Source organism: Nicrophorus vespilloides, unplaced genomic scaffold (genome assembly GCF_001412225.1).
Source record: "Nicrophorus vespilloides isolate i.1.1-1 unplaced genomic scaffold, Nicve_v1.0, whole genome shotgun sequence".
In the NCBI taxonomy this organism is placed as follows: Eukaryota; Metazoa; Arthropoda; class Insecta; order Coleoptera; family Silphidae; genus Nicrophorus; species Nicrophorus vespilloides.
The window spans coordinates 1-72,089 of NW_017100092.1; the positions used below are offsets into that span (position 1 = coordinate 1).

Consider the following 72,089-nt stretch of genomic DNA (forward strand, 5'->3'; position numbering starts at 1 on the left):
ATCACCGCTCCATTTTTGTCAATCAATGTTTTAGGACGTTGTTTCTTAAAGCTACCGGTATTCTTGCATAGACAACACTGCACTATTTCTGCAAGCACCGAGAAAGCTCACAAAGGGCCTAGCTTGACCAGGATTTGAACCGTCGCCGGCTTGATCGTGGTAGGGCGACTTAACCATTCGGCTATTAGTCGCCCTAATTTAGTAATTAGTAATTACTAGTAATTAGTTCGATTTTTCATAAATTACAATTTATTTAAAAAAAAATATATTTCTAGTATTTTTTGCGCTTCCCTTTACGCTAATACGCGGAGGGGCATCCTCGAGTATCAGAATCTTAACAACTTAATATGTGGGCCCTTCCACATCAGACCCTTGATATGCTGTAGTTGAGATTTTTAGCATTTTAGAACTAATTAAGGGATTTAACTCAAATAATTTAAATATAATAAATACTAATTCACTGTGGTTGAAAATTATTTAAATGTTAAGTAATAAAGATCAAATGACAAAATCAAATTATTAATTTAAATTAACATAAATTGATACAAAAAAAAAATAATAAAATTAGTAGCTAGAAATATTTAACATCAGCAACTTGTATTTACTAATAAAAAGAAAGGTTATAACTTTGAGCAAATCGCATAATAAAACAATATGTTAAATTATATATGTTTAAGTTAAAGAAATGTATGATAATTACTGAATAAATTAGAAAAAATACAAACAAGACTCACACGCTATACTCGGGGTACTAAGAAAATTCTGTAAAATTAACATATATTGTATATTATATAATAAATAAATATGTTTAAAAATAATTTAAAAAAAGTAATTTAAATATAATCATTACATTGAATTGCAAGATATAGTTTTTCATGTATACAAAATATGAACTTTAAACTAATGCATTTGATGACAATTTGATAACCATCGATTTGTGAAGAGATACAATGAAAAGTATGATCATTAGTTCAATTTTTCTATTATGTATTTTTTTTTCATTATTTTTTTTAACCTTGAGAGCGAACGAAATGTGCAACTCCGTGCTGATTATTATGTCATAAAAACAGATAATTTCTAACAACTAAAAACCATAGACGTAGATTAAAAAAAGATACAGTTTACCAATGTATAATATTATTTTCTACGCTTTACAAACAATATATTCTTATAGTTATATATTACTTTCTTTTGATGTGTTGTTTTTTTTGTTTTATTGTCTTTGAAACTGACTTATCATGTTATGCTATTTCAAATATTATTCTTCTTTTATCAATGTAATCGGCATAGCATATGTCTGTATGTAATGTGTTTTGAATTTAATCAAAATTGTATTATATAAAACAAACTTTGAAATGCAATATCATCAAATTCATCTAACATTCCATATATTTTTTAAATATTTAATTGTTTGACTTTCGTAATCAATTTTGAGATAATGTAATTTTTATTTCTTTATATTCTGTAATTCCTCGTATAACGCTGTTTCCATAAAACGCGAAACACAAATTGTGACAGCCTTCTTATAACGCGGTTATTACATAATTCAGCTTAATTAACTTAAAAATTGTTTCTGCAAAAGTCTTTAGAATCTAAACTTCAGATAATGAGGAATTGATGGTATAGCGATACATTAAATGCAATGGATACAGAATATATTATATTTGAATGATGTGAATAATTTAGCAAAATAATTATAATTTGTATAAATTCTTATTTTCTTATAACGTGGTTTCCATATAAAGATGTTAAGAGTTTCATAGAACGCTTAACTAATTAATCTATAAGTCGGCAGTAGGTTGCTTCAGGATCTCCGTTGTTAACAAATCATATCCAGGTTCACCGAAGTTTTAAACCTTCGTATATCTTCAAAATTATTTGATTAATGCTGAATGACGGTATTGAAAACGCCATTTATATAATATTTTTTATAAAATTATATTATGGATTATTGACATATAAAATTGATACATCATTCTCAATCAGTTAAAATCTCTTCTTTAATTATACTTTTATCACTCTTTTTTTCATATTATTCTGCAACGTTATGAAACAAAAATTTTAATTAATTAAAATAAAATAATCATTTCTTATTATATTTAATCTAACAAAAATATAAATAATTATATAAGAACGCCACTGGAAATACGAAGCGAATTAAAAATATTGTATAGTACTTCCGGTATTAGTTATTAAAAAAAAATGCACAATATATTTTATTATGTGTATTGTTGCAGTTTAGAATATAAAAAGCATACAATCCGAGAGTAGAAGCATGCATTCAACTGCTACTTTATCCAACATGAAGTATTTTGTAGCAATCGTCGTTCTCTTGGCTATTTGGGTAAGTTGGAAATAATTTGAATGTTAATATTTATTATGTGTAAAATTTAAAATAATTCAATTTTAATCAATATGCATTTGCGTGTTCCATTTACTTATTTTCATATTGTTTGAATTATTATCGCTGTTTTTTTTAAATTATAAATGAAGCAAACTATCTTTATTATAATCAAGAGATGAAACAGCAATTCCACTTCACATATATAACAAATATTTATGCACTCAAAAACATTGATTCATTTAGTTGTTTCTAAATCTGTTGGGTAAATCTTCCGGTTTGAATCTCTTTAGTCTTCGGTAATGATTTGCTGTATGCATCAGCCCCGTAGCTACTTGGTTTGGATGGTTCGATAGCCGGTGGTAGTATCTTGTGCTGGCCTTAACTATATCTTCCTTAACGAAACTAATGTTAGCTTGCTTGTGGATGTCAACATTTCTGTAGAATCATGGAGCATTGGTAATTTCTATCCGCGTATTAGACTGAAATCTCTGTATCAATGTTGGTGCTACAGGCAGATTCCCAAAACAGAATGCTGTTGGTTCATGTCGGTTTTAAGATGGCCTTGCACTTTGTCGCTTTTTGAATAACAAATTTTATGTAGTACTTTATAATTTATTTATTTTATTAGTTTCATAAATTATTGTATTGTTGAGTGATAGTGAATATATTTTAAAGTTATAAACTTTTGTTCCTTTATAGTGCGAGTTTGGGGCTTCTAAGCCTAGTGGAGGTATCGATACTGGAAACGTTGGCATTCCAAATGGTGGTCATCTTGGGTTTGTAGGAAAAGCTGGAGCAAATGGACAAGATGGCCCTAATGGTGGAAGCCCTTCTGGAGGTCCTAGTGGACCACCACCCAGGGGACCCCCACCTCGTGGAGGAGGACTTATCTCCGCCTTCAATGGAAATAACAAAGCGAATTGCAGACGACAAAGTAACATTTACATTCAGATTATAATTTCTTTATTAACATTTACATTTGGAATTTTTAGATGCAACAACCGCAGCTCCCACAACAGCAGCCTCTGGATAAAAATGAATAATTATAATAATAAATGCATGAGATTTGAATAAAAAATATATAAATAAAGAAATATCAGTAAAAATGAATACATTTTGTTTAATTTTTCTTTTCAAATTATTGGCGGCAATTTTTTGAATTACATTAATTGCTGCAGTACAGCGCCCTCATTGTCAGTTTGACAATTTTGACGCGACGCTTTTTATTTTGTTTTCTCCTTTATTTTTGTTTAAGAAGTTTTCTATTATGTTTCGTCTTTGTTTAATATTATTTTTAGTTATTAGTTATTAAGGTCACTCATTTACATTATAGTGAATATATGCAGAATTCTCGTTGGTAAGTCTAGATTTCAAGAGTGTTTAATATTTACACTATTTGTTGGTTATGTTTATTTCCTCTTATTGTATTCTCGTAGGTAAACCATGGCTAAGCAATTACGAAAACGAAAGGCAGTCAATTATAAAGAAACAGATGACTATTATATAAATGGAAAGAAAAGTCCACCAGTTGTTGTTAAATCAGAACCCGACAGTCCATCCAGGGTAATACCTGATGTTTTATATGCAGAAGATGGTTCAGTGTTCTATCCATGTAAGAATTGCTGCAGAGCCTTTTCCAATAAAGATGACATGGAGAAGCATGATGAGGTATGTGCATCAGGTGGCAGAAGCACACCAAGTCCGTTCTCAAAAAGCCCAGCTTCAAATAAAGAGAATGACGATGAGGGCAATAACAATGAACCTCAAAATACACCAAAGCGCAAAAAGAAGCAGGAGTTAAACAACAACAAGACAAAAATGAGTGCAAACCGAAAATCACACAAATCTGCAGGTGAAGCAACAAATGTTATAACAACTGGGTCTGCTTCTGAAAACATATATACATTGAATGAAAATATGCGGACTTCTGTGTTGAAAATCATCAAAGAAGCTCTAAAAAACTCACCAATGACATTAGAATCAGATGAAAACAATGCGATAATATTGAAAACTAAACCAACTGATAAACTACCATCTATCAAAATTACTTCAAAGAATCTCAATGCTAATTGTGTTGAAGTTAAGACTGTTATGATGGATAGAACAGCCAGTGAAGTGATTCCAGATGTCAATGAGATTGTGGATAGCATTTTTAAAACAAACAAAAATACTTCAAAGAATAAGACTAGTTTGATGGATGAAATAACTGGTGAACTGATTGCAGGTGATTCTTCAAAACGTCACAATGCTAATTGTGTTGAAGTTACGACAGTTAAAATGGATGAATCAGCAAGTGAAACGATTCCAGATGGTGCTGAAGTTGTGAATAGTATTTATAAATTAAGAAAAAAAGAACCTTCTTCTAAAAAAAATACTTCGAAGAGTCTCAATGCTAAATGTGTTGAAGTTAAGAAAGCTAAGAAGAATGGAGCAGATTGTAAGGTGATTCCAGATGTTACCGAGATTATGGATAGCATTTTTGGATCTAGCAAAAATGAGGCAGACTCTGAAGAGGTTATTGAGCCTGAGACTAAGACAATTAAATCATCCCCAAAGTCGGTAACTCGGACTGTAACAGAAAATGTTGAAGAACAAGATATGGGGGAAATAGTGATAGATGATGATGAAGTTGAGGGTACAATTGTTCTTGAAGATTTGGATATTCATATTTGCAAGCAGTGTGGAACTGTATTCCATTCATTGGATGATTTGGTTAACCACGATAAATATGAGCATAGAAATGTTAAGAAGAAATATCCGCCTAACGAATTGGAGAAGTTCAATGCTTTGTACAAAGCGGCCGAGGATAAAAAGTGTCCCATATGTTCAAAAGTAATAGTGTCAAAGCAGGCTTGGCCACGGCATTTGCAAACTCACAGCGATGTTCTTAAATTCCAATGCAGAATTTGTAAGAGGAAATTTACAAGGAATGATCACAGGAAATTGCACGAAAAGCGTCATATTGTTAATACTGAATTCCTATAAGCTTTAACAAGTTCTTTTTTCTTCATTTCTTTTAAAATATATACATCGTATTTTCTACTATTAAGTCTATATTTCGAAATTCTTCCAGAGAACGTTGTATCTGCAATATGTTGAAATTACTAAGTGCCTCGTTTTATACAAATGTGTGTTATATTTATATTCATAGGTAACATGAGAAAATGATATTAATATTTTTTATACGAAATCAACGTTACTTTTTTCTAAAGTTAGTTGTTATAAACATTTTTTAGAAATTATGTTTGGATTATATAAAAGGAATAATATATACTTTTTGTACTTCCTTTTTTATATATAAATATATTACTTGTTATACTATACGTTTTAAGGAGTTTTTTGTGTTAAATCGAATTTAGCCTACCAAAATATATATATATTACGCAATATATAAGTTATATCATACCAATTCAATATTTGTTAAGTTTTAGTTTTATTTTAGTCGCTGTAAGAGCGTTCTTATATTAATTTTAAGATTTTCGCTTAATTTTAAAAGTGTTTCTTTTTTTTAATTATCATTTACAATTATTGTATAAATTGACAATAAAATATATTTTGAAGTTCATTTACATTTTTGTAATGGTATTGATTTATTGGGAACATGTTTTATTTAATGATTCATTAATTGACTAATTTATAAGATTTTTATCGATTTATTATGGGTTTAGTTGTTTGTAAAGCAGTAACTTGGCAACTGGGAATGTCGGCTTTCAGCGGAAGGATCGGAATCACCTCAAACATCAAAAGTACTATGAACTACAAACAACCCAAGCGTACTATCGCATCAATGAAGCATCACTCCAAATGTTGTCCACAGTAAGTTTTACATAAAAAAATACCAACTTAATACAAAATAATATTTACTTACCGTCGTTAAAAATACTTTCCACATTTGTATATGGAAAGGTAAGTGCTTTAAAATGCCTTAAGAAACAATCAAGTTCTTCAGATTTATGGTAATTTTATTACATACGCTTTTGTAATATTAACTACGAATTATTATTAAAGATTCGAAGGATATATACAAAATATTTATACTTTTATTTTAGTTTTATTCTTTAACTTTAAGATGTTAAACTTATACAAAATCGTTTTTAATATTTAATGACATGATTCATGTCAATCATTTTCTAGTAACTTATATTTTAATAAATTAATTATTAACGGCTTGGAATTATGGATTAAATTGGATTAAATTTTCAGGTCTCAAAAGAATTGGGCAAGACGAAACAGTTCGACAAATGTAAGTTCAGTTATAACCGATTTCGAAGACTGCTGTGCTGATTCGGATAGCGAAACCCCAAGAAGACTGATTCGTTCTCAAAGCCCAAATCCTCAACATCTAACTGCTTTTAAGATTAGATGCGAATCCCCCAGATGTGATGGCAACAAAGCTGTCTTTAAATTCACGCCAAAGCGGCAGCAGTATGAACATTTGTGTCAAGATTATTTTGAAACGACGTGCAAGGACGTTGCGTCGAACACCGATCTAGATTTGACAAATTTCCGTGATCAGAACTACTTCGAGTGTCACGGGGGTTTCTCGAAAGCACCCTCAACCGTTCCATCTCATCGTTGCTCACATAAATTTACACTGGACGATAAATTGAGGTCTAAACCGCAAAAAGTAGATGAGTACGGTATTAGCAGATGCAGCACTTGCTCCAAAGTTATATCTACTAGGAGCCTCCAATACATTCCACAGTGTTCGGACTCAAATCAAAGTCTTAAATTCTTACCTCCTTCCTCTAAGAGTTACAAATCATCGGGGACTAATACAATGAGCGTATGTTTGCAAGCCACCGATGAAGATTTGATCTTCGACGTTTGTCAAGATATGATCGAGAACGAGTTTTCCATGCCGAAGCTGCGCAAGGTGGCGAGAAAACGTGTTCCTCCTGTGGACAGCTTGGCTTTGCGCTTCCAAAAAGGTGTATATTAATCATGTACTATTTATATTTCTATATTTATTTTTAAAATATATTTTGTTGCTGTTGCACTGAACTTAGGGTGTAAACAAATTTTATTTAGTCTGACCGAGAAATGGGAGTATAAAATCTAATGGCAGCGGGAATATAATCGTGGAATTCTTTTCTGCTGATATGTTGTTCAGCGTTTGAAGGTATCGTAGCTAGAATAGATATTAAATTTTTTTAAAATATATATATACATATATTTCGCATTGCGTTTTGTAGTTATTTACCTGTAGAGCAGCGGGACTTGCGTGGATTACATCTGCCGCTTCTCGCAAAGCCTTCGAAGCTTTCATCTCACCTTCTGCAGCGATAACCTTTGCCCTAGCTTCCCTTGTTGCTTCAGCTTCTGCTGCCATAGCCCTTTGCAACTGCGTTGGTAAACTGACGTCTTTTCTGAAATTTGAAATAATTTTAGTGGATTCTTAAAATTTCTAATTTTCAATTAACATTTCAACTCTTTCCACTTTCACTCCCCATGGATCGGTGGCATCATCTAAGGATGCTTGCATCGCATGCGATATTGCTTCACGATCTGAAAGAATTTCGGCCAAGTTCCGTGTTCCAAGGATGTTGCGAAGTGTAGTCATTGCCAATAAACGCGTAGAATTGCTTAAATTTAAACAACATTAACATTGCTTATTTAAACAGTTTTCATGCTTACCTGTAATTGGTAACTTGAACTACTGCATTGAGTGGGTCTTGAATCCTGTAATATACTACTGCATCTACAGTCACTGTCACCGAATCCTTAGTTAACGCCTAAAAATATAAATGCCAATTAGAATAAGTCATAACTATTCAATACAAAGCTAAATTTGACAATAAAGATAACTATTTTTGAGAAGAATGACAAAAAATAGTCACATTAAGTAGTTACAATTATTATATGAACTATTAAATATTGATGGAATTAATATGATCATACTTTTTCTACATAAATTACAAAGTATACATTAAACGTTATTTTGTCCTGAGCATCAACAAATAGTCATATTGAACAAGGAAATACATGAAAATTTAAGGATTTACGGAGTGTTTCGTTGCAGGAAAAGTTTGGGAAACCCTGGATTAGATATTCACGGAAACTCTTGTTATTAGTTATTATGAATGAAACTAGACTATGATTCAAAATGTCGTATTCTATTATTTATTATAATAATAGTTTACTGTAGGTGATCACTTAATCTTCCAAATTATTAACATAATGTTTATGTTTACTATAATCCGTTGCATATTTCAATATTTTATTTGCTTTGTTTACATCCTATTCCCACAAAATTGGTGACCCTCCTCAATATGTCCTCCGGCGTACCTTCTATGCTTGTATCGTGGTAATGTTTATTAATGATTCGGTTCCGTAAAATCAAGGTTAAAAACTAATCAATCAATAAGTAAACAATTGACGCGTTGTTTATTGATTGAATAATTAATTAATGCGTTAGTCATTGATAAATATGTAATTAATGTTTGTAGATTGAATAGTTGGTTTTTAACTAATTAATGTAATTGTATACAAAAATCTTACTTCTTGCGGTGGGACATCGAATGAAACGGTTCTTAAATCAACTTTCCTGTAGGTATCGACACAGGGAAGCACAAAAAAGATTCCAGGTCCTCGAGCGCCTCCAGTTCTGAGTCGACCTAAGCGAAATATGACCGCCCTCTCATATTCTCGAACAACCTAGGAAATTGTTATAGGAGATACCGTTCAGAATCTATCACCAATAACATACCTTGAAACAGAAGAATAGCGAGAAAGGCATGGTGATGATGAGGAGCAGGATGGACCATGCTGTAGCCAGAAACTCAACGAAACCCATTGCATTGGGTTGTTCTGCAAAAAGAGCGTTGTTAATCATTTGGTGTCGTTCGGGTGCGGCTGCTGCTGCTCTCACTGTATTCACAATAAAGCTCGATTCCTCCGCTGTTGGTCCTGTTGTATCCAAGGTTCATGTATAAGACTATTTAGGCCTAAACTTAACACCGCGGCACGTCTGGCTGTACTGCCGCTTAATTACCGACGACTAATTTTACTCCAAGACGCGAAGCCGATCATCTTCGAGTGGGGTCTCATTCTTATGATCCAGAAATTCAATAAATAATGAATAATCTCTTCACATAATAGAAGTAGTTTATTATTAGCAACGTTTATAATACATAAAAAGCATGACTATACTAGTAGTTAATTTTTTTTAAATAAGTTTGTTTGCCCAACTATGCTTTGTTTATCGTGATTAAGTGATGTTCAAAGCGATTCCGAAAGAAACTCATCGAGCCCAATTGGATACAGATATTTTGATTGATTTTCTAATACTCTCCGCACGATCATCCGTGTTTTCTTGGAAACTTTTCGTGGTGTACAGGAGCCGGTATTTAATGGCGGTATTTAAAATATTTACAAGCCATTAAATCAAAACACATGCGGCCTCCGAAAGATCTGCTTAATTTCCAAGCTGCTTGTATACGTTATACACACTTTCATTAACTCTGCGTCCTGTATACAACGACGGCCGTAACAAAAGCTCACCGAATACCAATAAAACGTTCAACAGCTCAAGATTGAAATGGATACGTTGATAGCATTTCCATGCATCCATCAGAATTTGGGAACATCGTTGATGGAACAAAAACAATGCGCGATTATCTGTGTGTTTTCGATGCGGGAAAATTGACGTGTTTTTGAGCGCGGATCAAATGGTCGTAATTATTTTTGCCTTCGGAAATCCATTTAACGCCTTCCAGCTGCGACGACTGAAACCATTTACATTTTATTTATAGAATTTACTATAAACAAAACGTGAGTCCGCCCATACGCACAGGTTCATTATTTGCATCGAAATCGGTGATCATTCCTCGCTCTCGGTGCTAATTACATTTATTATCTATTTATTGGTGCTTTGGGCTCTCTAGTTGTAAGCAAAAATACACAATCATACTTAGTAAATAAATAACTGAACATCATAAAAAGTTACATATAAACACGTTATTCCAAATGCTTATTCATTAAAAAAATACATTATTTTCATTTACAGCCAGTTTATTGTATTTATGTATATAATAAATTTTATTTGTCCACTATATTTTTATCATTATTATAAACAAGTAAACAAGTTAATAAATTAGGTCAGAAAGACCTATGGTTTTATTGTTGTTACTAAAATTACTACTTTCTGACATGTTTACACATCAGTCTTTGACCAACTTTTTTACCTCACAGCTAATTTGTTTTATGACACACCAAATAATTTCCTTAGAAATTATATATATTTTTCACAAGAATCTTCCATGATATGTATATATTTCTTTTTATAATAAATTTATTATTTTCAATCTGCCAAATGCTGGCAACGATTAAATTGTTGTGATGTTTCTCACTAAACATAGAGATTTCACTTTTCACGGTATTAATTGGAGGTTGTTGTGGATCACGTCATATCAGCAAGCTTGCACCAGGGTACGCAGACACTTCGATTTAAAACGAAACGAATTTTCACAATTTACTAAATTTATTGATTCTCTTGACCAAAGTACAAATTTTAATCATTTTAGTAGAAATCATACAAATTTAATAATATTTTTATGTAATTAAAATAATTAATCCTCCATATTAAGTTGTATTAGAACAATCAAATACGTGGTAACAGTTCCAAAGAGTATTAAAAGTACAGTGTTGTCGATTGGGTAGAAGCCACGAGCAGAGAACAAAGGGTACTTGTTAGGAGATTCTTCAGCAATAATTTTCAGTTCGTCGATCAACAACTTCAAAGATTCATCGTAGAGGTAAATAGGTAAATCATTTATAACCGTTCTGGAAATGAGCGACACTTTCTTCGCTTCTGCAACGGCTCCGTGGCAAGAAAACGAAAAAGGTATAACGAATGTCTAAAACAACTAAAATTGTCATTGATACTATTTATTTACTATGTATACTTACAAAAGTGCTTATTGCTATTAGGGAGGTAATAGCAACGTAATGCTTTCCAAAATCAGGATCATCCATACCACTGATGATATTCCCTTTAATTAGTTGAAGAAGTACCGAATTTATGGGATGCAACATACCGAATACGAAAACCATCATGATGAAAATCACGGGCACTCCAAAGATTGTATTGAAGTCTCTAAACATTATCAAGAGACTTTTATGGATCTCATTGATTACCTTTACTGATTTACTCATGTCATTGGCGATCGGGTACAGTAAATCTTTTTTAACGTACAGGTTGATCCTAGTTTGGGATAAGTTTCTGTTCAGACACTCGAAACGGTATTTGAACGTTAAAGCTATATTGTGAACTAGCATTGAGGTTGTAAGCAGTTGCAATTTCTGAATGTTTTGAAAGAAATAAGCCCAATTGGATTTGAAGCCGTAAGCCAAGTCCCAGAATATTTCGTTGTAACTTAAACCAAAGATTAAAATGCCGTAATACAAAGAACACTCCACGTTGAATCGTTTATTGCTTATATCATCCTGCTGCTTGAAATATTTAGAGTCCAGAATTTGAATCTTTCTGATCAAAGTGTTTAATTTCTTCCAATGCACTAGCCGCAGAACAATTAAGTTGATCAAATTTGCGAGAGTAAGACAAACGTACGAACCAAAGTCTAGTAAAATATCCGTGTAATTTGGAGTGAATGGATAAGTGCTGAACAATCTTTCCTGGAGCGATAATACAGGCATGAAACTGAAGATGGATATGACCAGAAAGGCGTATAAGTATTTACCATTCTTGACATTTTTGTTACCGAAATTATACAGAGGGACTAAACTTAGTACAGTGGCTAAAATGTACAGTGGTTTTATACTTTTCAAATCAAGCCTTGTGCCCATTTTTGGCTTTATGGTGTTTCAAGGGAATATTTCACTAATTCTGTATGTTTTGAGAGGGTGAGGGACAAAAAATTACGTGTAAATATTTACATGATTTATTAATGCACGCGGCGTACAAACACCTTGCTTATATATATATATAAAAAAAAAAACAAAAAAGTTTAATAATAGAGTCAGAATAAAATAAATACAGAATTTCTTCTTAAATAATTAATGAAACCAACACGCCATATGCAACACGAAGCACCACGAAGGCAAAAAGTCCTTTTAATGTGTTGTGTAGAATGAACAATCTGTAAACATACATGAATTAAAATATTAAATATTTAAAAAAAGATCGTTAAAACATACTTCATCCATTTCTTTCGAGCTTCAGGAAGCGTCGAAGGATCCTCCTTCATCAGGTAACTCCTTATGCCCATGGTGTTCATTTGCGAATGGTAATCCCAGTCTATCGACCTCATATCGAATGGGAAGATTTCTTTGTCTTTGTTGGATAAATTGTTCCACATCTCTTTTGTTCGTTCATCTTTGAAAGACCATGCACCCATTGAGAAGTATGTGATGACTTTTGTGAATTTGTGGATTTTCTTGTAAACTTTCATAAATCTAAATAAAAATGTATATTAGGTTAATCTTTCACTTTAGTTTTTAACAAACTTACTGTGGCTTTTTACCAACGACGATGCACGAAAAATCGATTAATAAAGCCGGAATGAAATGCAAGAATAAAGTATAAAGTAAATGCATGTACTTATTTCTGTTCAAAGTTAGACTGTAGTACCATACGGCCTGCATTACAGGCACGTGGAGTCCGTATTTCTTGTTCATCGTGCAAAAATCTTGCCACGTGATTGGATTGTCTCGGGATTGCACAAAGTTGTAAATCGGAAGGTTTTCGCTCCTAAAAACCATTTGTTAAAAAGTAAAATTAATTGCAAATAGGTTTATTAGATAATTACTTTGTAACGGCAGTTTTATATGCAGCACTGATAATGCCATTCACTACATAGTCGATTGGAACAATTTCTGCAATGCTAGATCCATTGCAATGAAGTGTTTTCAATATACCAACGCCGGCTCCTGTTATAACTCCTGTAGGTCCATACACGTTGTCAATCCAACCTCTTATAGGTTCTTTGTAGCTTGAGACGACTGAGAAACGATATAATGATTTAACCAGTTTTGAGGATAATTGTTAAACTTACCAACTGCTGGCCTAAATATGCATATGGGTAAGTCATCTCGGTACTCTTCAACTGTACCTTCTGCAATTGCTTTCGTAAAGGCGTAAGAGTTTGGCCATTGAGATAACAAACTGAAAAAAATAGTTTTAAGAAGTTATGATAAGTTTTATAAGTTATTTTTTTAATATAAATTCATACTTATATAATATATACTTCAAGATCAAATAGAATAATATGTTTTACAAATTTGTATATAATATTAAATTGTTGTATATGTTTTTTTAAATTATGTAAGCCATGAGTAAAAGTCTGTCAGTAGTACCAAGTAATGGTAATCATGGAAACCAGTTATATTGAAACAGAAATGTCAGTTGCACTTTGCCTCGTTTTACTAAATGTTGTTTTGTAAAAAGTCTTCAGTCTGACTGAAATATAATTGAAATAGATATGTGTAAATGATAATTGGAAAGTGTACGTTCCTGTGAACGATGAGTACGTTCGTGCGAATAAAGACGTGAATGTGTGGAAAAGGATCATGTATCTTTGTTTAAATGAGTGTTCACCATCCGATTGACGTATGGCAATTTGTGTAAGTTTAAAATATGTTAATAGTGAGTTAGCACAATTAATACGACTATTGAAAATATTGTTATGCAATAGCGATCATTACATAAACTATCCGATTGTTAAAACTTGTTATCTGAAACGCATTCTCTTTCGGATGAGCTTGTTAACTTGTATAGTGAAGCAGTAATCTCTCAGTCATACTCAGTAAAGACTCGCTGCAATTATGCAACCGACTAAAAGATGTTGAGAAACTTGTCCCGGATCAAAAAAGGAACGTTCAGTGCTCGAATTCAATGTGCGAGACGACGAAAGTGAAATCAATGTACCTGGGCGTCAATTTCTCTAATTCTTCATCGGATTTCGACTGCACCAGACTTATGATCTCCTCCGTTCGGAACGGCGGTTTGTACAATTTTTCCTCGATATTGTACATGTGGCAATTCGAAAATGCAGTGCTGACGTGCACGAAAGATTGCAGATGTTTGCACTCCCTTCCAAGCATGAGCATCTCTTTTGTTCCCTTCACATTGATGTCCACTGCCAAGTTAATTTTCTCATCGAAACGAACGGTTGCAGCCACATGAAGTATTATGTTAGTCTGAAAAAAAAATCCAACAAAATGTAAATATTAGTATATATTTCAAAAACGTTTTTAATATATTACTTTCGATGTGATAAGTTTCCTATCCTCTTCGCTGATTCCCAATCCTGGAAAACTGACGTCCCCTTTGATTGCCCTAATTTTATGCCTGAATTTTGGCTGTGCTTGGTTCAGTCTATTAAAGAACTGTAAAGAAAAATATAACAAAAATTAGCTTACAATTAATCTCATCATGTGATGTAGGTAGAAAAAATGGATTTTGGTTCAAAATTATAAAATAATATAATTCTAAGTAATTGTATTATTCCGAACGTAAATTAATTAAATGAAAGCATATGGCAGATTGAAAACAGGAAACAAGTGAATTGCAAAAGATTGTGGTTTACTATACTATAAGAGTGCTACAATGTTTTATGCTAATAATTTATCTGTAAATACTTTTACTAACAATTCTTGCAATGTTTCAATGATAATTTGCATGCACGTGCACACATTTCAATTGAATAAAAACGAATTTGCAAATGTTAATAGTAAATTATTGTTACAGATAAATAGTTAAAGAAATATACAGATAATTAGTTAATATTTAATATTTTTTATATAGATTTACTATAGTCCGGTTTGAAATATTCAGAAAAAATTGAGCAATAATATAAATAAACAACATTATTTTTTTTATAAATATCTTATTGTTTTTTTTTACCGTTTTGTCGTGGACGACCAATTTATTATCATCTATTGTATAATTAAATGTATATTTGTAAGGTCTATCACTTTCTTCTTAACTATTTCAAAGCATATTTCACATATCCATCAAATATACAAACGGATACTTGTTCGGGATTATTTAGAATAACTTGTGGAATATTCCGAAGAACGGCTACACAATAAATTGTTGTATTTTCCACAAGGTCAAAACTAATTTCCTTTTTGAAATGGATACATTTTTGTATTATATTTTGTATATAAGTTAGTCATTGTTGGAGGGCCCAGCGAAGAACATAATCTTAGTTGGAGGTTCGAAGTGAGAACATGATCTTACTTGAAGAGTCGAGGAAAGTTCACCTATTTTCTAATTATTAATTTAAGAGGATAATATAACTCTTAGTTAATAATCCATGAGATCAATAGTTGTATAGTTGATTTCTTAATAAAAACACTGATATGTACAATAAAATTAATTAGTAATATTGCATTTATTATTCATAAACTCCTCTAAGGCTCCATAGCGACATAACTGGACATAACTACGAGATAATCCACGGGTCCAGAGATTTCTTAATTCCGGGACATGACAGTTTATAGGAGGTTTATTTTTTGTATGTATTTATTTCTTCGATTAGTCCGGTTTCAAACATCCGGAATCAATTACCTACACTATGTGAGGTATTACTGTAGTTACATTTTCTATAAATTATTCTCACGTTTAATATTCAATGTACATGCGTAAATTAACGAAAAGTTATTGGCAAATATTGATTTTTGAACATTGTTCGCACTTCTGTGGACAAACATCTGATTATTTACCGTTACTTTCTCGATCGAGTGGCAGATTGGTATGGCAAATAAAATGAAGAGAGTAGCCAGCACAACAGTCTCATCTTGAGCGTGAAATGTACATTTTGAAACAGATTTACGCAACGAGCGGTTAGCCAATCAATGTGCACGAAATATGTTTTTGCATTGACTAATTATTTATTTACAAATTGTGTCGGCTTCTCCAAATGTAAATAAACGCGCGCCAATATCGATAATTTGTTTACGAACGACAATAAAACAATGCACGAAATCCTCGACGAACGCTGACGCAACATAACCGACAATAATTATATAATCTCGACGTCGTCGCGTTTATTCCAAGCATATTCGGATTGCATGTTAATCCAAAAATTTATTCGTTTATTTAATGAAGATTCTTTCAATGCCAATTACAAATATTGAATATTAAAGAATTGTATAATCCCACTTTAAATCCTTCTTATAAGTTTGTATTTTCATATTTATAATTTCCATTTTATTTCTTTTATCTAAACAGGATTTGAAATTTGAATTATTTATTATATTGAAACACCTATATGTAATGATGTAAATCTTATTAATATCTTACATAAAGTCAAAATAATTTAAAGTTTAAGAGCTCTGAATAACCAATTAAATCCTTCAATATTTTATTGGAGATATTGGCATTACAGCTTTCTAAATTAAAATTTTACTATAGATAAATCGACATTTTTTGAAATAACTTAAACATGTAGAACCTCGTTTAGGGTTTCCTTGATTCGATATAATGCCGACTACTTGAAAACCAAAAAGTTCTATATTTTCTATATGTTAAAGTAACTTTTTTTCTACATATTAATATGAATAGTTTAATGATGTTCCGTTTAGCATTTGTTGTCTAGAAACGCAACCCTAAGCACAAAACGAGGGTTTACTATATAATTAAAGCAAATAGAAGATTAACTAAATTAAGAAAGATTCATTGTTTTTTTAATATATGACGCATACATTTGAAATTTGTACTTCTACCTAAAATCTAGAAATGAGGTAATTATTTTTATTTCTAAAACTATTTAGTATCAAGAAATAAAAGTGATGAAGCTATTTGGAAGTATAAGATGCACCAATAATTTGATATACTTTTTAATAATATGAATGTGTACTATTTCGTTATATAAGATATTTTTTATTCAGTTAAACAAACAACTTGTTTGTTATGTAATCATACCTGCATTTAAGCAAGTTTAATCGTTTGCAATTTATCGAACTTTAAGTGGTTACGCATTTCAAAATTAACGTGTTTTATATGTGTTTCTGCAAGGAAAATGTAAGTGTAACAAAAAGAGAAAAGAGTGATTCATGTGGTTTGCAACAAGGAGTGCAGAAATGAACCAATTATTAACATACGAGTACGAGAATTATTTCACAGATGATAGACGAGCGTAATGAAAATAATTGATAATATAATTTGCGTTTCTTCCTGGTACGTAATTAGACATTAGACATAAAATGTTTAAGGAGATGGAAAAAAATCTGTAAAAAGCAATAACATACATTGCGGTAGAATACATTTAGAATGATTCACTTTAAGATCCATGATAAACTGGAAATTTCCTCAGACTTTTTGTTTGTTTTATGTACAAACTTTTATGCGTTGTAGACGTGGACATTTTGCAAATTACGGAATTATGTATGTGGTATTTCCTTATTTTGTGAAAACATTTAATAATATATTATATACTAAATTGTATAATTTTTAATTAGTATTCCCTACTTAGCACAATTATTTTATCTAGTACTGAATGTGTCGAGCTCTTTGGAACCGTACTAATCAAGGAACTTAATATACACAAAAAGAGATTTGACTATATATATTGCTCAATTAAAATTTAGTTTGTTTTAAAAGCGGACTATAGTGAATCCGGACTGACCGAAGCCACACTGTGCGAGGTGCATTGAATAATAATCGTAGAAATTTTCTAACAGTCTGTGAAAACAATGAATTATGAATAATGTAATTGTATAACATTGAATTATTTATATTTTACTATATTATATTTTTGCCACTCCGCGAAATATTTCGTATATTTTCGCAGTGAAAAGGTTGAAGAATGTTAATTTGATAATTAAAATAAGGTCAAAGATTAACAAAAAAATATTCAAATTGTAATCTCTTTTAATAAGGAAATATATTATATTCAAGAACATTATTTACATTAATAATATTCTGTTTTATAATTTCTTAGAGTAAATAATTGACTTTATTCACCTCAAGTGTTGAAATAGCTAAAGTATATTTGTTTAAAGATAATTTATACAATTTGGCGAATCTAAAAATTGAAATATCAAAAATATATACAGTAAAATGCAAAAGAAGAAATTAAACTTTTGGTAATTTAAAATTTACTTTCTAATTCAGGTGTTTGCATACTAAGGAAAATTATCCCAAATGGGGTAAAAATGATTTATTGGTGATAATGAGGACGTTCAACAATTAAATTTCATATATTTTTCTCCAAATAATGGATCGAATTTAATTATATTTACATTACATTTAATCTAAGATTTATATTTGTTTATTATTTTTTTTAAATTTTAATGATTGAAACCAAATTTTATATTATTTATTTTTATATAAAATAGTAAATTGACAAATTATAATTTCATGAAAACAATTCAAATTTTATACTCAAAAGTTTCACTGGTTAAATATATATTAAGTCACCTATTTCTGAATAACACAGAAGTCTTGACTATATATACGATGTAGTGGAACCTCGCGTAACAAGCATTTCGCTTAACGAGCGACGATTCGATATAACGAGCATAACGAGAAGAGAAGTCCCGGATTACGCGCCTTCTACATCATTTTTAAAACGTATGCACACATATGTGTATTTTTTAATATATTTCACTATACGGATTAAACTCGTTAAGCAAGGTTCCACTGTATAACTAAATATTTATTTTACTATTAATCTCAATATATAAGATAATACAAAATATTGGTGAAAATATAAGTTATTCAATTTGTTTATTTTTTAAAGTCTATTTTTTATTTACGAATTATAAATTATTTGGAGGTTGACAAATTGTACAATATTTTTTTATAATTTTTAATGATCTTAAAAAACATTATATTGTATACCATTCATTTTCATTTTATTAAAGCAGAATTAAAAAGTTATATTTATATTTCTATAATCGAAATTTTATACTGAGTCATGATAACATTATTATTCAGTTCATTGGCTACAGTCTTTCCATATTACAAAATTTTGCTCGAATAACGTAAGTGCAGCAGCATATTTTCAATTTCATTTTTTTCCTTCAATTTAGCAAACTTCCAGTATTTAGGTTAATTTCTACTCTTGCAACTCACATTGAATTAATTTAACAATAATAGTTCGGAATGTTTACATATTTACGTCCTTGTGTTCATTTTACTATAAAATATTATTACAATCTACATAACAAACTAATGCAAATCATTTTGTTAATTGAATTGAAACCAAACTAATCGAGGACTTGAAAACTCCTGCAAAAAGAAACTTGACTGTATAAAGTAAAATAAAAAATAATCATTTATATATAAAATTATTTTCTATTTATTTCGAATTTAGTTTTGTTTTTCTCGATTAACATTTAGTTTCTTTTGACATTTTCAAAGCGGATAATCAAGAACTTTAAAACGCGTAAATTATTAATATAAATAACATATCAGTTAAAGATTTTATCAAAATTTGTTGATTAATTTCTATGGAATATTATAATATAAATAGTTTAATAATTATAATTCTTTTAATTCTATTCTACCAAAATTATTATTTATATCAGTTTATTACAATAAAAATTTTATATTTAAAGTTTTAATAATTTTTGAAATATAGTATGATAAACCTTATTTATATAAAAAATTGAAGTATTTATAATCGAGTACAAAAATACAATTATAAATTTATTTGATCATCAAATATTGACTAATTTAAATTTAATTTTAAGAGTGATATATATTTAATTAGTTTTGAGAAAATAGTAGAAATAGTTTATACACAGTTAAGAAAAAATCGATTAAATTAATAATCTAAATTGACGAGGATGAAAAACAGGTTTTTTTCTTAAATTTTGATACAGTAATATTTCCTTTTTATATATTTATGAAAGAAAGATTAGGTTCCATTCGTGTGTTTCAATATGTGTATATGAACATAAATTCAATAATTATGATATTTATTACGAAATTATTATTTTAAACTCTATTTAATAACTGATTTACAATTGTAATGATGTTAATTAAATTGCAAATGGTTTTTCTATAATTACTCTCCAATTACATACATTTTGAACACACATAATGCAATCATTAATAATAGATATTTTTCAATGAATTTTCTTTTGTTATAATTTGATATAATTTATTGTATGTTTCTAGTAATGGTAATTATATTAAACATTTTTTTTATTATATCGTTTTAACATATATCATTTTTTTAAACTTATTGTTAAAATACTAGATTCATACAATACTTTAAACAATTTAAAAAACTATGTGTTAACTCAAATATTTGAAATTATTATAATTTGAATAATAATAATAACATTTATTACAATTCATTTTTATTTATGTAATATAAATGTAATTATTAGTGAATATTTTTTTAATTCTATTTCACAATTGCTTTATAAATGTAATGAAGTTGATTCATATTTAAATTATTGTAAAATTCTTATATTGATAATACACATTTTCATAATATAATCTTTCATATTTTATAATAAAAAAAAAAACCTAAAAAAAAATGTCGTCAATACTTACAACATCGTTGTACATCTCATCAACTCTCGTATGGATGTCTTTGCCTTTCTTTTCTCTACATAGTATAAAGACGGTGTCCAGATCCTCGCAACTCCTGAGCAGCTTCTCCACCAGAGCCTTCCCAAGGAAACCTGTGGCTCCCGTCAGGAAGACCGTCTTGGCTTTCAGAAAGTTCACAATATCACTTCCCTCTGTGCACACCTCCTCGAATTTATTCAGCTCGTTCATGTAGATGATGTCCGGTGTTACGAAGGCCTTCCCCGACATGATGGCAGTCTCTTGTCTTTCGTTTGTGGTCTATAGAAATGTAAGTATACACGTTGGTATGTAGAGAAGAGAACGTTCTCGCGTCGTGCGTAGACCGCAAACTGATACTGCAAACGCCAACGGTTCAGGTGTAATTGCACAATGTACCCACTACCACCTTCCACATTACCTGGCAAAATCGGCCTCCTTTTTATACTACACTATTTACGTTCGGTTCAATTGTTCCGAACACAAGAAAAAAAACAACTCTATTGTCGTTCCCTGCACAATGCCTCGTTTAATTAATCTTTTGAATTAACGCGAAACCAACTTGCAGATTTGTGACGTTTTGATGACATTAAATTGTTTTTTAAATTTTGTATGGAATGGATTTTTCGTGTATTTTGTTTGATTGTTCATATTTTTAATCTAGAAAACAAATTCTTTAGAGATGAATTATTAATAGAAAACGGCCATCTGGTCAGAAGAATTACTTGCAAACAGTTAAACATCAGGATAGCAGAACGAAGTATGAAAACTAGCAATAAATACCGGTTTATCTTTGAAAGAAATAATGAGCTGTAAAAATATAAATCGGCATTTCTCAATAGAAGTGAAAGATGTTAGCATGGAAATGGGCAATTGCAAATGCATTGGCGTGTTTAAATATATTCGAATAACCGAATCAAATTTAAACAAACTACCTAAGTCAATAAATAATATGAAAGTTAATTAATTACTTTAATATTCATATTGACAAAAAAACAACAACAATTGTTATAAGAATTTTAAGAACAATGCTTCATTATTTCAGTAAATACGGTAATACCTCGTATTGTCCGGGTAATCGGCTCTGCCAATATACCGCACTGTTTGTTACTGGACTGATTCAGGACTTTATAACCGCTTAAAATTAAACAGCTCAAAAGACACTTGACTATATAGAGGAAAAAAAATCATTTATGTATAAAAATAATAATTATGTATATTACTTTTTAAGATTTTATTTGTACTTTGAATTACAATTTAGTTAGTTTAGAAATTTTCAAATCGTTCAAACCGAACTATGCGAAGTATTAATATATATATATATATAATTTAAAGAATCCAATCAAATGAAATTAAAACTAAATAACAAATAATTGTTGTTATATAAAAGTTTAAAAAATGATTTTTCATTTTATTCAAATTTTATTTATTCATATATTACATGCAATACCTTGTATAATGCAGGTGACCGGTTTCGCTAATATTACGGACTGTTTGAAACTGGATAAATCGAGGAATTAAATACATAGATGAGAAAAAAAAAACGATAGTTTCTGTATTAAAAAAATACTTTTGTATTTTAGAATTAACTTTTATTTATCTTAATTAAAAGTTTGTTTGTTTCCAAATTTTCAACCCGCATTGCTATAATTCTAAGTTTATAAAATAAATTTTGGATTTTTCATTGAATAAACATACTTCAATTACTTTAAATAGCAATGAACAAAGTATTATTTCATTTAAGTACATTGCTATCAAAACATCAATAAAATAAACATGTTTATTAGAAGTTTTTCAGATTAGCCATTTTTGAAAATACAAATAAATGACTTAAAAAAGTGTGATTGATATAAATAATTATAATTTTGTAGTTCTTCGAATTACAAAAATCTAAATATATTTAAAACAAATATAATTTATGCAAATATACAATTATTTTAATATATTATATGATTCAAAATAGAAATTATACAAAATTGATCAATTAAAGAAATTATAGTAATTTATAGTGCATACATTTTAATAAAAAAAGTAACAAATTAATCACTTTTTATATTGATAAATATATCAAGTAGTTTTTTTTAATGACTATTAAATTATTTTATTTTGTACCCATAATTTTGCCAATAATTTATTTTTCAAATGAAGAATAATATATTTTTCTTAATCTATTTTTAAATTGATTATTGACCTCGTTTTCATTGCAACACACGTATATTTTTATACAATTCTCGCCTGTAATCGCAAATTTTATATTAAAAAAAATTAACATAACAAATAAATTGTTTTTGTATACTTTATATAATTTTTACCTTAATTTATTGTAATTTAAATTTTTTTAAACAATGAAATTATTTTTAGAATTTACAACAATGTAAGAAAGGAATAATCGTGGAACTGGAAAAGTAAGTTTCAATAATATTTGGATTTAATTTTTTGGTGCTAATTAAATTAGCTTCTATCGAATCATTTCATTTTATTGACTTAAAAATTATGTTATTTTTATACATTTTATTTACTATTTACATTAATTTATTTCATTTTATATTTTCTTTTATGCAAAATCCTCATTTGAAATAATAAATATTTTTTGTTTCTACTGATTTTTTCTTCATTTAATTGATTTTTAATATTTTTACATTGACTTTTCACCTTGTTTTCATTTAAAAACGTATTTTTTTTCATAATCCTCGACTGGAATCGCACAATAAAACCAAACTTTACACAATTCACGACGAAGGAAGAAACAGAACAACGTGAAACAATGGAGGTTGGATGTAGGAATCGGTTAAAGAGAACGGTTTCAGATGGAAACAATAGTGATTTCCGGTAAAAATTCTATAATTCTCAATGAGACTGCGTGTGATATATTTCTAACAACGGTGAATACATTTGAATAGTAATGAGATTGAATAACAAGAGAGTTAATTACATTAATTGTTTGATTTGTGTACTTAATTGACATCATTCAAAATTCATTTTTTATTTTCAAATAAATGAAATTACTCATAACACAAGTGATTTGAAACAGTAATACTTCACATAGTCCGTTTTCAAGTCCTCGATTAGACCGGTTTCAAATAGTGATATTGGCAGAATATCAAAGATATTATTGTAGTAGTTAACATTTGTTTTAGGTTTAGTGTACTTGGGGAAATGTAGAAACTTTTTAATATAAAGGGTGTCCCAAAATGAACGCAAGATTTGAATTTTCCGCAATTTGTGCAGTAAAGTGTTGAAAACCATAAAAAATAACAATTTGACACTTTACTGCCCAAATGGCGGCAAATTCAAATCTTGCGTTCACTTTGGGACACCCTATATAATAGTTATGATTTGAGATTTTTTATACTTGGATTAATATAAATTTGAAGATAGAAAATTTAGTATTGTACTACGATTTGCCTACACACCTGTTTGAACATGATTGTAGAGTCATCGAACTTCACTAATAAGAGAGGAAGTATTTAAACAACAACAATTTAATCAATTTAAAAAAAAAAACAAGTAAATACATTGATTTCGATATTTACGTCATTACACCAAATTAAGAATTAATTAGTTTCAAGCTAGACGTCAACGTTCTCTGATTGAATGAGACACCTGATGGACGTGGGCATGTTAATTCTATTATGCAGCATTTGCTCACAAAAAACCGCACATGCAAAGATGTAATCCAGCGTCCCCACCGACTCGCTACTTTACATCTGTCCAAATACTGCCACCTGATTCTGGCAAAATGCACCGGAACCCGAGTGTGCTCAGACCACAAACGACTAAGCCTGTTTCCTCCTGACACCTATCTTCTCGTACCACAGACGTCTACTAACTTCTCTTCAAAAATTGAAATAAGAGGTACCGACTCGTATATTCTCTGCCATTCCAACATCGACTGGGCCCTAATGTCGGGGCAGATATCTAAATTGTGTAATTTAATGTTTCTGTATGCCCCAACGTGTCCACCTTTCGCCAACTCATCCGCCTTCTCGTTTCAACTTTTTCCTTGGTGACTTAGATCCCAGCATAGAATAACCGAGAATCAGAGAACCAGAACACACTATCACCCTCCGGATATCGTGGGTTGGCGTCAAAAAGAGAGCTCCATGGATGGCATACAGCTCGGCGGTGTAGGAGGAGGCAAGAACCGGAAGTCTTCCCGCAGAGGAGATATTCAGAATTGGAATATGATTGCCGAAGGACACTGATCTTGGATCACTCTGGAGGGACACGTCCGTAAATATATCTGTGTGCGTGGGGAATTTTTGCATCTTGATATCCTCGAAAGCACGATTCTGCCATCCCGAGTCGGCAAAATCGCTTTTGCAAAAAGGGAAACTGCACACCCTGATCTCATGTGCCTGATCCTGCAAAGTTGGTACTTATAAATTGAAGATCAATTGACCATTAGTTAGCATTTCTTTAAGGTTTCTTGTGCTTTGGAAATGTAGGAACTTTTTGATATAGCTATGATTTGACATTTTTAATGCTTGTTATAATATAAATTTGAATACGATTGTAGAGTCAAGAAACTTCACTAATGAGAGAGGAAGCATTTAAACATCAATAATTTAATTAATTTACAAATCATTTGTTTAAGGTTTCTTGTATTTGGGCAAATGTAGGAACTTTTTAATAAATAATAGTGATGATTTGAGATTTTTGATACTTTGTTTAATATAAATTTAGTAGAAAATTTAGTAGAAAATTTAGTATAATAGAAAATTTAGTATTCACTACGATTAGCATTGAGCACGATTGTAGAGTCATCGAACTCCACTCATTAGTGGAAAATAATTTAAATATCAATAATTTAATCAATTTAGAAAGAAAACAAGATTTCAATTTTCCACCAAATTAAGAATTAATGGGTTTCAAGCTTAAATTTATAACGTGTTTCTTGTGGAAATACTTTTATTTTATAGGAAATTTTAAATGAAATTTATAAGTAACTAAATCGATATATTATAAATATTTATTTTTACATTGAAATTTGAAATCAATATTAAAAAATCTGCAATTTCCGAGGACGTCTATATAGAGAACAATCTTTGGACCTTGATTAAGTCCATGGCCATTAATATTTCCTTGTAAAATTCCAATGTTAGAACAGGTATATTATTGAGGATGAAAAAATGATTTTTGCATTTATAAAATCTCACTACAAGCTAAAAAATAATACATTTCATATTATTGCAATATTTTAAAGCCAAATAATCTTAATTTAAAAAAATATAAAATTACATATTAAAGTCTAATAAACTTACATTCTCTCTTCATATTTTGGGTAATCCCACTTTTTATAAATATTTGTTTACTATTTGATGGGGTCAATGAATACTTAATTGTATATTATGTACAAGAATGTGTTTATATTATTTTAATATAATCATATGTTGTAACGTAGATGCTGTTTTGGCGATCATCAGGTGTTTATAAGTATTACTAATGATCAAAATCCAAAGTACAAGAGGCTAAAAACTACATATTTCTTAATCATACGGTTATTTTATTCTTTCGATTAAAGTTTTGTTTCCTGTTCCTAATTTAATAACGAATTAATTTCACACATTAACTAAATTAGTTTTAATTTATCGCAGTTCGATATTTGTCAAATTTTCATGTTTCTTAATTTGTATTTACTTGTATATTATTGGCGGTCCGTCATTTTTAGTGTACTGTTTCACCACAATCAGCACATCCGTGTTATAAGTAAGGTGGACTGACCGCTAATTTCAAATTGCTTAATTGTTTAATGAAAAAAAGTTTATTGTCAAGAGCCCGAAGCCCGCAGCAATTAAAAAGACATTTTAATAGAGAAAAGTAAACATACTGGGCTCATATAGAGATATGTGAAGTTTTCTGATGTTTATTGTTTAATACAATTATCACTCAAACTCAAAATACTGAGATGCAGAGATGCACAACAATTCGTTAAGAAGGTCGATATCCGCATGAAATGTAAAATTGTAAAATATTTGCAATATTCATCACTAGTGATGAAAAATGGATTATCTAAAATAATGTCAATTGTGATAAAGCAGCACAAACCACTTTGAATGATGAATTGCATAAAAAAGGATCAGGCTATCAATTTTGTACTACAAAGGTTTCGTATCAAATCTTTTTTTTTTCAACAACTAATGAATCTGGAGGAAGGAATTAAATAAAAATATTGTTAAATGTTAATTGTAAAACTTTCAATAAATACGATGAACTAATATAGCACTTTGTTTACTTTTTTTGCTGATAGAGACCAGAAGTTCTATGATCAAGAAATCCTTAACCTTTGTAATGGAAAAATTACACCAATGTTTTAAGAAATGATACCACTTCTATATTTTCTTTTCCCCATCTATGAAATTTAACGTAACTTATGCCCAAAGTGTTTAGTAAATGTGCAATATTGTGTTGACTACAGCTCAAAGAAGTTGTTTTTGTGCATATTTGTTCTTGCTTCTTCTGACGAATATATAGAGGGCAATGACGATAATTCTGATTCAAAAATTATTACATTAATTATTAGATTAATGTATTACAAATAGTTATGAATCTAATAAAAAAGCATTAGTTAACATGAAAAAGTCTCTTTTTGTAGTATTACAATCATTTATGCACTCCGTCTGGCAGTAATACATGTGGTGTAAAATACACCTCGCGAGTAGTTTAAGGTTAAATTGACAGAAAGATGACGAAAGTTCATCAGACAAAATGGAAAATATGTAATTGATTAAAGTTCATTATTTGTATACAATAAGAAGAGTTTAATTTCACGATAAATCACCGAAATTACTTTCTTGACAATCTAATAAATTGTTTGTGCTTTTTCTTTCTTTCATTCTACAATAACACTTCTTCCTAAATTATGTTTATGTTAATCAAAAAATAAAACTTTTCAATGTAATTTACAAACCTTTTTAATTCTTTGTTTATTAACACTTCTAGTCAAGAACTTTTTTAATTTCGTCTTCTTTGTTAACAATAGTTTTCAAAATCTTCCAATAATTAACGAACATATTTTGTATTTAATAAGTGTCTAACAGTCTCTTCATTTCCAATTTATTGGATGTTATTTTCTTCTTCAAATTATGAACACTTTTTGTCGAATGGCATTAAATTGGAATATATTTTCTGTTACATACGGCTAGAAATTGCGTACTTTATTTTATCAAATTGTGGCATTATTAATAAAATTTATTTAATTTTACAAAGTCTATATTTAATGTTAAGTAAAAATAATACATACTAACATAATAATATATACATAATTTGTTTATTAATTTATATTTTTTTCCAAACAAATATTTAAATAAAATATGATCAAAACATTATTTTCTATTAAAAATAGTAAAAAATATATATTCTTATATTAAAGAAGAAATAATGTTTGCTGTTGAATAAACCCGTGCGTATTAGCATTACATACTGTGTTTACGCTGTTTTCCAACGCGTTCAATGCATTCGCGTCTCGCCGCAATTGAGAAGTTGTCCCAGACTAAGTCTTCTCAACTCCGTGACCATGGAATACCTACGAACAAACAAAACAAAGAATGCCAGCGCTCAGTACAGGTAAGGTCAACTATTGATGAGATAAATTTAAATAAAATGGAATCAAATTACTACAATCATCATGATTTTACATATTCTCTCTGCCAAGCAAATATTTATTTTGTATTCATAATTATTATGCACAGCGAATTTAATAAATTTAAGTAATCATAGAAAATATTTGTTTGTTTATCTATTCAATTCACGTATTTCCGTTAATTTCAAATTCAATTAGAATTCAAAAATCCTTTAATTGTTTTCAATTTACGTAAGTCTATTTAAATTAATGACGTCTACATTACGATGAAACTGCAAATGCTAAACAAATTTTTATAATCATATGTGCGTTTTGTTTCAAACTTAATGAATAAACAATATTAATAGACATACATGATTTATTTTAGTAATATATTTTGCAAATTCCATATTTTTGTATTTCAATTACATTTTGTTTGTTATCATGAACCGAGAAATAATATTGTATATGAAAAAGGAAATATTCTGAAATTGGGATAATACAGTAATTAATTGATTGATACTGCTATATTAATAATTCAAATAATATATATATATTGATTCTAGATTTTATTATGTTGCATTAAATCTACAATTTACCTTTATGAAATAATTAAATAAATGTCTTAATTATGATTACAGTCGTATAGAAGAAAAATGTACAGTATTAATAGTAGTTAACATGCAAAGCATGTTATGAGATTTCCTTCTCAAGTTGGTCATAAACCTTCATTTTATTACGAGTTGCGTAGTTTTAATACTTGTTTCTTTAGCAAATGCTTCCTTTTAATTAGAATCTCATTTTATAAGTTATCATAGAAACATTACTATTTTGTTTTGCATCCATTTTTGAGGTACGAACAAACCAATTTTATCATATAACGTAATAAAATTTTATACTCAAAACCGATCTTCAATTTTTTTAGAATTAAACTTAATATTTTCAATATATTTTAAAATTTAGAATTCTTTTATCAAAAATTTTATTGTAAAGCGTATCGCAAAATTAACGCAAGATTTGAATTAAACAGTTTTTAGTCTTCAGATTATGATTTTGTGAAAACTGTGTTTTCTATTTAATTCAAATCTTGCATTAATTTTGGGATACCCTTTATATTAAAGAGAAAATATTTCATCTATGATTTTTAATGAATTTAGACATTGTTTTTAACAATTCAGCAAAATATGAGAGAAATAATGAAAAAATAAAAATTAACTTCTCTATAAAATCATTGTAGATTGATCTATTATTAATACATGCACAACACGTGGATGAAGTAATTATTTGTTCAATTACATATCGCAGAAAATTGAACTATTGAACCACTACTTTTATTTATTGATTATATTTACGTCATTCGATTAAAACACAAAGTTATTTATACTTGTTGATTATTTTTGGTTTCGTGTGTTTTTTTGTCATTTATTTATTAAGAATATAATTATTATTCGTAAATATTATAAGAATAATAATTATTCTTATAATATAATGACTAGACTTTATAAAACAGACAAAAGTGAAACTGAAAAAAAAAATAGTTATAAATAATTATATAAATAAAATAACACTTCAAAAATATCTGTCCGACTACACGTCACTTTTTTAAAGGACGTAAATAACATAGAAACTATCAAAACTGCTAAGAAAATTTCTATTCATTGCAAATTCCTTATCAAACTTCAGTTAATTAATTGCGAATTCTCGCTACTAAACTAATAATTGAAAAAAATATCTCTAAAACAATATTTTTTTTATCACCTATAACATTTATTACGTAATTACGTTAAACAATTACATTGTTTGCAAATTATATATCAACGCTTTGTTATTTGATAGTGGAGAGAAAAATTGAACGATTTAACGATTTTTAAGAAAATTATAACAAAAATAAAAAGTATCATAATCAGAAAATAATTCATAAAATTGTTGTATCTATTACAAAAAGAACAAAATATAATTAGTTTAATTTGCTTTTAAACCGATTATAATTTATAATAAAATAATAGGTTTAACATACTTTGAAGTATGTTTTTACTGAATATTCAGTAAATTAATTAATTGAATGAATGTAAAAAAAAATAATATGAAATTCTCTTTAGTTATATAATAATGTATAATGTTATATCAAATAACTATAGGGCGTCAAATGACAAAGATTTGCAATAAACAAGATTTTTTTACCAATAAAGACCAGAAATATGTAGAATATTTGTGAAATAAAACATCATTGAAATGGGCTGAAACTGTTCGTCGAGACAGATTGTAGTTTTTTCGATATTTTTATCGAATTTTAGTAAAAAAAAATACCACCTCAATATTAACCATTATTGTGGATATAGAGAATATCTTTTTCCAACACGAAATTCCTAAATTTCTAAACCTGGGGCCAGATAACTTCGTTAACTAAATCAACATTAAATGGTATGGATTCAACATAAACATCTTCCACTACCATATAATATTCATCCCTTGACATAGCAACCAATCTAATGAATATTTTCTAGAAATAGTGTGAATAAATAAATAATCTACATGTTTCTAATCTACATAGAAATAAAAAAATCTTAATTATTATTTTTTTGTGTTTTTATTGAAATAATAAATCATTCACATCTTAATTGTAATTTGTAATGTTTCAGTCGTTCGTTTTGTTTATTTATATTTAAAGAATCTATTATATGCTATAATTTGAGAATTAATTATTTTCCACTTGATTTTCGACTGCGTCATTTAGATAATTTTAATACTGTTTGCGAATTTTATTAGAAAATATAAATTTTCTTCAATTTAACTATTAGGTTATTTCTTTGTCTATACCATTTACATTAAATTTAAGCCGAGGTATTTCTATAGTACGGGTAATCGGTTCCGCCATATATATACCGCATTCTTTGAAACCGGACTAATCGAGGACTGTGTACTATTTTTTTATAATTTATTTTTATGTTACTAAAATTTAGTTTGTTTCCAAACCGTATTAATGGAAGCCGCATGAGAAGTATTGCTTTACTGGCACAATACTACATTTTTCACACATATTGATTTCAAACGTTAAATCAGGATCATCCATAAATTCTCAGACACATTTTTTGAATACTTGCTAACCGAATTTATTATTGTAACAGGAAAATACGTACGCTTTCTCTTCTTGTGTCCACACATTTAAGGCACAACTTATGTAAAAAGTCGTATGATCTTATAAATACCTCCTTTTTATGTTGTAATATCGAAATCTCTTGTAATGTATCTTAGAGGTCATACGAGACTTGACCTCATTCCTTTATCCAAATTTATTTTCTCTGACCCTTCCGGCTATCTCGATTGAGTAAAACCCAGCAGAAATTTCAGTTTGAAAATTTATTTTGAATAAATCATATAGATTTTATATAAGTTGCTTAGTTGTCCATCCAATTGGTTAATAATGTAAATGATTAAAGTGTCAATGCGAGGTTTCAGATTTATCCAGCGTTTTTTTTATAAATGTTTATGTATGTAAGTCATTAAGACTTAGAACAAATACCACTTAGGAAGATCCCATAACTAATCATCGTGTAACGACTATTATTAATATATATAACTACTATTGTTAGTCAACATAAGTTTAAGAACTTATATTTACAGTGTTGAAATATATTATTTGTGTTCATTGACTTTTGTCTAGCCTTTTACTAAAACCCTCTACAGACTTCACAACTACAGAAATATAAGAAGATTCACTGTGTCCAAATTCCATCCCCGGGACACGACACAATATCCCAGACTATTTCAACCCGGACTAATCGAGGACTTTAAAACTGCACAAAAAGATACTTTATATACAGGAAATATAATTTTGTGTACAATTTTTTTTGTCAATTAATAAATTCAGACTGATCAAAGCGGAATATTGGCGGATCTGTTTAACCGGACTGTGCGAGGTTTTCTTTATAAAATAGAAATATTTTTCTAATAAATGCTTTAATAAATTAATAGACGTAATACAATCAATATAGATTTCTACAAAAAAAAATGGAAAAAAAACCTTAAAGGGTAGTTGAGAAACAACCTTCTAAAATAGTTTCATTTCGAAAAGGAAAATAACTATTTCATTATTAACGGCAATTATTGTAATTTAAATGATTGCGTTTCAAACAAAAATTGATTAATTCTTAGTAAAATTCTTAACCACCTAATTGATGATTGGACATTCTTTATTTTATTTTTTTTTAATTATACTTACACAATAATAAATTGTGGCGACTAATTGAATTGTTTGCATAACAATTGTTATAAAAAAAATGATCATACCAATCAAGGCCACTTTAATAGATCAGGGTTGCGACAATTTAATCACAAAAGTGATAATTACTACATTTTCCGGAAATAAAAATTATAGAAAAGATATTCAATTAATATAAAATAATAAATGAAATCAGTTTAATAATAAAAAATTTGTACACAACATTATTTTTTACTACATAAATAATAGGTTTTTCCCTTTATACATTCATGTTTTTTTGCTGCTATTTATTTGTATGCGATTTTGAATTTCTCGATTAGTCCGAGGCAATAACAACTGTTGTTTACTTTGTAAGTGTTAATTAGTAATAGTTAATTGAATTCAACTGAATTGATTGCTACGGAATATAACTACACAAATTGTTTTTCCATATAAATAAAAATGAAATTTTTGCGGTTTTCTTTTCTTAAATATTTAAAGAAAAAACACCTGCCTAAATTCAAATTTCCTCAAATCACGTATGTAAAATGAAAAATACTAATGGAATATACATTTTAGAATAAAAGGTAAACGTAATAATTTGAATTATTTACTTACATTACATTCCCAAGATTTCATTTATATTTCAAATATTGCTCAGTGTAAACTGAGGTGTTAATAGATAAGACATTTGCGTTTAAGATGCGATTATTTGAATATACGGATATCTCAATTTAGATTTTGATATAAAATAACATGGTAAATGCAAGGTTGTTGATTCTGTTGTTCAGATATTTGAGATTAAGTAGTAGGCGGAAAAGATTTGTGATTAAATTGTAATCATGGTTTGTTATTTATTACATATTTGTTTTAGAAAGTATAGCATAAAATGTAAGTTTACAATAAGAACAATTATATTTCATATATTATTGGACAAAATTATAATAAATCCTTGGATTCACTGGAATATTGATAGTCATAATAATGAATTATAAATAATGTAAATTGCATAGTAACAAAAGAAACGATGAAGACGTTATGCATTTTAGATGAACATATTTATTATATGGAAATTAAGTTAATTACCCTTAATTATATGGAACGAGGTCAATACGCACCGAATAACATTTAAATATTGTTTTCACTTTCTTCGTTTCTTAGGAGCTTACTGATTGAAATTTTGCGTAATAAGTGGGCGCCGGTTCGAAGCTAGGCACTTTGTGAGTACTCTTGGTGCTTCCAGCAATAGGGCCATCGTTCATCATAGATGGAGAGTCAAATGAATGAGGTTCAGTATATGGATTATAGACAATGACAGTGTTAAGGATAGCAGCTGATTCACATTCAAAGAATATAGTGGAATCGCAGAGCATCAATATACTACTGAAGTTAACCTACAAGACGGCAGCCACCCAACAAATTAAAGAAGAATATAATGGTAAAAACTTCCATAGGGAAGTTTACCAAAAAAAAAAAATGTCTATTTAATTAATGTTTGCAGGAATAAGATTGTAAATTAAATATGTAAATGATTTTAAATAAACTTAAATATTTTATACATTATATATAAACAAAATATTTGGATTTGTTGGAGTAAATCATTCACTGAAGAAAAAATCATTTTCAAATAGCTTAACGTTAATGCATTGTTAATTGTCACAGACTGTTTTTTTTCTCTTTTACTGTTAAATCTCCGTTTGTATAATTTATTTCTATTTAATTTAGTTCATCAATTAGTCCGGTTTTAAACAATCCGGGAACCGATTACACAGCCTATGCGAGGTATTGCTGTATTATATTTTCGGGATGCTCAGTTATATGTATAGGAAAGGAGATATTCAAAGAGATTTCACAATGGCGGTATTCGCATATAAGTACAGTGGAACCTCATATGGAGCATTTCGCATAATGAGCAAAATGAATTGTACCAAAAATGGCTCGCTTAACGAGCAACATTTCGCATAACGATAGAGGATGAGCAGAGAAGTCTCGTCTGCTACGTTATTTTTATAACTTGTGTACACATATTATGTGCATTTTTTAATATAGGAACTTTCTTCGATTTTCTTGGGCATCTTTGTTTATAGCTGACTATACTTTTCAATTATAATTTGTATTTCCTGTAAATGCAAAACAAAAATGTTTTGTGTCCAACCATAATTATAATATATAAACACATTATATATATAAACAAATATTAAAACTATAAAGAGACCTCCCCGAACTGATACGATTAATATAAACTCACTTAACCGTGTGTAAATTGGAAAACAGTTCCTGCTGGTCATTTTACTTGCAACTTAGTGTTGCTTGTGATCACAAAATTTCTAAACTTGTGTTCAAACATGTTATTTGTGATTTTTTTGTGCAAAATTTAATAACACTGGCATGTCTCCGAATCAAAAATAAAGAATAAAAATAACCAAAGATGTGAAAAGCAAAATCATGAAAAATCGGGACCAAGTTATACTTTTTTTCTCCGTTCATCCGTTCCATGATTAACGTAATTTACATTAGTTTATATGGGAATACGTATTTCTCTATACGAGTAAAAATCCGGAAATTTTGGAGCGGATTAAACTTGTTAGCAATTCCGAGGCATACGAGAGGGATTATAGATATGCTACCCCTAATATATCTAAGGTAGTATCATTATCTGTCATACCTGGAATGACCAGCTACGGATAGTGATTTACATTGATGTTAGTTATAAACGAATAATTATGTATAAGTTATTTATATCAAATTAAAAAGTTTACTAACATGACTCACATTAAATGTATCATTTAGTATATATACATTTAATGTTTTACAAAAGAAGTTTATCTTTCTAGTTTCTGACTGGATTAAAAAAAATATAAAAAAATAATAATCTTTATTACTTACAATGCAACCAACGGGCTATCGACCAAATTCTTTCCGCCCATAGACACAAAAAACATAAATTTTCGCAATAAATCATATAAAAAATGCATTCTGAAAAAAAGTAAGACGTACTTATATGTAAATATAAAAAAGATGAAATTATAAATTAAACCAAATAAAAGTTAATCTTCTCAAAATGAACAAATAATATATTCCGAAACATCATTTGGCTGACGAATGATAAAATTTGCTCGGCCACGGTCTATCCATCCTTTATGATGAAAGACCCGACCGTCCCCTGATTAACATCCCTAGGAGAATCCCGATCATCCACAACGAACATTATAACATAAACATGATGACCCGAAAAGCCAATACTTCACCCAATAATTTGATTTAAACATACGTATTTCAAATATCAGCATATGTATTTTCTTGATTTTCTGCAAACATTACAACAGATTTTTACGAAAATATTACAAATAATATAAATACATCATTAGTCAATGGTTTTTATTTCTGGAAAACAATTTCTGTTTTAATTAATTTATGCGACCTGCCGACATCCCAGGAAACCACTATAGCTACCTACGCCGATGACGTCGCGATCCTGTCGATGATCCGGTTACTGCTTTGCGTGGACTCCAGAGTCATCTCGACGTGGCTCAGGAAGTGGCGGATCAAAGTCAACGAAACCAAATCCAGCCATGTCACTTTCACCCTCAAAAAGGGAAACTTTCCCCCGATTACACTGAACAGCAAAATCATCCCGCAGGCCGACGATGCCAAATACTTGGGCTTGTTCTTGGATTGCCGACTCACGTGGAAGAAGCACATCGCAGCCAAAAGGAAGCAACTGGGCATCAAGTACGCGAAATTGTGTTGATTGAGAATCGCCAGAAGATCTCAATTATCCCCCGACAACAAACTTCTAATATACAAGACGGTGCTGAAGCCAGTGTGGACGTACGGCATACCATCTTCGGGGAACAGCCAACAATTCCAACATCGAGATTCTACAATGCTTCCATTCCACCAGGATGCGAAGGCACACTCTGGTGCAAGCTCTCTAGTACGTGCCGAACGACACGATACACAACGACCTCCACATGTATACTATTAGGAGTGAAATCCCTAAGTTCAGTGCCCGTTACCTGAACAGACTGTAAAACCATCTCAACAGTCTCGCGTTATTCCTGCTAAACAACAGTGACACCCCCTACAGAATAGTTTGACACAACACCGTCGACCTCCCCTTTGGGAAAACGTTCCACACCACGCTGGTTTTATTTTGTTTTTTTTTCTGTTTTTGTTTTCTTTTTTTGTCCATTGTCAAAAAATATTCCACTCATTGCCAGAATGTGGCAGGTTGTGAATAATTAATAAAAGTTAAAACGATCATGTATGTAAAAATAATATTGTGTACCAAATTTTTTTCTCAATTACTTAATTCGGACTGATCGAAACGGAATATTGACGGAAACAGTTCCGGACTGTGCGAGGTTTTCTTAATAAAACTAAAAATATTTTTCTGATAATAATAACAAATAACAGCAAATATACAAAAAAATACATTCTATAGATAAATATAAATGATAATAATAACTCTCAAAATAAGTAAATAAATTCTAACATAAATTAACAAAAAAAAATCAATAACAGGTTGACCAAAAAGCTATCGACAGAGGACTTTACGCCCGGGGACATAAACTTAATGATGGAACAATAAAAATATATATATAGCAAAATAATAAGGGAAAAAAAAAGCAGCAGAGTAGGAACTAGAAGGATTTTAATCAAGAGACATGGGAATAAGGATAAAGTGGGATATTTAAATTTGGGAAGGATATTTGGGTTTTGTGGGGCACATAATTTAGGGAGGGAGGCGATGTTGGATTGTTTGGATTTAAAATTCAAGGAGAGATTAAGGTATCGGTCAATGAAAGATTTTGATTTTAGAGTAAAGGAGATCATTAGGAGGATTTTGTACAGGATTTTTAGGATTTCGTATTTTGGAGAGGATTGGAAGAGCGGACAGGTTTTTTAGGATAGGATTTTGGCATTGGGAAAGTAGTGGGAAACCGTAATCAAACATAGGATGGCATATGGATTTGTAAATAGATTTTTGGGTTTTCGGAGTTATGGAAGGTTAAGGAACGGAAATGACTGGATCTGATTATCTAATGTAACATGGGGAGACGAAGGGGATATGCGATGTTAGGGAACAAGGACTTTGGTCTTGGATGAATTTATTTGAAGGCGCCATTTTTTAAACCATAAAATGATTGAGCATACGAGATTTTGAAGGTTGTGAATAGAGGATTGATGAGTGAGAAACCAATGTAGTGTCGTCAGCGTATTGGAGGACATAAAGGTTGGGATCGAAGGTATTAGGATCGGGGCTATACAGATCACAACAAAAAAGGTTATATAATAGAGAAGCCTTGTGGGACACCCTGAAGCGGAGAAAATAAACTGTAGAAGGAATTGCGGATCGTAATTTTAAGGGAACGATTTTTAAGGAGGTTTTTGATAATGCTGAGGTGGGAGATTTAAAAGGAAAAGTTTATAAAGGAGACCCCGATGCCAGACGCCTTGGCCACATTACTGAACAAAGCTCTCGAGGTGAGAGGGCGGAGATGGAATTATCTAAGTAGGAGAGGTTGTATTTTTCTATTAAATGCGATTATTTAATAAATTAATGAACGTAATACAATCAATATAGATTTGTACAAAAGAAAATGGAGAAAAACCTTAAGGGAAGTGGCGCCCCCTTGTCCGTAAAGATGCTCCCTCTGGTGTTTAAATTGGCGATAAACTGAGGGCCTTTCAAGTGCTGCTCTTTGCACTTTACGAAGGGTAGTTGAACTATACCCTTAGCATAGAAACAACCCCCTAAAATAGTTTCCTTTAGAACAGCAAAATAACGATTTCATTATTACCGGCAATTATTGTAATTTAAATGATTGCGTTACAAACAAAAATTGATTCATTCTTAGTAAAATTCTTAGTCACCTAATTGATGATTAATCATTCATTATTTTTCTTTGTTTTTAATTATACTGACACAATAATAGACTATTAACGACCAATTTAATTGTTTGCATAACAAGTGTTATAAAAAATCGTTCATACAAATCAAGGCCACTTTAATAGATCACGGTTGCGACAATTTAATCACAAATGTGAAAATTACTACATTTTCCGGAAATAAAAATTATAGAAAATATATTCAACTAATATAAAAAATAAGTGAAATCAGTTTATGAAGGTTTTACATTCAATGATTTTGAAAATAAAAGAGGTATATTTTTTCTATTAAAGCAATACTTCAAACAATGCAGGTAATTGGTTCTAACAATATACCGGACTAATATACATACAAAAAAAACAATAATTTAATAACTGATAGTCCGGTTTGAAGATTTCAAAACTAAATTTTTAATTATAAAAAATTAGTACACAACATTATTTTTTTTAATACATTTCCCTTTATACATTCATGTTTTTTTTTGTATGCGATTTTAAAGTCCTCGATTAGTCAGTTCTAGGATATTGGTGGAACCAAGTATTTTGTAATAGCAAATCTATTAATTAAAATAATCTATAAACATAATCAATTAAATAAATAACAATAACAACTGTTGTTTACTTTGTAAGTGTTGATTAGTAATAGATAATTAAATTCAATTGAATTGATTGCTACGGCATGTAACTACACAAGTTGTTGACAAATATTTAAAGAAGACCTGTCTAAATTCAAATCGTCACTTTATATAATTGGAAACGTATTACTTTCGCATATTCTAATTTACATAAATCACGTATGTAAAATGTGAAATACTAATGGAATTTAAATTTTAGAATAAAAGTTAAACGTAATAATTTAGGGTATTTACTTAATTTAAATTTCCAAGTTTTCATTTATATTTTATATATTGTTTGTACACACTGCATATGTGTTTGTTATTTTTTTTTGCTGCGCAATTGAATTATAAACTGAGGTGTTAATAGATAAGATATTTGCGTTTAAGATGCGAATATTTGAATATACGGATATCTCAATATAGATTTTGATATAAAATAACATGGTAAACGCAAGGTTGTGGATTCTGTTTTCCATATATTTGAGATTAAGCAGTAGGCGGAAAAGATTGGTGATTAAATTGTAATGTTGTGTTATAGAAAATATAATATAACAATTAGTTTTATTTTATAATTCAAAATATTTATTGCCATATAAAATAATAGTTGACAATAAAAATAATTATATTTAAAAATAATAATAATATTTATTAGTCACAATGCGACCAAAGGGCTTTCGACTTAAGTCTTTCGCCCAAATATATTTAATATTATTGGTCAAAGTTTAATTAAAGAAAATGAAGATTTCAAAATTTTAATCTCATTTTATTAGAAATAATTAAATTTATTTAAAATAGAAACTGTTTCTTAATATTCAAATAATTAAATGATAATGAAGCCTTGGACTCACTGGAATTTGGACAGAAATAATAATTAATTTTAAATAATATGAATCACACAGTATCAAAAGAAAAGATTGAGACATTATGCATTTTAGATAAACATATTTATTACATGGAACGAGGTAAATACGCACTGAATAAAATGTAATATTGTTTATACTTTCTTCGTTTCTTTCGAGGTTACTGATTGAAATTTTGCGTAAGTATTTTTTTTATTATTTTGAAAACGAAATTTAGTTGATTCGATTACTGTTTTTTTTATAATTTAATTGAAAAGATGCAATAAAAAAAATAATTTACATATTCATCCTCTAAGTAAATTTATATGTTAAAAATATTATGTAATTATAATTTATAATTTTATAAATAAAAATTCATCTATAAAAATTCCATAATTCGAGAACATTAATATAATTTTTCCGCTGTTGGCTACAATAAAACTGTTGTTATGCAATAATATTGATAAATAGTTGTTTTTATGCATTTAGTAACTTTTATTCACGTTAAGTGTATGGTATTATATTGTAATAACGTAATCAGTGTGGAAATAATATACAGTTTTTGAGCTCTTTCATTGTATTATATTCGTTTGTTATGTTGAAAATAATATATTTTTACAATTGTAAGTTGATAGGTCAGTTTATACATTTATGATTACCGTATTATTTCATTTAAACATTGGCGACAATTTTATGTGTTATAAATAAAAAATAATTGTTTGTACAAAATAGATATAATTTTTCTAATCAAGTTTTACAGCAAAAAATATATAAGAAGCCCTTTCAAATTTCAAATCGATATATTTATATGAATAATACGTCTTATAGTCCGAAAATAGATTATGATGGTTATTGGTGATTTCTAAATACAAAACTAATGAATAGTTATAGTGTTATGATGATTTGCTATATTAATGGAATAGTTTTGTTTTGTATAAAAATATGATAAATCTTATTTCTAAATAAGAAATCTATTAAATACAGTGCAAACTCGCTTAACGAGTAACTTGCTTAACGAGAAAAACTAATTCTAACAAAAAATTAGAAGTCCCGGATTGCGCGCATTCTACATCATTTTTAAAACTTGTGTACACAAATTATATGTATTTTTGAATATGTTTCACTATACGAGTAATAATCCGGAAATTTTGGAACGGATTAAACTCGTTAAGCGAGGTTTCACTGTACCGGATTGGGCGCCTACTACTAACTTGTGATCAGACATGTTATGTGTGATTTTGTGTGTGCACAGATTAATAACCCTTGGAAAAATGTCCTCTAAGAAAAACCGCAAGAAGACAGTTATAAAAAAAATAAAAAAATTAGTTATGTATCATAAATAATAAACAAATTATTTTGAAAATTGATTCACTTAACTAGTAACATTCTGCAAAGGATTTTGAGATTCCATAATTATTTTTAAAATTTCCAAAATATATACATTAATTATTATTTACATACGTATTTTTTCATCACACCAGTTCTTCGGGTTCCCTTAAACTGGTATTGAGAAGTTGATTTCTCTATGTAAAAAAGATGCGTCTTATGGTCACAAAATATATTTAAAATTACATTTTCGCTACACTTTTCTAATCAGAAATCATTTTTATTAAATAGCTTAACTATATATTACACATCATTAATAAAGAGATTTATTAACAAAATGTGCATGTTTGATTAAGTTTATAGAAAATAAGCAGATATAACATGTATGTAATAAAGAGTTAGTAACAAAAAATAATAATTTTCCATTGTTGTAGTAGTAGGTGAAAATCAGTATTTCAGTTAAAAGGATAAATTGTGGGGTGAAACGAAACGACTTTAGAACATGTTCAAAGTGGCGACGAAAACTACTTACGCTAAACGTTTTAAAAGTGAAATTAGCTCACTACGCGAGTTTCGAAACTTTCTTTCCCGTCAGTGGAGACGGCGGCGGCGGTGGAAGCGGCGGAGTTGTCGACCCTCATGGGGTTGGCGGTAAACCCATAAATCCAGAATCTCGCCAATCTTGGGAAAGCGATGACCGCGAACCTATATATATATATATTTTTGTAATCCCTTATTATTTATGCTTACTTGATGCAATGTTATCAAACAGCTGTTGCAAAAATGTCGACGAAGCATTTGCATTTGTTTTAAATCCATTCGGTTTGTGTGTATGTCGTAACCAGAACAGGTGATATGCAACCAGACGCTCAAAATCATGTGATTAACAGAAGTTAAGCATTGATGAGGATTTTGTTTGTTTATGGACTTTTCGAAGAGGTGGGGATAGTCCTTAAATAAACCGTTTAATTATCTGGATGCTGGGAGGAAGCTGAATCCCATTTTTGGTAGCCAGCTGCTGGATAAGCATGGAGGAGATCGGACAATGACCATCACCAACCAACCAAACCCATCCCGAGTTACCGATAAAAAAGTGAAATAATAGACAAACAAAACTAACCCTTTCTGCGGACGATGCCGGCGAACTTTCTCACAGTGGTCAGACCGGTATGCAAATGAAGGGTCAACAATTGGGAACCCTTGGAGCTGGGTTTTACAAATGTGTAAAAAAATATGGTCAAACCGGTTAAGGGAGACCCCCTTCAATGGGTCATCATCGTCTTAACGGCCCGAACAATGAAGGGTGACCTGACAGCAGGTAGAGACGCTTCGCTACTGCCGGAACAAAAAAAATATATGTACATGTATATTTAACCCTTTTTTTAATTAACGACATCAAACAAACGCGCCAACAAATTTATTAGACAAACGAATCTGAGCATAAAAACAACAAAATTATTAACCAAATGTTGGTTATTAGATGAAGTTTAAAGAATTATTAACTTAATTAGTAATTATATTTTCTAATAAGATAACTAAAATAAAGATTAATTATAAACATTGGGACACAAACAAACGGACAATAATATACAGTCATACCTCGGTTAACGGTACCACTTATAACAAAGTTTCGATCAGTATTCAATTTTTATAAAAAATAATTTTTTTGAAATTTCTTTATTCAACAAAACTATATTTTTTATGGCCAAAATGGGGAAATAATTTAAATTGTGGACTATGTTATAACTAAGATTATCAGAGGTATTACTCTAGAATACTTTTCACAAAATTTACAACAAAATAATAACAATTATACTGGGATGACTCAGAATTTTTAAAAACAAACAAAGTAAGCGTTACGAGCATAGGTGGTTGACATATTTATTGAGATGTTTCTCATACGAATGAAGTTAAATTTCCACACATAATAAAACAATAATAATTAAACAAATAAACATAGGTTGATGATTATAAATATACAAAAAAAAATGATTAAAACTCAGTCTAACTATATTAAGGCAGACTTAAATGGTCTTCAAGAAAATTTTGTTTCTTCAATTTGGTAATTTAACGTCAGATAAATATTATTGTCTATACGTATGTATATATTTTATCAATTAATAGGAATGTACTATGGTTTGTATATTTTATGTAGTAGTTAACTCCAAACTTAATACAATATGTATGACTTACTTATAAAACTGTATGTAGTAATTCGAAAGAATGCTACAAGATTTGATCAATTAATTCGATTATTTGATATGTGAATGCGCGTGTAGAGTACACAAGTAGCACACACGGTGAAGAATGGAGCTATGGAACAATTGCAAGAAATTTTCTAGCAGCGAAAAGAAGAATGGGTCCGTCGCATAAAGAAACTTCCGTGATTGAATCCTTTCAATTCTGGACGAGGTTCTTCCTGCAGGAGGGGTCATTTTTCACGCATTGCGAGATCCTTTATTGAGTGGCGCGGACACAAAAAAAAAGGGCAGATGTGTGCATGTGGAACGGAATGGTCACCGTTTCCGAGGATGCTCATTTGCATACTGACCTGACCACTTTCGGTGACCCTTCGATACCGTGCGTTACGCTGCATGAATAAGGGTTACGATAACTGACCTAGTCAACACCACTACTACTACCGCTACACGCACCTATAACGAACGGTACTATCACGTCGACGTTGACCCTTCACCTTAATTGCTTTCACGCTCACGACCCGTACGCAACGCTTCCGGGGTTCTCCTCCATCAAATTTCCTTCATAAGCTGCAACTTCGTGGTAAGTAATCATCTTAATCAACGGATATTGTATTTACCTTTTATTTTTGCATTCTCATCAATAGACTGACTTATTTATAAACTAATACATATTAATAAATGATCGCATATTATTTGCAATTTAATTATTATTTAATTAAAATTTAAATAGTTGTTTGTATAATTGCTTAGATGACCTATTTTTTAAAATTAACACATAATGAAGTAGATTTGTATTTCTTTTGCTATTACGATTTTACTTTTAACATCAATTTCATAGTTATATTTATTTAGATTAGGTTACATGATTTTTTAATTTATTTGTAGTAAAGTTTTTAGAATTAATATATATAGTAGATGCCATTGTTTCAGTAAATATATATGATATTATATAATTAAAATACACATATAATGAGTAGTTTTTTATGAAGATAGTAGTATAACTTGTAAAAATGTAAAATATCTATCTATAATATTTTTATTGTGAATAATTATCTTTAAAAAGTATCAGTAATTACTATAATAAAGAATATTATATAATACCAAATAAATAAAAATACAAGTACAGTTTATTGAATGAATTGTCTTCTTTATAATAAAATTATTTTAAATAAACTTAAATATTTTATACATTATATATAAACAAAATATTTGGCTTGCTCGGCCTAAATCATTCAATAAAGGAAAATTCATTTTCAAATAGCTTAACGTCGTTGCATGTATTTTCTATTGTTAATTGTCACATACTGTATAAAACAGCATTGCTTCTAGGCCAACTCTCAATAAAATTGCAAAGTTCTTGAACTATGTAATGGTGTTGATACTTATTGATAATGAAGAATAACAATCAAATCATTTGCGTAATAATAAACAATGTCTAAAATATTAATACAATTAAAATAACTTAAATTATCATTCAGAAAAATAGAAATAAATTAAAAAAAATAGAACATAGAAATATGTTTTTAATTAAATAAATGATAGGATTTTCTTTTCGCTTTATAGAGTTAAATCTCTATTTGTCATTTTATTTCGTTCTTCGATTAGTCCGGTTTTAAACAGTCCGGGAACCGATTACCCGGCCTTATAATTGGTATTGCTGTTTTATATTTTAATACATGTTTTTCTATTAGTCCCTAGTTCAATTATTTTGTAAGATTTACAGTGATTTTAAATATAACATTTAATATCATGACTCAGTACAGTAAATCAAAAATTAATATTTTATTAAATTAGTACTAAAAAAATAAAACACATAACATGTATTTAAGTGGCTGAAGATAATATTGTTTATTTATTTACATTTCAATCAGTATTACCTAATGTGTTCTTAGTTTTATATTTATTACACTATAAAATAAACCATAAAATAAACAACAACATATCAATATTATGATGTAAGATGGAAAGCAGATAGTTAATTTAATTTCGGTGTTCAATAAATTCGAATTAACGACTTTTTAGAATTTCAATAGACTACTAAATATTCATCAAGTATGTATTTTTGTAATTAATAATAGGTTGTTTTGAAAGACTTTAATTATAATATAAAATAAAGTTTATTTTAACAATAAAATATAACAGTTTATAAATATTATTGGTATTATATGATTTATATATAATTATTAATTTATAATTATTTATATATGGCTGCTGTACATATTATTCTTAAATTATTATTAAGTAATTTTAAAGTAATTATAATGCACATAGAAGTGTTTTAAAAGATTTAAACGTTTTATAACGTGCACAATTGAAAGAAATTGGATTATACACAAAATTGAAGCGATTATACCTCTAATCATATCATATTTCTCAATAAACTTTTTATACTCGTATTACTTAATGATTTATTATGTTGTTTTTATTAGCATAATCAATAAAATACTATATAATAAATAAATGGACAAAAAAAATAATTTCATAGTGTTTGTATATGAAAGTTTACAAACAATCGTAAAACATTAACATTAATAGTAATTTTAATGATCTTTATAAAATTACGATTTATTTTTATTGTAGTTTTATTAAATTATGATAATTATGTGTTTAATAAGCAAATTATATATTTTTTTATTGATATTCAACATAATCAAGTTTAATAATAATAAACCGCAATGAAATCTTTGTAACAGTTGACATTTTTTTTTTATTTTGTTGAAGGTAGTAAAATATTTTATACTTTTTTTTAATAATAGATAAAATAACATTTACAAATTATTTATTAAAAATATAGTTTTTTTTTTAAATATGTGCTTCATATTTTTGATTGAAGTTTTTTCGATTATTTAATATTTAACTTGTTAAATCAAATGTAATTTCAATGATGAAATATGGTAGAAATGTTTTTAACATCGAGAAAAGGATTGTTTTAAATTGCGTGCAGGATCGCTCAGGTCATTGATAGCTCTTAGCCAAGATTTGATTTATGTTGTTGGCTCATAAATATTCTATTTATTGCTCAAAAAATGATGTAACTCACAGAAGCAGTCAGTTTATAATCTTGCATAGTGCATGTAATCAGACCTATTTATATCCCCAAATTAATCGAGGAAATATATACAACTTTAAACCGCATAAAAGCAGACTTGGCTGTATAATTAAAAAATAATAACGAAATAAAACAACTAGTTATCCTTGGGTAATTATAAACTATATAGGTTTATTTCACAATTTTCGAAATTTTGATATTTATAGAATTGATGTTTGTTCTAAATTTTACTAAAATTAAGGATTTTGCTTTTATTCAGCTACATTATGTGAAGGAAAAAAATGATTCAACTGTACAAGTGAGAGGGTTATTCTGTAAAGTGGTGGAGAAGAAGAAGGGTTAGGGAACGATTTTAAAATTCAAACAAAGAAATCGATAGAAGCGGCGATAGATAGAGAGATAAGGCGTTCTCGGGTTGAGAAGAAAGCGAAAATTCTGCCGTGGCATATCGGCGACGATAAAGGGACGAAGGGAGGCGCGCGTGAGGGACGGGGGAGGTGGTTGTGTTGTGCAAGGGATGAAGGGAGTCCTCCTCCACCACCCTGCAACCGACGGCTATGCCTGAGTCTGTCTTCGTCGGTTCGGACGAGTTAGAGGAGAGCGGGCGTCCCGACGGCACGTTCGACTGAGATCTGCCTGGCGCGGAGCAAAAGTAGGGTGAAAGAATAAAAGAGGGTTTCTCTATAAAATGGGGGGTTGTCGGACGGTTCGCGCGCTCGACGGACGAAGAAGAGGAAAAAGCGAGTGGCAGCAGAGGGGTGGGAGCCCCGTTTGGTGGGCGCGGGGGTTGGCGGGGTGCAGCGGAGGGGGCCGCATCGAATTTACATCGGAAAGAGTTGATTGCTTCGCCTTCGTGGCGGCCATCTTAGTTCTTTATTATTGGCCATTGCCTTCGTTTATGCTTCTTTATTTCGAAATCTCCCTTTTAAATTGAAGCTTTTCTTTAAATTTTCGTTCAATTTTATGTACATTCACCATTCCTAAAAATACCAATCAAAATCATTATGTTTTTGTTATTAATCTACTTGAAATTAGGAGACCTAAATTATGTTTTCTATTTAATTTTTTATATTTATTACTGAACGATAATTATTTAGTTCCTAAGTTAAATTTGATTATAGTGAAGAGCACTTTTCAATACTTTATAATTAATATTTTTATCATGGTTGATATTATAAATATTTAGTTTCGTTACTATATTTATAGAAAGTAAATAATAAAATGTATTAACTAACAAAAAATTACGTAAACAAATTGGACACTTTACATAATAGATGTATATTCAAGAAAGTAAATCGTGTTCGGAAATATGAAAACCTTGTAAGATCTATACAATATAAACAGCTATTAATGTTCAAAAATAATTTCTTCATATTTAAATATTGTTTTAAATTAAAGAAAATAGATAATAAAAATAACTGTAATACATTTCAGATTATCTTCTTAAAACTTATACTATTCCTCAGAAAAATAGGATTTTTTTTATGTCGTATTATTCAGAATCTGTTCATCAATGTGAACATTGAGTACATTTAAGATCGCGGTTGATATTAATGGATAATCTTTCCCGGTGGATAGTTATCATTATGTTGATTTTTTAATTTGTTGGTTATCTGTAGACTTGGAAGGTTAACTTCAGTAGTATATTGATGCTCTGCTATTCCATTATTTCGCTTCACCGTGAATCTGCTGCTATCCTCATTCATTTCACTGTCCATCTGTAATGAATGATGGCCCTATAGCTGCAAGTACTGAGAGGGCGGCAAACCCGGTGAAATCGTCCTAAAAATAGGATATATCAAAATACTTGTTTTTCAATTGATATACTTATAGAATAGTACATTTCTACTTTTCTAAATGTAAAGAATAAACAAATTTCTAATGTATCACCAACAAATAACCAATTAATCTATATATTTTCTATATTCCATAAATTATATTTAATTTCAGCTGTAATTGTAGTTTGATGAATAATTCAATCATTGAACGCTACAATTGATACAAATATTTTTTTATTTGTTTTATTTGGTTTAATATCAATGTCTTTGTGAGAATTTATGTAATAATATATTTAGGCACAGCTGTTGAATAATTTTGTTTTTATCGATTATTTTGTATTTTATCTAATGCAAATTAATAAAGCAAAATCGTTTTTGAAAGATTTTAACGGATTATAAAATATGTAATTAAATGAAACATGATAGTACTAATAATTAAAGTGATAAAGCCGCGACCTTTCTCATAATCGGATATTATGTTTCATAACGATTCTTTTTAAGGAACTCAAATAAAAAAATCTTTAATATATTTTTTTTATTTTACTGCCAATAACAACGTAATTAAATAAAATGAATGTAACATTATTGTATTTTTTTTAAAATAATAATATGAAATTTTATTTATTGTTGTATATAGGTTTATATATTTAGAAACTGCAGACTTTCCGGCCATTTTATTAAATATTTATATTAAATAGATTATTTTTATTTATATACAAAAGTGAATTGAAATAAGCTTTACTTAAATAGTTTTCAACTTACAATTGTTCTTAATACACAAGATTTCTAGATTCTACATTAGTTCAATATTTTTATTATGTTATGTTTAATTACTCAAAACTATGCAAATTAAAGTGCATGCATGCTTTAACGGATTTTAATAAATATCTTGGTGTTAAGATATTTTAAGGACATTCATTAAAATCCAATGTGAACTTTCTGCATTCTATGTTGCATCTAATTTACTTATTATGGGCGGAAAGACTTAGGTCGATAGCCCTTTGGTTGTGACTAATGAAGATTATTATTATTAGTTATTATTTGATGAAAAGGTAAATAAATAAGTACTTTATGTTATTTTGTTAACAATATAAAATTGATTGAATAATATATACGTAATATACAATAATGTGTTATGACATTTGAATATAATAAGTTATTTCGATTATTATAATATTATTTGTTATCTACTGATTTTTTCAAACTTCAATTAATAAGATTATATTTAAATTAACTAAACCACACTAGAAAATGAATATACATCTATACTGTACATAATCAACTGAGTATAATGTCTAATGTTATTGTCAATACCAATGCTACTATGAAAATTATTAAATATTTTAAAGTGCTTAAAAGTGTAGAATTACACTCAATTACAATTAATTTAATTATAATTAGTTGCATTATTTAAACAAAGTAAACAAATAAGAAATGTATTTATATTAACAAAGAATATATATGTTAATGTTGACTTTTGATATTGCATTCTATTAATATTAGACGTATTAGGAGAAATAATAGTTATTTTTGTAGGGAAATCAAATTGTACATTAATATTCATTTTAATAAATACATTTTAATTTAATGATCAAATCATAAGTTTGTTGATAAATTAATTAAAGTATTTAATTATGTTTTAACTACAACTGTTGTGTTTCAACAGGCATTTTAACTTACAATATATTTACAATCAAAATTCTAAGTTTTCGGGGAATACTCGGATATGCATAACATAAGGCACATTTTTTTATCGAGAGCACCCACACCTGCTTTATGATGTTTTAGTACATAGAAAATCAAAATTTTCCACTTTGAAATCCTACAGACGGGTAATATTGACGAAAACATATATAATTAATGTACAGATATATTCAAAGTGTATACAAATAATATTTTTGTTGCGAAAAATTAAAACATAAGTATTTTAGAAAAATCGACTTATCGTTTGTGTTTTGTGTCGTAGGTATTGATAAAAGCTTCCTACAAATTCGTTCAATACGTAATCTGTTGAGCGGAATGAGTAATGTCAGCGTGAATGTGTTTGATGGTGTGATAATGGTGGGAGGTAATCTAAAGCGGATCGAAATGTACAATTTCGTTTGTGCCGCTGGAAGGGTTTACGCGAAAGATTTTTATCCGTAATTAGATTAGAAAACGCGAGTGGGCGAAGGGTGGTTCGCTCCTGCATCGGGAAAAAGTTGTCTCTTCTCCACCCTTCGGGCATTTGAAAAGAAGGGATTTCCGTCCTCCGAGATCCCTACTTTAAATGCCACCCTGCAATCTGATTTCTACCATCAATCCACTGCCACTAGCTTCTGCGCGAGAAGCGCGAAATACATACAAAAAAAAACACGAGCAGTGTAAAATATGCGATGGGGTAGAACTGGTTTTTGCGAGGCAGGTACATCTTCGATGATGATGGTGGTGGAGGAGGATGGAGAGGACGGAGACGTCGCGTCACCCTTCCGAAATGATTAAAAGTATATAATCTGGGGATGGGTAGGATAAAACGGACTCCTTGGGAGGGTTTTCTCGCGGGTGAAGGAGTGTTGGCGGTGGAACGAAAGGGAGAGAAGAAGAAGAGGTTTTCTTTCTCTTCGAGCCATCCAGAAAAACGCCAGAGCGCTCGAATGTAAATTAGCCATTTTCATTTATTTCGCCCTCGTTTCCATCCGGACGTCGCGTTGTTCTCTTTTTACCATCCCCTTCTCTCCTGCTTCGGTCTTTCCTCCACTACCCTCTTCACCCTCCCTCTTCCGCCGACGCTTCTTATTTATACTCTTATTTTAATTTTTTTCCCTACAGCCTTTCCCGGCTCTCTCACTATATCTTTCTCTTACTCCCTTGCTCTCTCACCCTTCAGGCGATTTTAAATTAGGGGTTGCATTTACATTTTATGCAGATGACCACTGGCTGCGCTCTCCTTTCTCCGCATAATTCTGGCCCAAAGACCGCACGGGAATCGCCGTAATTAGCCGGTGGTTATTGTCAACGGGACGACCGTTACATGCCACGACGGGGTAGATCGCAACCCTTATTTTACCTTTTCTTCTCTGCAAACTTTTTTTTTTCTTCTTACACCTTTTTTTTTCATTCATTTCGTTTCTTTCCTTTAATTAGCTTTAATGAAATTTTCATTTCCCTGCAATCGTCTCTATACTAACTTCCTCCTTCCCATCGGCGGCTGAAACGGGGTTTGGGATCGTTGACGCAAAGAAAATTTTCTTTTAGAACTATTCCGATTGCAATTTTATGGGCGATAAAGCATGCTGTCTTTTAAATTGCTTGCAATTTATGCGCTGCGTCCCTCGCGGAATTACTTAGGATACCATCCGAGACTACTTTTTTCCGTCTCTCTTTCGTCTTGTTCTTCCTGTTTTATTTCACTAACTAAGGTATTTTATTTCTCAACCTCCCTTTTGCATTCTAACAACACAAACACATCGCCTTGCTTTGCATATAAGTAATTACTTTCTATATCCAACTTATTCCATTTTGAATTACCATTACTTTTGTCCAGCAATACATTGTAAGTTTATAGTATAATAAAATGTTAATATTTAACGAATAATTAAAATAAACATCTAAAAATTATTGATTATACCTCATAAGTAATAAACAAGTTTATTATATCAATAATTTATAGTTCACATAGCGTATATAAATGGAAACAAAATTGATTTGTAGTTGAATGTAGTTTTCAAATTTTTATTTATTATTTTTACATTGTTTTAGATATACTTTTGGTGAATTTTTTTATAAATAAACATATAAATAAATATAGTAACCATTAACATATATTTTTTTTAATTGTGGTCTTCCTGTTTCTTCATTACCCAAAAAATCACTTCAATTTTAATGATTACACATTTTTTTTGGATCTATTAATAATAATATTTATTGTAACAAATCATACTAAAAAAAACAAAATATATAACAAATTGATCTGATACAAGGGGCTATTGAGAGGGTCTATTATTAATTAGCTTTAATTACTATTTAAAAATGATCAATATAAATAAAAATGTATTGAATATAGTTAAAATATTAAAACGCATTAAATTGTACATCATAAATAAACATAAGAAAAAATTGACTAGTTACATCATTTTCTGTAAAACATGATGATTTCTAGCTAATACAGTTATAGAAATAACCAATAGTACACGGATATTTTTCCATTTGAATATCTTCCAAATGAATTTAATTAAAAGCGTTTCCTTTGCTGTTAAATCTCGCCGTTTAATGAGTTTTCCGCCGATTACGAAAATACTAAACAACGTCGACGTGTACACATGTTGTATATGTGTATTGGACAGACTATTTCTGGACATCGCAGACAATCAAAGTTTAATTGCCATTGAAATGTTAATTATCGCAAAGGTTAATAACTAAGGCAATTAACGATTTATTGCCTAAACTACACATACACGAACACCCACATCAATATGCTTCTACATGTAATTTAATTGCGCAATTAATTAATAGAAATTTAAAAAACATTACGTTGTAAAACAATATTATTAATGATTATACTAAATTTCTATATATAAAATAGCTCAGATTCATTGTAATCTGGTTGGAAAATTTCAAAATAAATTAAATTTTATTATTTTGAGAAAAACAAAAATAAATTATATTTTTTTTTATGTACACCAATGATTGTTGTTTTTAATTCAATTCAAACATCAATTACCAAATGCTTTTATGTTAGTTTATTAATCTATAAAATAATTTTCAAATTACTAATTTCGGTAGTTTCTGTTATCTTATTTATTGGTTATAAACATTTGATAACCTATTGCTATTAGTTAATAAAACTTTTATTATTTTTAATATTTTATGTAAGTCTGTACACAAATTATTGAATGTAGCATATGTTGAAATGTATATACTTTTGGTTGATATTTCTGTCACGATGTATAATTTTTCTTGTTTTTTCCCTTTGTTATAGGGTGACCTCCCCCAGAGGGAGTGGGAGACGCCACGCCACCGACGCCTATTTTTCTTATTAGGGGCCACTGTCAGAAGCACAGAGGGATGAAAAATGAGAGATATTTTCAGTGCAGGAAGGGAGGGTGGGTCGTAGAGTGGCTGAGTGAGAGTGAGTGAGAAAGAGAACGGACGACACCCGCCCCCCGTTGTTGTAAAGAGGAGAATGCGAACTTTGCAGCAGAAACGGTGGAGGGGTGGCGGATTGAAATTAGCACTGATTTTTCAAGGGGTTTCCGAGACGTCGGCCTCAATGGACGGATCAACTTACATCGAAACGTTTACGAAACTATTACGACGCCTTTAAGCCGCAATTAACGAATCCATCAATCTTATCGCCGCTCTTTTATTTTTCGTTTGACATGTTCGACGTATTTCAATTTTTTATCACTACTCAAGTTTTTTTTTTGTATTTTATCCTTGTTGTTTTTTGTTTCACTTCCTTAATTAATCATAAGAGAACTATGATGCATTAAGGAAGTACACAGGTAATGAATCTATTCCTGTATTATATAAAGACAATGTTACATCCATGGATTTTTGAAAGAATGTTGTCTAAGGACATGTTAAAGACCGCTTAAATCCGTCATTATATAAAGGCTTACACAATTCCGATAATAAGTCTACAATAAATCGAATTGCTAACTTACATTTGAGGGATAATCACACAAATTTAGTATTATTTTTTTATCTATGCGAAACAACTATAAAGTGTTGATGCAGGACTACTATATGATTTATTAGCCCATTGCAAAAATTGATGTGTTTTCTTTTGTAATTATGTAAATATTTTTTTATAGTTGTTGCAATAAATGTAATTATTATCATTAAATAATTTGTTTCAATAATTACAACCAGCTCAATTTAATTTAAAATTTCAATAAACTTGTTAAATCAAAATTTAGTAATTGTAGTAAGAATGTTACATATTTTGTATTTTGTCCTTGTTTTTTAAACTTACAATTTATTCTTTTATTTCGTTTGATTATAAATGAATAAGTAGATATAATGTATATAAAATACTATAAAGACATAAGTTCACTAAATTTTCAAACAATGGAATAGGAATTGCAATTAGACAATAATATGTATTAATTTTGTATTTTTTTTTATTTATTTAACATATTTATTAGTTATTATTAAACTTATATAATGTCAATATCAAAGTCGGCTTCGTTATATATTATAATATAATATTATTTGATAGTATAATAATGCCAGAATATTTATAAATATGATACTCTTGAAAACAAAGAAATATATCAGTGTTTCCAAACCTTTTTATGACATGCCCAACCTAAGCCTTTCGAGTTCATTTTTAAATTGCCCCCTGTGGGCCCCACGTTTAAAAATATTGCTCTTCATCAAATTACTTGTCAAGTATTGAGTTTACATCGATTTAATTTAATTGTTGGGTATCAGTCAATAGCGTAAGTATAAGTAAAATATAGATACTTTTGTTCAATAATTGTTGGTATTTCTTGCTTACATCTGTATTCATATTTTGAGGTCTACCAACTCCTTTATACATACAGAAGTATAGTGTGCAATTATTGACGTCAGTTCAATTTCTGTGTCAATGGTTTCCAAAATAACTAACAGTGACAGGCAATATACGTAGCTGAAATTTCTTAATAATTGCAGCAGACTGTATGTTTGCTATGTTGCTTAATATTTGTAATGAATGTTGGTGTACCAATTAATAATGCATAAAAGGATGGTTGGCAAATAAGGAAAATGAAAAGATGGCAAGGAAGAATGACATCTTAAACGTGTAAATTGCGGCAGCTCTATCGTGTCCACTTGTTTTAATTTAAGTTTTTAATGAAGCTCTTCTGTGTCCCCCGCGTTGTCCCATCATCGTCGCAGTCACAGCAGAAGAGGATAGAACCTTTCCACTTCCTTCTTCAACAGCTTCTTATTTCTCCTTCTCGTCTTCATACTTTCTTCTCCTTCATCATCATCATCTCCTCCTCCTCCATCGCTTCTTCCTCCGCGGCACTGGCGGGCCTGAAATTCTCTTTAAAAACTTTTAATAGAAACTCGGGCGAACGGGGTTCGTTTCGTTCGCTTTTTCAATGAGATGAATTTTAATTTTGTATATAATTGGAACTCGTTATGCTCCAGCGATTCTGCGATGCTGCCAGAACGCCAACGGAAAATGAGGAGGAAGAGGGAGGATGCAGACCCCTCCGATCCTCCCGAAAAGAATAATTGCGAGAAGCGGATGAAAAATAGAAAAAAAAAAAGCTGAGCGAAAACGCGTAAAAAGAGATACAGAGAGGTTCCGATGAATAAACATGTCTTCGGATGATGAAGAGGTAGAGGAAAAGGGAGATTGATGCAACTAAAATTGAATAATCGATAAAATGGAGGAAACGGTTCCTTTTTTAATAATAATTTCTTTATAGTGTACTCTATTGTCTCCCTTCTCAAATTTTGAATTTTAAAAAATGGTACCAATATTTTTCTGAAATCAAGCCGTACTGATGGAGTTATTCTATTAATTAAAACAAAACTACATTATGCGAGGCTATAAAATCTATAGAAGTGATTCCCAACCTTTTTTGTGCCATACGGTTAAATTGTAGATGTGTCCATTTTCGAATTGCACCACTTAATAATAAAATTGCCCCCTGTGGGGTGTGGACTCACTTTGGGAAACACTGATCTACAGTATAAATGTTTTTCAAATTTATACAGGACTAAGCATTTTACTAGTATACAAGTAGACTTCTTTATAGAGATCGTTTTTTCTTCTTTTTCTTTCTTCTGTCTTTCTTTTGGGCAAGAGGAAAAGACGTTTTTAATATAAGTGGGAATGTATAGTCGTCTTTCCACTCCTCCAAGCTCTCGGAGCCCCCGTCTACGCTTCGTTCTCTCCGGTTGCAGAGAAATATAAATATCTGAGAGCATCAAAGAAATCTTTTAAAATGCCGGGGCTTTGAAATGATTCTTTATTAAGGAAATAAGAGAACCGAAGACGCGGAAAAAGCAGCTCTCATCTCCGAACGGCTCGAGAAACATTTCTCGACCAAAGAAATTGCAAGGAACGGCGAAAGAATTAAAGGCTTTGATTTTAATCAGGACAGACACAAAACGCAGCCCGATAAACAAGTGGATCTTCAAGAACATAAAAAACAAAGAAAGATATTTTTTAATTAAATTTGAACGATTTCTTAATATTCCATAATATATTTGTGATGATAATAATAATTATCACATTTAGGGCGTTATATGTAATGTTATTTGCAACAGACTTCATATTGTCAAAACGAACAATTTTAATACTTATGTATATTAATTTCAAATATTGATAAAGCAATAATTTGTTACTAAGTAGATCATATATTTTTTGGTAGTTAGAAGAAAGTAACTGTAAAAAAGTAAATTTATTTGATATTTTTTATTAATATAATATAATTTTAATATTTCATTATATACTACTATTGACTACTATTTATTTATTCAACAATATTTATGGCCCTATTTTGACTAATTTCTATACTTTACATATTCATAAACAATCCTACTTATTGCCGAAACTCTCTTTGTGTTCTTTATTCACTTAATTACAAATATATATTCTTACTATCATCTAGATTAATGTACATATTTTTTCAATTATAACTTCGTTATATCAAAGCCTCGATATCGGTAACGTTAACTAAGGTTTGATAGTATTTTACTTTTTACTAATTGTACAAATTTTTATATAGAAAGATCCCCGAAAGTACAACTTGCCAAAAGCATTATGTTTTTTTTTAATTAATATTTGAAAAACTAATAAGTATTCCTAACCATTTTTTCCTTAAACTATCCAAATTGTTATTAAAGACAGTTTGTTTAACTCTTTGCGGGACGCTGGTATTAGCATTATACCACCTAGAAAATATTGAGGAAAGAATAATTACCCTTTAATTTTGTTGGTAAGCCAAGGGATGAATTTTGATAGTCCATACCATCCGAAGTTGATTCCGTTGACGAAGTTATCTGATTCAATTGTCCATAAATTTGTTGGGTCTAGAAATATAGTAATTTCTGGTTCCTCAAAGAATTAAATTAAATTGGCAATTTATATTCTAACTGTTTCTGATCAACTTTCAAAATTTTAAAATAAAATTTTTATATATTAATTTTAGATAGATAGTTGTATATTTATAATTTATTCTTGACTTTTTTCGTGTGAAAATAGGCTATAATTATTTTATACGACGAATATTTACAAAGGTTTTAAAATTTTGGTATTTATATAATGGATAATGGAATGAAAAGTTTAAAAAAAAATTGAAAGGATGTAATGAAAGTGCGCTCGATATAGTTTCCGGGTGGGAGTTTCCGAAGTGTTTTTCTCGTCCTTTCCGCACACAGCGCGGCGCGGTAAAAACTTTTAAAAGCATTTTCCATTTTTCCGTTCCATAAAATTTAATTGAACTTCTCCAATAAAAGCCCCCCATCCCCATCACCCCTTTAGCTCCACCTTCGACCGGCTCCTTGGAACTTTCCTGTCCTCTCGTTTTCTCTTTTTCCTTATTTCTTTAAACTCGTCCTTCTCTCCTTTTCCCCCCATTTTTCAGCATTGTTCGCGTTTTTAATGTCCCACGTTGTATTTTATATTGTATTTCCCGTCGAGCTATCGTGTTTTTGTTGTGTGGAGGAAGAGGAAGGGCACGGAGACTGCGAAAATATAATAATTTATCTTTAACTTTGCGAATTAAAGCCGCTATCAGTCGCGTATTTAAAAGATAATTTATCTATCTCCGTTTTTGTCGACGGTGTTTTTGGGGAGAGTCTCCTTTTATGGATGGCGGCGGCGAAGAAACATTGGGGGTGTTTGTGGGGGGTGGGCGGATGCTTCTGCTGCTGCTGCTTTGAAAAGAAAGCGCGCTCGTTCGAGAAGAAACAATTTTGAAAAACGACTTTCTTTGTGTCACCCGACCATTAAGGAACTAATTGCAACGTTTTAATTTTAAAGGACCCTTTTCCACCCTTTATGTGAAGAAGCTAGGACCCCATTATCTTTGCTTATTAAGGAGATAACGTTTATGAAATATTCGAGCAAAAAAAAGTACTGGATCAGATTGATAAATGTTGTTATTATTTAAACAGATGAAATAATTTTATGCAGGATTTATTAGATATTTGTACGATATCTATTTTCATTCGTATATGATAAATGAAATAAAAAAATAGCAACTTGTTTAAATTTATATCATATTAAATAATTATGCATAAGTAACTTAAAGTTACTTGTATTATATCAAACAAAATATTACAATATACATTAGTATATGTAGGATTAATATTTACATTTTCTAAAGAAATTGGAGAATACTCGTGATACAAGTTGCGGAAGGTCCGGTGTCTTCCATCATTGATTAGTTTATTATTAAAGTTACTTAATTTACAATTTAAATTCGAAAATTAGCTATAATATCAAATCTTTATATGTCTTTATAACAATTGGAACTAAATAATGTTTGTAGCACATCAATTTGTTTTTTTTATTTTATTGTTATATTATATTATTTTTTTTAATATTTGTTACAATAAATATTATTATTAAGAATGTTAATCATTTCTACAAGAGAAGAAACATTTTGTTATGTTATTATGTCAATTTATAATAATATTTTTTGTAACTACAATTTATTTACAATTTTTATTGGTCCCCATGTCGATGAAAGTCTTGTCGGAACATTTATTGAATTTTCTGTTATCTCCTAAAATTGATAAAATTTCTAATAACATTCTCCAGATTTTGTAGTGACATAAAGTAATGTTTTTTACTTTCTTTTTATTATCTTTAATTTGTAATTTTATTGTTATGATAAATATTATTAAAACTTTACATAAATAATGTTATATTTATTATTTATTATAATATTTATTATATGCTAATATATTACATAGTAAACGGGACAGATGTCATAAATATGTGTTAGTCATACCAACTACACCTATGAAAAAATACTTAGGAATTGCAACTGTCATATCAAATTTCGTATCATTCAATTATATTAAAAAAGGTGAGTAGTTGATACGCCCGTGAAGAGATTTTTTTTAGATTGTAATTTTTTTTGTTTCATTGATTTAGTCCTAGTAGGTGAAATGATTCTGATGATCGGTGTTTAGACAAATAATATTACCACAAGTATTTGGGATCAAATATGTAACTTGTTCATTAGATCCATCGTTCGTGAACCTTGTGTGAAAAGAAGTTGTAACTATTGCAATTCAACATTAATCATATATTCAGTAATTCCTGCTTTGAAACAATAGTTGATTTTTATGAAATACTCTTCAGGTTGCTGGATAATTTACAAATATTTTATGAGTTTTTGTGCGTAGTCACAGCAATTTAGCATTTGAATTATTTAACATTGGATACGCTAATGAATTCAGTAAAAGTTTCCAATCAGATGAAGAAGCAGAAGTCGAAAAAAAGAAGTTGCGAGCTTTCCCTAAATCAATGTATATCCAGTTTTTTCCTTCATCCCGCTTTTCGTTTGACGCGTCGAAGGGGGAACGTTAATCGAAAGGCGGCCGAATAAAAATGCAGAAGGCCGTGGCGGCGGCTGCTGTTGCGGGGTTCTGAGACGGGGGAGGCCGGCTCCGGCAAAAAATTAATGAGATCCTTGTTTTTATTGATTTTCCGACCGGGCAAATCGAGAGAGAATATTAAAAAGCTTTTCTTATTTTCTGCACAGTACAGTCTAGGGCGGCTCACCGTCTCCCATCTCTCTCTCGTTTCCACTGTGTTTTTTTTAATTTTCTCTCTCTCTCCCAGTTCGTCTCGTTCCCTCTGACTCTTTTATTCGATCACTCTCTCTCTTTCTTTCTCCCGTCCCTCGCGGACATTTCTTCGTTTCACCCGCGAGAGAACTCCGCGCATTTTCCCTTATTTCGAAGCAGCTTCCGAAGGACGAGGTGGCGTCGGAGGACGAAATGGGATGAGAAGAAGAAGGATGAGAAGACCCGACCTCCACTTGACAAAAGTCCGAGAAACACTTTATGCGATTGATTTGGTCCCATTGCTTCCTTGGTCCGATTGTCGTTATGCAATAACAAAATTTATTTTCAACTTTCTCATTAGGAGACGCGACGCTAATTGGAAAAGCGCTCGCGAAATCCGGTCCAAAATAAATAAACAATTTCCATCGCTCCGAACGTCCTCCTCCATCTTTTCTACCGAGAGAAAATAAGTGTTTCACAAATGGATAGATGGATGGATGGCAGGGGCAAAACGTTTTATTGCAACTTTTTCATCTTTTCTGAATTGCTCTCGTGCTTCGCGCTTATACAACAAACCCCTTGAGGATAGGGGATAGACTTATAAAGGAGTACAGAGAAAGAGCTCACTCTTCAACCACTTTGTGTTTATATTTAATGCACCATACTTTTTTTGTTTGTTCTCCAATTGCATATTCAATTCTAAGATCTCTAGGGTAATAATCAACAATCAATAAAATATTATTTAAATTTGCATGGAAACACTTCAATCAAATATACTATCAATAAATAATAATATTTGTAAAGTACCCATAATGCTAATGAATCAGACCATAATTAATAAACTTTAAAGTTTATAGAAAATCAATCAATAAAAGTGTATTAAAACATATATAATGTCATATATTTTTAATTAATTTTTTGATCAAATGTTTGCAAATTTATTTAGAAGAAATTGTTTTTGGTAGTAATTTCTCCTAAAGTTAAAAATATCAAATTTATTTATATTGCTTTGTAAATATTTATGATTTATTAATGATTAACCAAAGTGTATTAATACTAATTTTTTGGATTTTTTATAGAAATTTCTGAAATAATAGATAATTTTAGTATTTATTGGAACTGCTTGCGGCTTTGATCAATCGGGATTCAATATAGTTCGGTTTTAAATAGTGCGGAACCGATTCGAGATTTTGCTGTACAAACATACCTTATACAAACTGTATATGTAATTTAGGTGGTTAATATACGTACTCATAATTTTCTTATTTGAAACTAATATAGTTTTGATTAGAAATGGTACAATTAATTTGTATTTTCATTCAAAGTTAATGTAAAGAATAATCTGAAAAGTGCATAATTATGTAATTGAAAGTTAATTTATTAAATTTTATATTAGCTTGTAAACTTTTTATTTTGTAGACTTACAATTTTTAATGAAATAAACATAAATATAGTAATTTATATGTTACGGTTAAAGTACACAATCGCTAAATGTATGCAATTACCGATTTTGTAATTTAAATATAAGTATAAATCTGACTGCAGCGACATTTTAACCTTAATATACAGGTGTATCTCATATTTATTATTTTTATTCTTACTGATATACGTTGGTATATGTATACATTGCAATTACGTACTTTTATATAGTATATCTATAGTATTATTGTTATTTTTTCAAAAGCATTTTTTGGTAAACTTATTTAATTTGCAGAATTGTAAATAATAATAATAATTTAGTTTTTTTGCATTAAAGAATTTATATTAATTATTTAAATTATAAGACTGTGACTATATTTATTATTAAATATTTATTTAGTAATATCTTTGTTTGGTATTCATTATCTTCAACTTCATGTTGTTCATATAAATTCATGAAAGCAAATAAAATCAATTGCAATTTAATATAATCCGTGTGGTCAATACAACTATATTATATGATTAAACTTTATATGGTATACAAACTTGTAGCATGTATTCGTTCCCGCCTCCGATTTATTAGTTTTAGAAATGCATACAATACGTGTTTCAACTTAGTTGATCACAGTTTTATTACTATTTAAAATATTTTAATGCATTGCTATAATATTATAATAATTCATTTTTTAAGGCTTTTCGAAAACCGAATTATTTGAAAATCGAAATAATTGTCTCCATATTATAAAATTAAAAAAAAAAAATATGTTCCTAAATTGCTTATATAAACATGTAATAATATTGTGTGTTGTTTCTAATTTAAACCAAAATTATGTTTTGGAAGTAAATTTATATTTTATAAATTTAGAAAATGTTTGCATTTAGTACTTTTACATTAATAACTCATTGTCTATATCATAAATTGCTTAAATGTAGCATATCCGATCTTAATATTTTCAATTTAACAAAAGGCATTTGAATTGATAATGCATGTTTTGTATCAGTGCATTTGGGAGTAAACTTTGAACAATGGGTGAATTCAAGTAATTTGATTCCTTTTAGAGTAAACAAGTTATACTTTTTTTTTATCATCAAAGCAGTTCCAGTTTGAATTACTTATAAACAAATAAGTAAATCTAAAGTAAAGTATAGTGTATTTCGAATTAAATATAAGAAGTCTTAATCATTACTTGTATCTCCTCTAATTTTTATAGCAAGTACTTGTACAAGTTTGTACAATTTGAAGACACTATCAAAGATTAATAAATAATTTTATTATTTATAAGAGAATTTGTAGATTAATTAGTATTGTGTTCAAATGTACGAATCGATAAATCTGTTGCTTGCTTTTCGTTGGTATGTGCTTGTTGTCTCTGCGGTGTTTTTATGTAACTTCTAAAATGTAAATATGCTTAAGTGGCTTACATTTTCACGACGTTTTCCAAACTTTTTAAACTTGTTTGTCAGTGGATTAGTACGCTACAACGGCTCACGGATAATGAACCGACACACGCTTTCCAAAATGATTCAATTACAGCATTTTCTCTCACCTATACATAATTAAAATTTCACTCATTTATATTAACATTATCTCTGCACATTTTGGATTATATATACTAGTCGGCTTTATACTTTTATAGTAGTGATAAAAACTAATCAATCGATTTCGTACTTTTGGAAGTTGAAGTAGTATTTTATTTGAATTTCTGATTTTTAATTTTCTTATTTTTTTATTTGTTAAAATGAACAATAATTTAGTAATACAAAATACCTAAAATATTTTAGCGAAATCTAATCTAAATTAATCTCCAATAATTCAAGGAAACATAATCTAAAGTTTATACTTTTTTATATATTGTTTTTTAATATGTTGTTGTTACTCTCTTTATCAATATTCTTAGTTTATTATTATTACAAAATATATTGGTTCCTTATTTCTTTATTATAAATATTTTTACAGAAAATACTCAAAATATAACATAACTAAACCTTAGTTAATTTTATTAAATCTTGATATATTTAATTGGGAACCCTCGGTTAAAACTGTTTTGGGCCCTCGACTAACACTAGTTGGAGGCTTTGGATAGACTTTAATCCAATCTTAGGTTATCTTCATTTTTTTGATTTATGCGACTTTGTTTATATAATGATTTATAAAATGTTAAAAGCCAACCAAAAAATATTTAATAATAAATTATCAACTGGTAAATAATTGAATATTGCTTAAATATAATACGCATTTGTTTTGTTTATCCGGTATGAATAAATAAATGGAAAAACTTGGTAATAATTAATAGTGAAAGATTCATTTGTTTTCTTTTACAGGATGGATGGATGGAAGACGTGGAAGAAAGTCAAGGAAGATGGAGAAGAAGAAGTAAAGGCTCGCGCCACTTAATGTGTTTTTGCGAGGATATCATCAATAATGCAATGCTATTGTATATTTTATTTGCGCTGGGGGGCGGCGAAAACAAAAGTGTGCGCTCGCCATCCCCCCCACGCCTCCGAGCATCCTTTCCGCGTGCCCCCAAACGCCGTCGACCGCCCCCCAACCTCATCCCCAGTCGGCGGGGGGCTTCGTTATTGCGCTGGAGCTATTGCCTCTAGAGGAGCCCCCGGTTTGAATGTAAATAGTGTTTTTGTGATATCTTTTTAACGCTCCCTCTCTTTCTCCATCTCCCTTACTCTTTCGCTCCTCTTATCCCTGGCATTCATTTATTTCTTTGAGCGCGAAGGAGGGAAAAGGAGAGCGTCTTTCGTGCAAGCGTCCTCCGCTCCACAAAGGAAGGACGGACGGCTCCTCTCTTCTTTCTTACTCTTTTTCAACCGCCGACGCCGCTGCCGCCCTCGGGACCGAACAAAACACAGCCTTAACTACCTTTTGTCCAAGTGTCACTTTCTTTTGTTTCGTTCCGCATCTCGTAAAAGTTTAATGTTTAAGAAGAAGCGAGCTTTTTCTTTCATTTTCGCATCTCTGTCTCTCTATCTCCATTTCTTTCTTTCTTTTTTAGACACCCTCAACATTTCTACTGTTTACGCCGCCCCCGCTACTTCTCTCCCCTCTTCACACAAACACGTTCGCATTTTTGTATTGTTTCTTCTTTTTGGTTCTACTTCTGCTGCTTCGTTCTTCGCCGAAAGCCGAAAGCCGAGAGCTTAGATATCTGTTATTTACGCGCCGGGTCCTCCCCATTGTTCCTGTTTAATTTAAGAACGCAAAAAGGGAACGAACAATGGCACACTTTTAATTGCGTCCTTCCATACTCACATGCAGCCGGAAGTAAGGCGCGTTTCGTGAAGCGAATGTTGCGGTGTCGGCGGCGGCAATGGTGTAGGCGGCGTCGCGACGACTTTTCCAAACTGTGTCAACGCCTCAACGTAAAGTCAAAAGTAAACTTAATGCAACAACAACATAAAACTTTTGCAGCTCATTCAGATTTTCTGTTTTGCTTAAAATCGATTTCTTTTTCACAACAAAACAGGACGTTCCCAAAATGCATGTTTCTATTAATATTTACAATATCAATATTGCATAGTAAATAATTATTTCAAGGGTTTAGGGTTTGTATAAACCCTAGAATTTATACAAAAAAACAAGTTTAAACCGGTTTTCGATTTTTCATAAAAAAAAGAGAAAAAATGTATATATAATATTTACAAATAACATATATACGAATAATAACTGATGGATATGTTGTAAACTTTCATCATTTCGTAGTTATATCACAATATAATTATCAACAATATATTTAAAAATCACTTGGAACTTTTTACTTTATTGTTATTCTATTACACACGGTCATCATTGTCACATTTCCACATGATTGGACCACTTCTCCGATGACTTCTAGCCCTTTTAATTGCGCAAAACCAAAACAGATGGTCTTTTTCTCTCCCCAATATATTATATCAAAAACGCAACAGCAATTAACGGACGCATCCTGTTAAGCAAATTGATCAAAGAGCGCGAATCCTTAGGATGAATTAATTGGAAAACACAGAATTCTAAATTAATTGTCCAATTTAATTTTGGTACAATTAAAATACTCAAACTTGAAATATTATTATTATTACCATTTTTAAAAGCAGAAATTACAATGAAAGAGAAGTTTTCCATTTTTGAACTTTTTTTATGCAAAGTGCATGAGCAAGAAAGAAAGGGGTGGACGTTCAATATGCTTTTGCTTGCTGCAATTTGTAGCCAGTCACGTTGATTAGTATGCAATAAACTCCCCTTCGTATAAATCAAAGCGAGTTCCAGTTTCACAGTTAATATTTTAGCGATCTATGCCTCCTTAATACCAACTGTGAAACAGAATAAGAGATTTTTGAATGAATTTCATGCAGCTCTTGTCTGAAACTACACTTCATACTTTTTTAGTATTTTATATCTTATTTTTATATTTTATATTGTATTAGTTTCATGATATGTTAAACGATCCTAATATTTATTAATAAAATTTAGTTATTTTTGAAGCAAGTTTTTTTATTGATATCTTTTATTTAATATTTTGTATCTATTGCCTTTACTTATTGAAACTTAATTATACTAAAATATACATAATTAATAATTGAAACTAATTATGAAATGTAGCTATTTCAACAACTTTAAAGACAGGAAAAAATATAATTTATATTCCTAAATTGCTATGAAAAGTAAAATTGTATTATTATGTAGATCCCATGATATACTTTAATATTTTTCCTTGTTCTGTTTTGTCATTTGTTCTTTTATGTCGTGTTTTTTTATTGCTGTTCTGATTTGTCCGGTCACCGATTTTAATTATTTTAAATTATTGTTTTCAAATTAATTTCTGTGGTGTAGTTCAGGTAATACCTATATGTAATTATATTAAATTATTTAATCAATACTGTTAATTATTGTTAGATAATGTTTTGATTTACAATAAAAATGGGATTAAATGTAAAATTGATGTTAAATTATTTAATTCTGACCTATTTCATTCATTTTCGGTGTCCGATTTTTATTAATAATGGTCCTGGCGAGTCCTCGGAGGCATTCGTTAATTAGGAAGTTTTTTAATGGAATTACTTGGTTTAAAATTAAACCACTTGAACGGAGCAGAGGAGTACAGCAAGGAAAAAAACAAAGTGGAAAATAGCAAGGGAAGAAAGAAGTTGGAAGTGAAAAATAAAAGTATTAGATGACGGGGGTTAAGGGGGGGAAGAAAGAAGGATATATAAATTACAATCTTTTTGCGGTCGCCTCGAGGAGTTTTCTCTCCGCTCGGTAGACGGAGGATGATGGTGGTTTGGAAGCGTTGTGCAAGGGGTGGAGAGGAGGACGAGGAAGAGGTGGAGAAGGTTTGCGAGGGATGGAAAAAATCGCTCTCCGTTTGGAGAGTTGGAAAAGACGCAGAAAGAGAGACAATTAGGGAGTTGATAAATGATTTTCTTGTCTGTGTGCGGCGCTGATGAGGGGCTGGACGAAAGAAGGGGTTGGTGGGAAGAGCGGGGAGTCTTACTGAAACGAACGCAGAAGAAAGAAACGAAACGAAATGAGAGAGAAGGATGGTGAGCTTTTCAGGATCCTTAACGGGGGAGGCTTTGAAAAAGAAATGGGAGAAAGGAGGGAAATAATTTTTGCTTGTCGTTTTATCTCCGTTTGCCAGCGCATTCCCTACAAATCGCCTTTTCAGAGGAGAAAAAAAGGGAGAAGAAAAACGAGACCCCAACCAGAACGAGAAAAAAGATGGAACCCGAGGGCGAACCTTATCTTTATATATAATTTACTGTTCCCTTTTAATGTACATTATTTATTAGATTATACGTCTCTTTTCTTCCTCATAATTTGAAGCTTAACATTTATTGGACACTGATTTTGATATCAAAATCCACCAATTAACAAAATTGTGTTTATTAATACATTATTACAAATTCTGTTAATATAAACAAATTATATTTGTTAGAAATATATTCTCTTATATAGCAATAGTTGTAATAATAGTGTAAGTAAATTGTAATAACAGACTATTACACAATTTTTACAACTATTACTATATAAGAGAATACAATTTTATACAATTATAATTAGTTTATTTTTAACAAACTTGATAAATATTTTAAAGTTATTGAAATCTTAAAGTTTAAAAAAAAACTTTTGTGGTTTATCTTTCTAATTAATAATTTAACTGCACATATTCATTCATTTCACAATCCACCAATTAACAAAATTGCTAATATAAACAAATAATACTGTAATAGTTCAGTATACCTTTTTACACTTCTTAATTTTAATAAATTAGTTATTTTTTATCAAAATTAAAAACAAGCAGAATTTTTAATGATTTTTAATACTTTTTAAAGTAATTTAAATCTGAAAATTGTTAAACTAAAAGTTTGTTTTAGTTATATAATAATTTATTTATATAACAATAATTTTCTACAACATTCATCTTTCAAAACCAAACGTTTTTCTTTTCAACATTTCTTTTCTTATTCTCAAATTGAAAATGCAATAATTTTTGTTATTATGTATCTTATTTATATAGAAATAATAACTAAATTGAGAATAAAACTCTATAATCACTTGCACCATTTGATATTTTTTGTTTTATTATTATTGTTGTGAAGGAAAATATTGAATTTTTCACTGTTGCAGTAAAGATTATTATTATTTATATTAATAACTAGTTCCATAGAATTTTGAAACATGTTTTTTAAACCATTTAATATCGGTAACATCAATTTGGCATTTAAGTGCTAGAGAAATATGTCTTCTTTCTTTTTATATAAAAAGAAAAACCTCTTATAAAATGTTCTTTGCCATTTTAAGAATTTAATATGACGTAAAAGGCGAAACTTCGAAGAAAATTGATTTATTTTTGTTTGCATTGGTGATTCTGTGTTCAAGCCCTTTAATATTACCTTGCCCTCAGAGGTTTCACTCTCTACTTTGGACGTACTTAATTGATGCACAATCCGATTTTAATTAAAAAAAAATATATATAATTATTATATTTTATATTAATTAAATGATAATATTGATTACATACATTTATTTAATTATATTTTTTTACTGTACTTAATTATACATATTCTATGCATTAATTTATATTATTTATTTAATATCTAATGTATTGTAATTATAAATGGTAAACTGTAATTGTTTCATTAATGTACCAATAATTACATAAATTAATGTTTCTATGTATTATTAAAAATACTTTATTTCAGATTGTTATAAATTTCATACATTAATTTAATAATTGATTGAAATAATTTATACAATTATAATGTTATTGCAATGATTCATCAAAAATTGTTATTTGGAGAGAAATTGGAAAATATTTGACTGTAAGTTATTATATTAGTTTATATTAAAGTACATATTGATATGTTTCATAAATTAATATATCAAATTGTAAAAGATTAATACACAATTATCAATAAAAATTTAATCAATAAATAAAATAAATAATGCAATAATAGAATTATTTCAAAGATTCAGTAAAATTAAAATTTATGATAAAAGTAATTATATTGTATTTATTCAATCATTCAGAAAAAAAATCTTATTAAGAAATATCAGCAAAAAAAATCAATAAAATTAGAAATTATTTATTTTGGATATTTGGTTGGATGTATAAAAGGGTGTAAGGTTCAGTTCGTTTTTTTTTTCCTCCCCGTCTCTGTCTCTCTCCTTTCTAAAATACCCAATCAACCCCTACCGTTCCTGAAAGTATTTTAAATTAACTTTTTCCAATTAAAACTTTCCATGGAACGGGCGAACGAACGAAGGGTGAGGAAAAAAAGCGAAGGCAGGCGGCAGGAGGACGAGGAGGAGGCGGCGGGAGGACGGACGCCCTTGGCGCGAGCGATGGAGAAAAAATCCTACGCAAACGCCATTTAAAACGGCCACGCATCAGAACCCCGCACCCCAACAGAAGAAAAAAAAACGAACCCCTACTCAATCTATAACAGCCTATCGTCATTACGTAATTTGCATTTATTATAAAGCAGAAAACGTTTCTTATTCCAAGTTTATTATTACATGTATACTAAATAAATAATAACAAACTTGTATTTTATTAATAATATCAACACTTATTGCAATAGGTACAGAAATTCAAAAAATAATAATATAAATGGACAGATAAACGTAGGTCAATAACCCTTTGGCCCAAATTAGGGTCAAGATAAATTTGTAAATAAATAAATAATAAACTAAATATAAACTTTAGAATAAATTTAAATATATGGTCATACATAAATTGACCTTAATATTTCTGGCTTTTGTTTATATAAATTTTAACAAAAAGAGTTAAATAAATATGTTGAAGCTTTCTATTATATGCTTATATAATCTATGTAGGCAATAAATTATATTTATTGTTTATTGTTAAAAGGGACAGAAAAAGTTATGGTAAGTGGTGCTTTATAACGATTTTTATTTATTATAATTAAATATATATCCGATTTAATTAGTCCGGGATATTGAAGAAAACGCACTATGCGAGCTATTTATAGTGCGTTTTCTTCAATATCCCGGACTAATTAAATCGGATTTTGCTCATTTAAAGTTTAGTTTGTTTTAAAATTTTCTAATCGTACTATTGTAAAGCCTCACTATGTAAAGTACTGACTGCTGTACGTATTTACTTTTATTTATATATTAAGAAAACAACAATAAAATATTATAATGTATTATAAGGTTTCACTCAAATTTCTATGTAAATACAATTAATACAGTTATTTGATAATAATTCTACAATAGAATTAGGGCGGTCAATATCCTATTGTATATGTGTATAAATGTATCTAATTAATTATTGTTACTATAATATAATTACAATCTGGTTTGAAAACTAAACAAACAATTAAATTAAAACTTGTCATAAAATAATTAATTAAATATTGAAAACTGCGTTGCAGTGTCATGTACTATTTTTATGTAACGATTTTCTAGAAACGATCGAAATAATTGCTATAGGAATTTCAGCCAATTACGATTCGGCGAATTCATTTCGAATCGATAATTGTCATTACTATTATTATTATAGTTTTGCGTGCAAACAATTAAACGCAGTTATTGTTGCGGGTTTGCAATGAAAATGAAATTTCAATATTTAATTCGAACCCTTTGTGTCGGACATTGTTATTTGCGGAATAGCGCTGCAATTATGCGGTTCCACTCGTTTTCCGCATTCGAGGGATGAAATTTAATTACGTACAGGTCGGTCCTCTCCGAAAAATCGCAATCAGTGCGAATTAGTCTTACATTCAGAGATTCGTTGACGATTCGCTTTATGCCACTTTCCTTTGAATTAAGCCACTTTGTCCTTAAACATTATTTAAGCTCAAAAAACGCCAAGATAAAATATGTATTAGAGGGTAGTAATTACTGTTTGTAAAGTTTTATTACAAGTAACGATAATATAGATGTTAATTGGAGAAATTGTGATGTAATCATAGCTAATTTTAAGTTTCATAAAGTAACGTAATTAAAAAAACAATAATAAATAATTATTTATTAAAAATATTTAATCTCATAAGGCCAAAATATTAATTTAGTTATTTATTTCTTTATCAAATTGTTACAATTTTCACAAATATTTTGACTCGTCTATGCAAAAAAAGTCGATGTTATTGTCTACAAATTTGATACATCTAAATAGACGGAGTCGAACAAATCGAACAACGAATTTTATTTTTGCTAATAATTTTTCATTTTGTTATTTATTAATATTTACAATTTTTTTTAAATTTATATTATTTTCTTTATTAGTTTTCATGCATTTTGTATATTTCTACTTATTTATATATATTTTTGGCCAATAAATAATTATTAAAGTTTTTTTAAGTAAAAAAAATGACTTATATAATATATTTAAAGTAATTTTTGATAGAATTATATTATGGTAAATCGTATACCATGTTTGTTATATATAATTTAGTTTAAACAAATGAAAAACTAATGAACTCAGTAAATATATGAGTCAGAAGAAAGAGTATCACATACATAATTATTGTGAAAGAAGAACGCACACTATTAATGATGCAATGTAATGAAACATCGTCTCTCCCCGACAAACAAGAAACGTACATTCCGAACTAAAGTAAAATTCTTTACAAACAGAATTTTATAATTTCTGTTGTGAAACTGAACATATAATTTCAAGATTCTAATTGTTATTTTAAATTGGATTTTCTCTTTATTCAATAAAGTATCTTTTTTTTACGATTTATTGTTTAAAGATATAAGCCGAAAAAACTTTGGTTGGCCCAATAATAATAGTAAATAAAAAAGAATAAACCTACACTAATATATTATATAGTAGAACCTCGCTTCACGAGCATAATCAGTTCCAAAATTTCTGAATTTTTACTCGTATAATGAAATAATTTTCCCCATAGAAACTAATAGAATATAGGATAATGCGTTTCATTTTGCGAATCATTTTTCTTAGAATTTATTTTGGTCGTTAAGCGAAATGCTGATTATACCAGATGCTGGTTAAGCGAGGTTCCAATGTATATGTTAAAAAACAGTTTGTTAAACATATTTTAAAATGAATTAATGGGTTTTTATTTTTATAACTGCTGTGTAGTAAAATAAGAATGTGATGTATTTTTATAGCGCCATCTGTAGGTTAGAAGTGCTTAAAAGCAAGGGTTGTAA

General features: G+C 29.5%; 6 protein-coding genes across 6 annotated transcripts; 3 read left to right on the top strand and 3 right to left on the bottom strand.

Annotated features, from left to right (window-relative positions):
* Positions 1-2,253: 2,253 nt before the first annotated feature.
* LOC108567626 (putative polyketide hydroxylase) lies at positions 2,254-3,436 on the top strand. The gene is made up of 3 exons (XM_017928210.1): positions 2,254-2,344; positions 3,044-3,278; positions 3,337-3,436. Exons 1-3 carry the CDS (start codon positions 2,276-2,278, stop codon positions 3,375-3,377), a joined length of 345 nt encoding a protein of 114 aa, XP_017783699.1. The 5' UTR covers positions 2,254-2,275; the 3' UTR covers positions 3,378-3,436.
* A 156-nt stretch (positions 3,437-3,592) lies between these two features.
* On the top strand, positions 3,593-5,569 carry LOC108567620 (cell wall integrity transcriptional regulator CAS5-like). The gene is made up of 2 exons (XM_017928200.1): positions 3,593-3,701; positions 3,781-5,569. The coding sequence occupies exon 2, from the start codon at positions 3,788-3,790 to the stop codon at positions 5,327-5,329; it is 1,542 nt and encodes a 513-aa protein (XP_017783689.1). The 5' UTR covers positions 3,593-3,701; positions 3,781-3,787; the 3' UTR covers positions 5,330-5,569.
* A 418-nt stretch (positions 5,570-5,987) lies between these two features.
* Positions 5,988-7,348, top strand: LOC108567624. Its single transcript, XM_017928207.1, has 2 exons — positions 5,988-6,160; positions 6,548-7,348. The coding sequence occupies exons 1-2, from the start codon at positions 6,003-6,005 to the stop codon at positions 7,284-7,286; spliced, it is 897 nt and encodes a 298-aa protein (XP_017783696.1). The 5' UTR covers positions 5,988-6,002; the 3' UTR covers positions 7,287-7,348.
* Positions 7,333-9,442, bottom strand: LOC108567625 (band 7 protein AGAP004871-like). The gene is made up of 7 exons (XM_017928208.1): positions 9,216-9,442; positions 9,054-9,154; positions 8,846-9,001; positions 7,982-8,079; positions 7,768-7,929; positions 7,548-7,713; positions 7,333-7,475 (listed from the first exon to the last, which is right to left on the bottom strand). Exons 1-7 carry the CDS (start codon positions 9,271-9,273, stop codon positions 7,368-7,370), a joined length of 849 nt encoding a protein of 282 aa, XP_017783697.1. The 5' UTR covers positions 9,274-9,442; the 3' UTR covers positions 7,333-7,367.
* Positions 9,443-10,914: 1,472 nt separating this feature from the next.
* On the bottom strand, positions 10,915-12,151 carry LOC108567611. Its single transcript, XM_017928190.1, has 2 exons — positions 11,255-12,151; positions 10,915-11,202 (listed from the first exon to the last, which is right to left on the bottom strand). The coding sequence occupies exons 1-2, from the start codon at positions 12,149-12,151 to the stop codon at positions 10,915-10,917; spliced, it is 1,185 nt and encodes a 394-aa protein (XP_017783679.1).
* A 141-nt stretch (positions 12,152-12,292) lies between these two features.
* Positions 12,293-21,261, bottom strand: LOC108567619 (putative fatty acyl-CoA reductase CG5065). The gene is made up of 8 exons (XM_017928199.1): positions 20,823-21,261; positions 14,570-14,692; positions 14,232-14,503; positions 13,360-13,469; positions 13,114-13,306; positions 12,816-13,055; positions 12,503-12,760; positions 12,293-12,444 (listed from the first exon to the last, which is right to left on the bottom strand). Exons 1-8 carry the CDS (start codon positions 21,087-21,089, stop codon positions 12,354-12,356), a joined length of 1,554 nt encoding a protein of 517 aa, XP_017783688.1. The 5' UTR covers positions 21,090-21,261; the 3' UTR covers positions 12,293-12,353.
* Positions 21,262-72,089: the final 50,828 nt, after the last annotated feature.

Excerpts from the sequence above, each read along its gene's own strand:
- LOC108567624 (XM_017928207.1), top strand. The coding sequence starts at position 6,003 with ATGGGTTTAGTTGTTTGTAAAGCAGTAACTTGGCAACTGGGAATGTCG. Across the intron at positions 6,161-6,547 it reads CACTCCAAATGTTGTCCACA|GTCTCAAAAGAATTGGGCAA; the intron begins GTAAGTTTTACA and ends TTAAATTTTCAG.
- LOC108567611 (XM_017928190.1), bottom strand. The coding sequence starts at position 12,151 with ATGGGCACAAGGCTTGATTTGAAAAGTATAAAACCACTGTACATTTTA. Across the intron at positions 11,203-11,254 it reads TAATAGCAATAAGCACTTTT|ACATTCGTTATACCTTTTTC; the intron begins GTAAGTATACAT and ends TAGTTGTTTTAG.
- LOC108567626 (XM_017928210.1), top strand. The coding sequence starts at position 2,276 with ATGCATTCAACTGCTACTTTATCCAACATGAAGTATTTTGTAGCAATC. Across the intron at positions 2,345-3,043 it reads TCGTTCTCTTGGCTATTTGG|TGCGAGTTTGGGGCTTCTAA; the intron begins GTAAGTTGGAAA and ends GTTCCTTTATAG. Across the intron at positions 3,279-3,336 it reads AGCGAATTGCAGACGACAAA|ATGCAACAACCGCAGCTCCC; the intron begins GTAACATTTACA and ends TGGAATTTTTAG.
- LOC108567620 (XM_017928200.1), top strand. The coding sequence starts at position 3,788 with ATGGCTAAGCAATTACGAAAACGAAAGGCAGTCAATTATAAAGAAACA.
- LOC108567625 (XM_017928208.1), bottom strand. The coding sequence starts at position 9,273 with ATGAACCTTGGATACAACAGGACCAACAGCGGAGGAATCGAGCTTTAT. Across the intron at positions 8,080-8,845 it reads TCGATGTCCCACCGCAAGAA|GCGTTAACTAAGGATTCGGT; the intron begins GTAAGATTTTTG and ends TTATATTTTTAG. Across the intron at positions 7,930-7,981 it reads GTTCAAGTTACCAATTACAG|CAATTCTACGCGTTTATTGG; the intron begins GTAAGCATGAAA and ends TTTAAATTTAAG.
- LOC108567619 (XM_017928199.1), bottom strand. The coding sequence starts at position 21,089 with ATGTCGGGGAAGGCCTTCGTAACACCGGACATCATCTACATGAACGAG. Across the intron at positions 13,307-13,359 it reads CATATTTAGGCCAGCAGTTG|TCGTCTCAAGCTACAAAGAA; the intron begins GTAAGTTTAACA and ends ATCGTTTCTCAG. Across the intron at positions 12,761-12,815 it reads GTCGTTGGTAAAAAGCCACA|ATTTATGAAAGTTTACAAGA; the intron begins GTAAGTTTGTTA and ends ATTTTTATTTAG.